General features: G+C 34.4%; 1 protein-coding gene across 1 annotated transcript; it reads left to right on the top strand.

Moving 5' to 3' along the window:
- Positions 1-15,706: 15,706 nt before the first annotated feature.
- Positions 15,707-55,745, top strand: LOC106140913 (uncharacterized). Its single transcript, XM_060944768.1, has 6 exons — positions 15,707-15,794; positions 45,384-45,746; positions 49,929-50,046; positions 53,991-54,160; positions 55,445-55,519; positions 55,684-55,745. Exons 1-6 carry the CDS (start codon positions 15,719-15,721, stop codon positions 55,743-55,745), a joined length of 864 nt encoding a protein of 287 aa, XP_060800751.1. The 5' UTR covers positions 15,707-15,718.
- Positions 55,746-72,089: the final 16,344 nt, after the last annotated feature.

Here is a 72,089-nt window from a genome sequence, read left to right as displayed (position 1 = left end):
CAAAGGTAGATCAAGGTATTAGGTTATAAAGGGTTATAAAGTACCACTAGAATCCCGGAACCAATGGAAAAAGGCATAGGACCACTCCATGGATGTCGTAAAAAGCGACTAAGGTATAGGCTTGGAATTCTTCTTTTAGGCGACGGGCTGGCGATCTGTCAATATTTGAATCTCAATTGTATTAAGCCATACAGCTGAACGTGGCGTTTCAGTCTTTCCATGACTTCTGGCTTAGTGCCCCATAGGGTATGAAGATGTGATTTTAATTAAGACTTAAACGTTAACGCATGAAAACAATGTCAATAATGATGTAACATGTTGTAACCTATCACGATGTTTAGGTTCGTTTTTAATTGCAAACTGTGTTTACATTAACAGCTAGGTAGTAAATTGTCTCATGTCATCTACTAAATCGTTTCATGTCATCTACTAGTGCCGTGTGGTTCCCGGCACCATTGCAAAAAAGAATAGGACCACTCCATCACTTTCCCACGGATGTCGTAAAAGGCGACTAAGGGATAGGCTTATAAACTTGGGATTCCTCTTTTAGGCGATGGGCTAGCAACCTGTCACTATTTGAATCTCAATTCTATTACTAAGCCAAACAGCTGAGCGTGCCCTTTCAGTCTTTTCAAGACTGGTGGCTCTGTCTACCCCGCTAGGGATATAGACGTGATCATATGTATGTATGTATGTATGTCATCTACTAAATCGGTCAGCTGTTCTCCAAAGCTTCACTGGAGGGCCGGTGTAAGTGGGTGTCCAGTCCACGCTGACTCAAGTGATTGCCTCTCATGTAAGTAGTATGAATTAAACTTGGGGTCACTTCATCCAAAATTCTCGACTAATTTCTCGATAGAAATAGATTTTATAAAAACTAAAGAAAGTATACATGTTACTATTATATGAGTTGAACCGATTTCGATTTAACTTTGCATAATACATTTATACGTACGTCATGTCTATATCTCATGTGGGGTAGACAGAGCCAACAGTCTTCAAAATACTGATCGGCCACATTCAGCTATTTGGCTTAATGATAGAATTGAGATTCAAAAGTGACAGGTTGCTAGCCCATCGCCTAAAAGAAGAATCCCCAGTTTATAAGCCTATCCCCTGGTCGCCTTTTACGACATCCATGGGAATGAGATGGATTGGTCCTCTTCTTTTTTTTATTGGTGCCGGGAACCACACAGCATAATAAATGCTTTGCAACGAAAAATAAAATTACCAAAAATTACTTGAATATTTCCCTCTATTCGAGTCGTTTATACCAGTACCTTTTTGTTGCAGGCCAAAAATATGAAACCTTACAATCTCTAATATGTAATACTATGTTACTACGTAGCACCTCATACTGGAGTTAACATAACTAATCTAATACGTGCGAACAGAGGTCGCGATGGCGTCATTAGTACGGGATAATCCTGTCGATTCAGAGAGGCTTCCCTATCGGTTTCACATCCCTCATTTCGAATGTAATTTTGATTAATTGGTTTTCACTGGTGCACACGGTATCGGGCCGAAACGTGTTAGATTTGACGGTTATTTGAATTTGTGATGAAGATTGATCGTTTTGTATGCGAAATGTTATAATTGTAACATTTTGTATCACTAGTTGATACCACGATGAAAAAAAAGTAAGGTTATTAAAAATTTTTGGCATGTCAATCTATTTGTTTGTGTGTCTAACCTTGACTGATTTCAGTTTTTTTTATTTATTTAGAGGTTCGTGTTTTTGTTATATTAGTGACGGTGAGAGAAAACATCATTATGTTTTCTCTAACTTCAAAGCATATGATTCCCCTGCAAAGCCTGCGGAGGTCAGACGGTAGTTGCTTCGTGTAAAAACCTGACTCACCCAATCCAGGGTCCATGGCCAATACCTTCTCCCGGGCGAGGAGCCCGAGTTCAGAGTGGTGTAAATGTTACCTAGTCTATAGCCAGAAAGAAGAAGTGACTTATTCGGTAATGTTCTTAGCTCTGTTTATTTTAAATCCATCAAATATTTTCGTACCGCTACTACAACATCATATTATTCCCAATATATAGATAATTTATATGATATATACAAATAAATACGTTTACAGTTTTATATAAGAACTAGCTCATACACTATTCTTACTTATCTTTTTTCTTTATACTAGAGAACTTTCGATTAGTTACTTAATTTTATTGTGGGTTACAATGAATATCTTAAGATTAAATATAGATAGATTGATATAATGCAAATCTATTGCTTATATGTAGTAATATGAGGAAAGATCTTAATACTATCTTTGTTAGCAGAAAAACTAAAATCAGTTGACTGGATCTTTTATCCACCCTCCTGCACATCCCGTTTCATATCAGTTTCCCTAATACATTGAATACAATAACAAAAATACTGGTCAGCAACCAATCAGTTCGATAAATCTTAGCAATAAAATAAAATGTTTATTGGTATGTTTACCATTCCAAGCCGTTTGTTATCCAAAATTTTTTTTTCCATATGTAAGATTAAATCAATATCTAGGCTAGCTTTAAAATTTTTTTGTTTGCTCAGATTCTTCAATGCGTGAGATCTCATTGATTTAGAATCAACAATTTCTTTCAAGATTAATAGTGAAGATTTATTTTTCCATTCTCTTTTTGTGGTCAAGTGATAACACATTTGGCCATTTATTATTTTTGAGAATTAATTACGCAGGGATCCTGCGAAAATGATAAAAATATATTATTGGCGACTGGATAGAAGATTTAGAATTTGATATTTAGTTTTGCTTATGTACCACAATAGAATTTTCCGATATTCTCGCTGGAAGATAAACTAAGTTTATTATTCGCTTCCCTAGTTTCCTTGGTATAAAATATTTTTTAGACTGGAAAATATTTAAACGCTTGACTTTGGTTATGTCTAGAACTGCTCTCAGTGTTCCTGATATCAGAAGTTACAAACAATCGTCCTGTGTCCAAACATTATGCGGCGTCACGCGCGGGTCATCCCCGTAATGAATGCGCACGCAGTCATGTTTTTGCAGACTGCAAACGATTTTAGCTGAGGTAATAAATAATTGATTAAAAACTAAGATTTATCCGGAACTTTGCTCTAACAATCAATACATATAAAAACAGTAAAAAAAATTGTCTGTACATTGAGTATATTTTCAAAAAATATTTATTACGATGAAGCAACCGAGCATGAGTCTAAAATAAGTCCGTCTGATTGTATGTTTGTTTTTACACGCTATTCTCCGTATTTTCAATAACACGTAAACAAGAGTTGCGGGCAACAGCTTGTAACAAATAAATGGAAAAGATTCATTGGTAGATGGCCGAAATAGAATTTGAACCTGTGCCTTCGCCCGCACTTTACTCGGGGACCTTATCCATTCGACTGAGTTAGAAGATGTAGTCCCTGCATACCTTTTTAGGGAAGAGGTGATTTTATAAATATTTTAAGTATGAAACAACGTAAACAAAAATCCATTTTTTAACTGGACACTCTAAATTTTCTCGTAAACAGAGAAATATATATTTTTTCCAACTCCACCTGCATTGCACCTCAATAGGTTTGCTGGCCTGCTGCCTGGTCCAATACAATAATTCGTCGGCTATTGCCAATTAATTCGTCGAAGCGGCAGCGCCAACGTCACGCGATCTCTAGTGGACATTTAAGGATTTTAGAACTAATAAATTGTGTTTGTTTTCCAACAAATACCTATAAAAGCACAGAAATACCACAAATATAAAATCTTAAAGAAGTTCGACGCTTGAATTCATGACATGGAAAGTAAATGTAATGCGACTTTTTTTTTTAAATGCTTCACTACATAGTAGGAAAGTAAAGTTTCCCGCGTCTCCGCGTCTGTCCATTTTTATGTATGTATTTTTAGAGCAGTTTTTTTTTTTTTTTAATAAAGAGTGATTACTTGCGATGCCAGGAAAAGTCGTTAGTCATTTTATAAAATTCTAACATAATCGTAGTGTAATTATGCTGGTTTGTTAGCGAAAACAAAAAAAAAACATATTGTGCGCAAAATGTAAAAGTCAATCAAGGAAAAATCTTGATCTTCCAAAAAAAATATATTTTAGGTGATAGTACGAGTAACTTTTTCAGCTAAACTTGGTCTTTTCGAGACTGTTGGCTCTGTCTCCCCGTAAGGGATAAAGACGTCATTATGTGTTTGTAGGTATGTGTAAATTTTATTACATTTTCGAAACAAAATTGACTGTGATATATATTATATGTGAGACAAGTAGTACTTTTCTAAGTAAAAAAACTTTTAAAGTACCTGTTTAACGGAAATTCATACAAATACACGTTTTAAGCGAATTTTCAGAGCCAAATCTGGGCAAATAAACTTGTAGGCATCGCTGGCATTATTCCAGCTAGATAGTCGCCATTTAAAATGGTAATTACAATGCATTTTACGATACGTCTTAAATTGCGTATCTTAGATAAAATGTCTCGTAGCAATAGGAACTGTGAATGCACAATTCTTTTGCCAAATTAGCGAATAATACTGGAACGTTTTTCATTGGTAGAACATTTTAAAGTTTATTTTTTTTTTACAAATTCGTGCCATTGATGTTGGTCGCTGTTTTTTTTAATTACTTTAGATGTAAACTATCTTACTTTAGATATAAAAATCTAATTTACACTCCACTAGTTATATAAAACCTCATTATGAAAAAAGTTGTGAATGGCGGACGAAGGTTATCTTATTTGGTACATAACATAACTGTAACAGCTGAGGGTGTCGTATCAGCCTTTTCAAGACTATTGGCTCTGTCTACCCCGCAAGGAATATAGACGTGATTATATGTATGTTTGGTTTCCTTCCACCCAAAGGTTGACCGGAAGAGATTGCATTAGCGATAAGTCCGCCTTTGTACCATCTCTATCTGTTTAGAGTTGTTTTGTATGGTTTACTCTTATGCTGCAATAAAGAGATTTACTCGTATCTCTCTATCTAAAGTGTGCACAGAGTAAAATATTCAATTGTCTTTGAGTGGCCCATTTTTTTATTAAGTTGACCCAGAAAGCGATTCTCAATTGGACAATCATGAAACATTATCATTATCCTAGATTTATCCCGCAGTGTTTTGGTGCCAAGTGAGATTTATATTCAAAACGTGTGATAGTGGACATTTTCTGGAGTAAGTGTCGTTTTCATCCTTGACCGTCGAGCTCGGGGTCCGTATATATTCCGCAGAATCGTGCCCCCGAAGCATAGCACGCGCGATGCAGTTTTCATAGCGTGAAAAACTATCGTTGTCCCGTGCTACGACATAATAAAAATTGAAACAGCGATAGTTTTTGCCACGATTAAAAACGCGGCACAGTATAACGGTCTGAGTTTTAAAGGCAACGGCTAAAAATGCATTCAAGTATACTTCATATTGACTGAGACTTATTTTAAGTAAATCAGAGGAGAAGTAGTAAGTATGTAAGAAGAGGTTAAGAGTTATATATATGTCGAGTATATATATATTAAGAGTACCCGAAACCGCCGAGCTTGCATGAAGAGAGTTATGAATGCGGATGAAGCGAAGGAAGTGTGCAGATATCGTGGCAAGTGGAAAGAGGTAGTCTCTGCCTACTCCTCCGGGAAAGAGGCGTGATTTAATGTATGTATGTATGTACTTATTTTAATCAACGTTCATTAAAATGAAGTCAATCATTTGGTACGCCGTCGATAAAATTAATTTTTAACGCCTCTTAAAACACAAGTTCTCGTTAACGGTTTTAATTCATTAAAATAGTACGTCATTTATCTGCTAACGAGCACACGTATACCTTTATATTAACTAGATTATGTCCACAGCTCCTATTGCATAATGTCGTTTATTTAATTTTCCCATTGAAATTTCGGGTTACCTTCTTTTAGTGTTAAAAGAAACTATATTATTGCTTATAACACAGCTGCTAAAAGAATACATCTCTCATAGTGCTATAATAACACAGCGACTTGCCCCTTTTTGACTTAATTATCTAGTTCCATACATACATACATACATAAATCACGCCTCTTTCCCGTTGGGATAGGTAGAGACCACATATTTCTACGATCCCTGCATAATACTTCTTTCGCTTCATCCACATTCATAACTCTCTTCATGCAAGCTCGTCTTTTTCGGGTACTCTTGACCTGACCTTTTCCTAGAACTTACCTAGATCCTTTATTGTAAATTTAAGGATGTTGTAATATAAAATAAAACAAATTATTATTGCAACATTCTTACATTAATAACTGACAATAAAGGATTCAGACAGTTATAATTTGTGAATGGCTTACTACGAGTATTCATGCTTAGTGTAAGTTAAATTAAGATAACTATTACGCATTGACACGAATAAGGGTTATTGAATCAGACATCTACAGGGTGACTTTTAATTCAACTGCATAAATTTAACTGTTAAGTGTACTCATCTAATGGATATTTAAAAACGTTAAAAGAAAAATATCGGTTCATATTTTAGAAAGTACGAAAAAAAGGGACACCCTGGCCGGCGGAAAAGCGACGCGTAATATTCAGAGGTCAACGACACAATTCATTCAGCTGAGCGATCTCGACAACTCTGTACTTTACTTGATCTTGATACTAGAAAAATAATTTATTTTTCAGACATTTATTTACATGTTTAGTTTTAATTTCTTTTTGTAGTATTGGTCTTTAATAAAGCGTGTGACGTAGTTTTTGAAGGTTTTTTAAATGTGAAAATGATGACGTTTAATTTAAATACAAATAGGCTCAAACGGCTCAGGGGCATGGGTATAGTCTATGTTTAAAAGGATGCAGTTGTTTTAAATATCACCCTGTATACCTATTACCAAATACACATACATACATACGGTCACGTCTATATCCCTTGCGGGGTAGGCAGAGCCAACAGTCTTGAAAAGACGGAATGGCCACGTTCAGCTATTTGGCTTTATGATAGAATTGAGATTCAAATAGTGACAGGTTGCTAGCCCATCGCCTAGAAAGGAACCCCAAATTTGTAAGCCTATCCTTTAGTCGCATTTTACTACATCCATGGGAAAGAGATGGAGTGGTCCTATTCTTTTTTGTATTGGTGCCTGGAACCACACGGCAAAATAAACCACACCAAATACACCACAGCAAAAATACATATATGTATAGAATCGCTCGGCTCATTAAAACTTTAATTAAGTTTGCCTCGCCCGAGATTCGAATGTAAGGCGGAATATTCCAAGATATAACGGGGTGCCAAATATGTCTACCCATTACGTTAAATTACTTGAGATGGCTTAAACCAATTCGCTTTGTTAGCTGTTAAGATTGTTAGGATCATATACACACATACATATGATCACGTCTATATCCCTTGCGGGGTAGATAGAGCCAAAAGTCAAGGAAAGACTGAACGATCACGTTTAGCTGTTTGGCTTTATGATGGAATTGAGATACAAATAGTGACAGGTTGCTAGCCCATCGCCTACAAGACGAATGCCTAACTTATTAGCCTTGCCTTAGTCGCCTTTTATGACATCCATGGGAAAGAGATGGAGTGGTCCTATTCTTTTTTGTATTGGTGCCGGGAATGACATGGCACCCATGGCACATGGTATTATAAGCTGCAAAGTTAGCTTATTCAATTCTACAGTTCGTGACATTAAGATTTCCCTAATGTTTGGCGTGACACGGCCATCATAATATGAGTAATGTGTTATTCTGAAAGTGGCTAGAAGATTTTGGTTCTTAGCCAAGGCAAAGCGTTAAGTCGCCAGTAAAATGCTTAGGTGTCTGAACTTTTGGCTAGAACAAAAGTGTGCTAAGCTAATTTCGGATCGTTCAATAACGCAATAATATTTACATAATCAATCTATACTAATATTATAAAGCTGAAGAGTTTGTATGTTTGTTTGAACGCACTAATCTCAGGAACTACTGGTTCAAATTAAAAAATAAAACAATTTAAACGAAATAGTAAATCAATTTTCAAGGTTGCAATCCTTACAACATGTATAAAACAATTAAGACGAAGCCAACAAAAGTTAATATTATTGTAGGGCCGCGATAAATAAGAGGGACTGTAATTTGCCCGGTCTGTTTGTATGTCCGTCCCACTGACCTCTAAAATATAGTCTGGACTTCACATTGGCAATGTAGTCTTTGGAGCGTCGGTAGTATCAAAAGTGCTGGATTAAGATGCGTAATGCACATGGAGGCAAATGGTCAAATCCTACCCTGGTATGTCGTTAGACTGATAATTAACATTCTTATGATGATCGAAAACCACGGATCATGAGGACACTCGACACATTCAAGCAACTGAATGTGTAACCATGCTTCAATATTAAGGTAAGATTCTCAATTGGTTAAGGAGAATCCACGATCATATATATGCAACCCGTGTGCTTCCTAAGATAGTAATTATATCCGGTTATATAATTACTATCTTAGGAAGCACCAACGCCAGGAGGACATCGACGTTTATACACTCACAATTTGATAAAAATAGTTTCCAAAGCTAACAAATTCGTCCATTTGAAATTGAATCTTAATATATGACACTCAATCCTCAAATTTAAACTCTGCTCATTCTGAAAAAGCAGGAAGTACTCGTATATGATTTGTTTTAGAATAGTATTATATCTTCAAAATTACGAAGAGAACGTTATTTTCTTTGATTTTGCTCTCATCCGTGAACATAATTTACAGTTGAATAAAGAAGACGAAGAATTGATCCAGCGTACTTGTATTATACACGTCAGTGGCCCGTCCCTAATTCAAAGTTACACAGTTTGTACAACAGTGGCCGATGTTTGTGTTTGTGTTTCAAATTTACTGTGCAGGTCGAGTTGGCGTACATCTCAGGTGTTCTTTATTTTGTAACCGACTTAAGAATAGCCGTGTGGTTCCCGGCACCAATAGAAAAAAGAATAGGACTACTCCATCTCTTCCCCACGGAGGTGAGGATATAGGCGACTAAGGGATTGGTTTATAAACTTGGGATTCTTTTAGGCGATGGGCTAGCAAACTGTCACTATTTGAATCTCAATTCTATCAATAAGCCAAACAGCTGAACGTAGCCTATCAGTCTTTTCAAGATTGTTGACTCCGTCTACCCTGTAAGGGATATACACGTGATGATATGTATGTATGTATGTTAAAAATAGCGGCGAGGCTTATGAAGGCATTAACTACCTCATAAAGGCACGTGATATGTGTAAGTAGGCGAATGTAGGCTAAATACATGTTTTTTTTAATAGGGGACACAAAAAACTTTCTTTAGAAAAAAAAAGTGTCATAAACAAGAAATGGATCAAAATCGCTATGAGTTTCTTCTTCATTTTTTTTGGCGTTTGTGATAATGTTCACCTCTCTGAAGATGAGTGAGTCTTTGATCATGATTCGGGTTTGAAAAATTAAGGTTTTACATGTACCGTCGCCCGTCACACATCTGATCTCAGCAACCATTGCTAATCCATATTTGGATCATGGTTACGCTTTTAGTTATTTAAATGTGTACATTTCACTTAAGGGTGTGTGTTAATTGAGAAATTTGTAACAATTAATGGTCTTTAGGCGCTTAAAAATAGACCACCCCTTAACTTTTTCGTGGATGTCGTTGAAGGCGATAAGGAAAAGGCTTATAAACTTGGGATCTCTCTTATAGGCGATGGGCTGGCAACCTGTCGTTATTTTAATAATCCCATCAATAAGTCATACAGGTCCAGTTTTTTCAAGACTGTTGGCACTGTTTCTGTAAACTGAAATTATAATTTACTATTTAGATACATTGTTATAATAATTATTATTTACATATATCCAAAAAGCATTTACTAATTACAGAAGTCATGTCCGGCCACTGAATCATAATTCGATTGAGCCACTCTTATCTGTAGATTTACACAGACAGCCTTATAAATTATTCATTACAAGTTATGTATGTAGCTTAATGGGCCAAATGATATTACATGTTAGCCCAGTAACGGCACAGCGGGGAATCGTAGCATTCATAAAGTTAATCACTCATTAGGGAACAGGAAAATATATTGCTGAATATTTGATATTGCTGATAACTTGGCGGATATAAGTTAACTTTTATGCGTGAATACCGAAATGAAGTGTATTTTGTTTTCAAGAGAGAGATTAACATTGTTTTTGGTATTTATTTTTCTATTTGTTATTTTTCGTGTTTTTAAGCTGAATTTGGTCTTTCAGTCTTTTCGAAACTCTGTTTTCCCTGCAAGGTATATAGACGTGAATATATTTATGTGTTTTTCCTTAAAAAAACCTAATTTTTTACTATAATAACTTTAAAAGATAAAACGGGTATGTGGACATGAATATTTTTTTAAGTTCACTAACTTTTCATATACTTCAGTCAAGCGACTACATTATTACCAGTTTTGATATTTTCCTTTTTTTCCATTATTATTAAGTTGATGTTTGATAAAATACTACCTTATTCCGATGATATGGTCCTGTATATATTAAAAACACTAGCACATTTTTCTATACTTATTTTTAGCTCATTTTAATATTTCTACGCATACCACTTCAACAGCCTACTGTTTCATATGCCATATTATTTTTTTTCTCCAAAAAGGTGTTCTCTTTCAACACCATCAATCATCAACAAACCATTGTTGATTCAAACAAAATAGCGCACTCCTCACGGTGCCAAGTTAAAAGCGGCATTATAATGTAGCATTTTATGCAAATGAGCGTTCGCCGGCTTTCAGCCTTTCTAGGCACTTTGCAGGGAAATGTACAATAAAATGGAGCCGTTGGCGGCTTAGCCGGGATTATGGCGCGGCCTAGCGGCGTGTTTTTAGCCGCCAAGCCGCGGATAAGGATTTTCGCTGACTTCACGACTGTAGAGATGATCTTACGACAGCAGATTTTTGTATCAATATCTATGTAGCTTGTATAGAAATTTTTTAAAATCCCTTTTTTGCAGATACCTCAAATAACGAACACATCGTCCTTATGGTAATATAAACACCTCTAACAAAAGAGAATCTGTTAACTCGAAATGCTGAGTGATTGCCACTTACTCTTTATTAATCAGTATATTGAAATTTTATTACTAAGGATACAGCCCTTTGCCTATAATCATTGCAATACTGCGTTATAATATCTTCGAATCCTTTAATTGCTCCCATTATACCCACTTTTTTAGTTATCATATCGTTTAAATTTTTATAGCAATGTGTCAAATATAATCATCGCCCGCTATCAAAACTGCTAATCTTAAATTAAAGAGATGAACAATTTATCGTGTTTTAAAATAAACATGACCACTTTACGTATCCTAATGAGAGAAACGCCTTTATTCTCTGTCCGCGCTTCGTTACTAGCTTAATGGGTGCACTGGGAATCATATAATGGTTTATTAAAATATGAGGATCGGGTTCTATAGCTTTGATTCAAAATAAATCTAATCAGTGTAAGTAAATACATCCCCCATAAAATTATTTCTTTTATCACATTTATAAGTTTGACGGTTTACGTGGCGCAACGGTAATGTGCTTTTCTATGACAGACGTCCCGGATTCGAATCCCGACCAGGGCATGATGAGAAACGAACTCTCCCTGATTGGCCTGAGTCTTGAATGTTTATCTATATAAGTATTTATTATAAAATATAGTATTGTTGGGTGTGTATCTCGTTACACAAGTCTCGAACTTACTTCGAGTCAACTTCAAAAGTCAAACTACGAGTACAATCTGTGTAATATGTCTCGTATATTATATTTATAACTCTTACAGAGCCAAGGTGATTGATTCGAAAACCCGTATAGTAGTGGATGACTTAATGATAGGATAGGATTTGATTAAGCCAGTGAAAAGTATCCTTTTCTTTGATTGACTTTTATGACCTGCGTGGTAAGGCAAACACTAGCCAAACCACTCTAGTTTTATTTCATTGAAATCTAGTTTTATGTTACCGCTTATTGATATATCGATATAAAAACGTGATTGTCTAAGTATTAACTTGAAATTTACTAACCAAAAATACAAGTCTATAAAACTTTTTTGACTTGTTAAAACTATAATTATACTTAATTTAAATAAATGGATAATACCGACACAGAAACAGTAGTCCTTGATTCAAAATAAAATTAAACAAATATACTTTTTGTATATATCCAGAAACTAATAACTCGTTTTTAAAAATTTGAAACGTTCATTGTACCTATGAACTATGATATCGTGTTTGCGAAAAATACGATAAATAAAATATAATAATTCGAGCTGTGACTATTTTTACATTTAAATTTGTTCACATAATTTGAATTCTTAAAAGCTTTTCAGCGTTTTGCATTTATCCGTTAGGTTTGTATATTAATATTCAAAACTGATTTATTTTCTACCACTCTTAGGCAAAAAAGTGACTATTTTGTGGAATATCCAATTACCGATCCACAATTATGAAGTCAGTGCCGGTCACATCCTTACCTTTTTTAGGACGAGAAGTTGTTAACCTCCTGATTCTCTGGCTCTCTCTTTAATGACGAAGAAAACCAGGTCCCGACCACGATTCAGGATTCGATAACAATCTGACCCCCGTGACCGTGTTTACAAGAAATCAAACCTAGCTTGCCTAGTCACACAAAATAATTGGCACTTAAACTAACAACGCGTGACTTTAATTTTTGCAAAATTAATGACATATTTCATAGTAAAAAAAAAATAGGGGAAACTACAATGTCACTTTACTTCAGGACTATAAAATTACGTACACATTTGACCAATTTATTTAGTACATTACACACAGTTAAGGTCCAAGACATTACCCCATAATGCGAAGGGACTAAATTACCTATATTCCGGTACATAAAAAATCTTGGTTGATCACCTAATTACGTACCGTTGCATAATGTTACTTTTTTTAACAAAAACCTCTCTTTTACAATTATGTACCATTGCATAATGATACTTTTTTTAACAAAAACTTCTCTTTTAATTGTGTACCGTTGCATAATGTTACTTTTTTAACAAAAACCTCTCTTTTAATTATGTACCATTGCATAATGTTACTTTTTTTAACAAAAACTTCTCTTTTAATTGTGTACCGTTGCATAATGTTACTTTTTTATTTAAAAACTTTTTTTTACCTATTCGCTATTGAAATCCTAGCATCAATCATAATAATGTAGAAAATTGTAGTCCTTTCTAAGATTTTCCTGAAGCTCAAAAACCCATTAAAAATACAAAGATATTTGATCCAAAAAATAATTTCAACTTGCGCAATCAAAAACTTCTGGAAGTTATTACAAGTATATCGTGTGGAAGATTTTATTACCCTATTTATCAAACAGGGTCTTCCACACTTTAGACAATATAAGGAACTAAGTAGATATTATTATTGTAAGAATCAAAAGAAATATTCAATTAAAGCAACGACTTATTTTGTTAAGGTCTTAGATTATTAAGAAAAATGTCTTGCAAATAGTAGTAAATTTTATCATTCATTCATTCATATAGTCACGTTTATATCCCTTGCGAGGACGATAGAGCCAACAATCTTGAAGAGACTGAAAGGCCACGTTTAGCTGTTTGGCTTAATGATAGAATTGAGATGCAAATAGTGACAGGTTGCTAGCCCATTGCCTAAAAAAAGAATCCCAAGTTTGTAAGCCTATCCCTTAGTCGCCTTTTACGACATCTATAGAAAAGAGATGGAGTGGTCCTTTTCTTTTTTGTACTGGTGCCGGGAACCACACGGCATTATTAGGGTCATACGTTTTTATACCGAAAAGAAACCGTAGTTACGTGAATAAAATCCTAATTTGGCAACTTTTTGAGCACTCCCAAGCGCAAAACAAAACAGCGTTAGATATCAACTCGAGCAGGGCATTTCACTCTTTCTTATGTTCATGGAAGTTCACAAATCGCGTAGTAAACCCCCAAGTTTCGGGGTACACCGACCGGCTTTGCCCGTACCATAGACATAGATTAAAATAGATAGCGCTAGTTTTCCTGTAAGGATACCCACCTAAAATTAAGAGAATCGGTGGCCGACAGGGCGCTAGTGGGCGAACTGGTTTAATCCTATCGCGATCATTAGTGACTTTTAAGTAATGTAAGTTAGTGAGAATGCTAACTGACATTGCACTTCAGTTGCAGGGTTGTGGATAGCAGACGCTTCGTGGTAACACGTGACTAGTAAACTTCAGAATGGACTTAAGCGGATCCAGGGCTTCTCTTCAGAGCCTCAATTATCGGAGGGAATCGACTTAGCCTCACAGAAGATAGAGTTTTTATAGTAAGAGCTTTAAAGAAGACCTTTGGTATCGAAACTTAGATCGTGAAGAGATTTATATAGTGACTTTTTAAAAATTTAATAATCTAGTAACTATTTTAAAAGTTGTGAACATTAGTTTGAATACCAACCGGAGCTCTTACGTTGGGGAAAAACATGGTGTGACCTGTACATTCAGGCAACTGGATGTGTATCCAATTCTAGTTAGGTTGCCCTGCAAAGTTTGCGGAGGTCAGATTTATCACGGAAAGTAGATACAGGTAGGTCTTTTTTGATCTACGTCTATGACCAAAACTCTCGTATCACGCCGGCCTAGTATCAAACCGCTGAAACTTCGCCCATCGCCGACAACTTTAATACGAGTTACGCGGTATTCCGAGACGTTATCGTTATAAAATCGACGTCATGTTTTTCTTTCCTCCTCTTTTGAGTCGGGAAAGTAAGCTGCCAGTGTTATCTTAACAAGAGATAACTTTGAATCAAGAATTCGTGGAAAAATGTTGTTCCTTTCAATAATAAACATGTTCGAAGTTATCCCTTCAGAATATTGCATTAAAATCAAATGTGAGATTTCAAGTTTTGAAACACAACTCATCAGAATGTATTTTCATTAATTTTGTGCAAATTAATACAACTTATTTAGAAATTTGGATATGATTCTTTGCAGGGTAGATAAAGGCCTTGAAAAGACTGATAGGCCACGTTCAGCTGTTTGGCTTAATTATAGAATTTAGGTTCAAATAGTGACAGGTTGCTAGCTCGTCGCCTATTTTAAAGAAAAATCCCAAGTTTATAAGTCTATCCCTTAGTCGCCTTTTATGACATCCATGGGAAAGAGATGGAGTGGTCCTATTATTATTTCTATTGGTGCCGGGAACCACACGCCACTCTATCATTTCGATTACTTCTTTTTCAAATGGTAATAATGAATTTATTGAAAATATTAAACACGTTTGTATCTTAAAAGTAATAAACTTTTCAAGACGCATACATTCTCTTGGAAACTTCAAATGGTTACTAAACAAAAGTATACGAAGCTATGGGTTCTAAATTCTTACAAAACCCCCAAACGAAAGTCCAATTGAAACTGGTTTATCGATGTTCAATTAAACGTGAATTAACAGTAGCAGGCAATCATCTAGGAAAACGATTCTAATGATGTTCCGTTTAACGACCACAATAAAAATACAAACAGCGCGAGCGGCCATTCATTCGAAAATTGACTAAATACGGCACGTGGTCCCAAGGAAATAGCTGCGTGAGGACACAAAACAGTTGATACCCCTCCCTACCTACCCTGAAGGGTATACCCTCACGATAAAACTCAGTCAGTCGCTCGTGAGGCATCGCCCCGTGCGGACGTGTGCTCCAATTCTCGGATGCAACAACTTTTGTATTACGTCACTAGAGGGTGAAATTTTGATCGGAGTGTCCTAAAGGGGTGTTTGGATTGGTTTAGTTGGATGTTGTATCAATGATACCGGTGAGATGGTGCGAGACGTCAGGCGTGTGGCGTTCACGCATATGTGCACCACACTTCTGTGGCTATTCACCTGTTTCAACGGTAAGTTTTAGTGTTTTAAGGACAGAATTGGGTGAGGGCTGCCGTTCGACGCGCTCGGATAGTCCCAGCCGTTGTTTCGACCTTTCCGTTTTACTTCCACGGTCGGTTTTATTTTGTTAGGAAATAGTGACTTCCTTGTTATATGCAAATTGGGAACTGTTTGGATTTTAAACATTTCCTTTTGTTTCGCATTTGGGAATTTCTCGGCCGGAAGACGGTTGGAACTTGGGTCTAATAAAACATTATCTTAACTTACATATTCAACGGTTTTTGTGGGTGATATAGATTATGCGTAAAAAAAAAACATTGTTGCGGTATTTTTTTTTTCGTAAAATAAAAAGCTGTATGCTTTTATTCACTCTTTGCTATTATGTTCTGTAAAAGGCTTATAAATATCAAAGATAAAACTATTCATTGTAAACACTTTCGTATCATTATTTAGTTTAGTTTCAGGATTAACATTATACCTAAGAAAATGTTAGATTAACATTCAACTAAATTAGATTCAGTTTTTTTCTACATAAAAAAAAATATCATTTTTAATTTTTCATCGAACTTTTTCCAATAATCCTACTAAGAACTGCCAATATCAAAGGATTACTTTCAAACATAAAGAAAAGGCTAAAACCCCTTTTTAACGTCCCACAAATTTCAGTGAAACATCGTATTTAAATTTTAGTTCTCCGGTAAATCGTTTTGAAATAGCTGTGTTTACGTTGAACGTATTAAATTTTGGGATAATTGCTCTATTAATCATTGGATTCAGGAAAAGCTATGGCGGTATTATGGGAAGATTAAAATAATTTTGTTGTTAATATGGGGTTTATCAAGTTTAGGTAAGGTCATGGTAGTGCACCTGAAGATTTGGAGAGCACATAGCTTATTAATTAAAACTTTATTTATTGCACAAAAACAAAAAAAGAAAAAATACAAAAAGCGTAAGTACCTATATTTAAACATTAAACAAATTTCAAATCACATCTGTGTAGTAAAGTCAAAATCAATAAACATGTACAGCCTGTTTTACTACTATTTACCTTAATTTCTTTTTAATTAAGAAGAAAGATTTGTTTGATTGTAAATTTCTTACATTTACTACTACTAAAATGATTTCTAATTTAACAAATTAATATCCTTATAAAAGCTTTATTGTAAAAGAAAGCTATGTGAACTACATTTATTATTCTTTCGTGAGCAGAACGTTTCGAAAATGCTAGCAAAGTTATATCTATAGAGGAATGCGAGTAAATTATTACAAATCATACTTACAAAACTTGGCAACCCTATGTATGTAGGCACTCGAATGAGTGCCGGGAATAGTATAAATGTAGCTCATTCCATGATAACAGTAGGACTTTGTCTTCATTAACAGATAGTCAAGATTTATTACCACGGTTCGAGTGATTCTGTTTCAATATTGCTTCATTTGACTTCTTGTAAGGTCACAAGGTTTAGTTGGCTTACATACGTGACAGAGAAAGTAAGTAAGTAAATGCTTTATTGTTCACTAAAGTAGTAAAATATAAAACTGTGTTACAGTACGAATTTTAAAAATGATCCCACTTTTGAAAGAAATAAGAAAGGACGCATTACTGAATCGTTAAATAACTGTGATTCAAATCAAATCAATCAATTTTGGTAATTTAGAACTCTTGCGTTGCTAGTGCGTTGTTAGTGGCTGATTGACTTACAGACAACGTGATTACTCAAAGGCTAGACTACTAGTAGACGTAAGAAGCTTTAATTTAGCATGAATGTTTCTTAGAAAGGCTTGAAGAAGACTATTATAAAAGCGTGAAAACAATATTTGTATTTAGAATAGATAAGAACCTGAAATATTAAGTGTAGCATGAAACGTTTAATGCTCTTAGTTGACATCAAGCAGTGACAAACTTAGGCTACGAAAAATATGTCATAAAGAACAAAAACCGTCAAATATTTCGTGAATATGATACTTAAACATCGCCAACAATATATCTCTTAAACAAAGAGAAAGGTCACATTGTTACATTTAATCTTTTGCCTTTAGTACGTGTTCGGTCCGCAATACGTTTTGTATATATATATATACAAAGTGTACATACAGACAGTAGACGTGACCGACCCGGGACGTTCATCAGACATCCGGATCCAAAACAAACATATCGGGTACGGTTAATCGACTGAACATTGCCGAGGCCGGGGAATCAAAACTAGTGTCGAATTTTTGATGCGGTAATATTTTTCACTGTAAATGAACAATGATAACGGTTAAGTTTATAAAGTAGTTTCTAAGTTTTACAATTATGTAGTTTCTGAGTTTTGAAAGGAGTAAAAGCATAATACTAAAGTATCTCCTTTGTTAGATTCCAGAACTTTTGGAAAATATAATTTAATAGAGGACGTAGTAACAGGAATAGAAAGGGTTATGTTAATATGTAAAGATGGTTTGGTCATGTAGAGAGGAAGAACGAAAGCAGGTTGACTAAGCAAAAATACCTTGTATTTTTGCTTGAGAGTGGAGGGAAAGGTCTGAGTGGGAAGGCCTAGACGAACGTATTTTGATCAAATTAAGAACGTCCTGGTAAAGGGTCAAGTCAAAAGTACCCGAAGCCGCCGAGCTTGCATGAAGAGAGTAGTGAATGTGGATGAAGCGAAAGAAGTATGCAGAGATCGTGGCATGTGGAAAGGTGCCTGTATGATATTTTTATGTATGTATGTATGTTCAAAAATATTGCCTTGCATCATAAAACTACAAGTTATAAACATGTCTCTTTAAATTTATTTTTGTATTGAGAGACAAATATTTATAACTTTTCAAAACACGACATTAAAAAGAGGTTTTCAGTATTAATGATTCACTGCATATTAAATATGAAAAAATAAAGTCTTGTGAAGTTATCATGTGTCAGTGGTACGTTGAAGTTTTCCATTTTATTATTCATGATCCTTTAACTCTAATAATAGTTGAAGTCATTTGTTTGAAAATTAATTTTATTAAAACACAAAAACACTGTGTTTTGTTTTTTGCACCCCGGGCTCCTCTCCAGAAAGACTGAGGATATAACTGGGACTAACGCTAACATGAAGAAGACTGCATACATACATACATAAATGTGACGTCTATATCCATTATGCAAGGCCACGTTTAGCTGTTTGGCTTAATGATAGAATTAGAATTAAAATAGTCTTAACAGGTTGCTAGTCAATCGCTTAAAAATTCCAAGTTTATAGCCTATCTCTTAGTTGACTTTTACGATATACCTGGGAATGAGAAAGAGTGACCTTATTCTTTTCGTATTGGTGCCGGGAATCACACATAATTATTTTCTGTAATTTTAAGTTGAGTTGAAATGTCAAGGTCAGCCTGTTTTTAAGTTACACCCCTAATCTAGTCATTTAAATTTTAAGTAAGTAAATTGATTGTAACATTACATATCACGTCTTTATTTCATGAAAAGATGGAAGCCAAATCGCGTAATGCCATCAAAAACAACCTTTTAAAAAAACCAAAGTCTCGCAGCTCAGTCTTTCTACCGTAAAAAGTTGTGAGATCCATGTAATACCAAGGCGGTTAATCTATTTAGTCTCTACTTAAAGGAACTTCTGCCTAAAGTTCCATGCAGGGTAACTTGAAAGATGGAAGCCGAATAGCCTAATAATGGAATTGACACAACATATTCCCACTTACCACGGTCCTTGCATACTTTTATTTTCTTTTTTTGTAATGTATGTATTTAATTTAAACAACAATAGGTCAAGGTTAATACAAAGTCAGTGCCATGTAATTTTCACTGATTATGTGATTAGGTACCATGAGTCGTAAATCACTTTAATTACTATAAATAACTGGAATTTATTATTTAAATGCATTTAAAAGCGGTGTGATTCTTCTTGAATACAAAGATACATTACATACATACATATAATCGCATATACATCCCTTGCGGGATAGACAGAGCCGACAGTCTTAAAAAGACTGATAGGCCACGTTCAGCTGTTTGGCTTAATGATGGAATGCAAAGATTGATGTTAAAATTTCTTTGCCGTAGTGTGACGTACCTAGAAGGTTTTTTTTGTTGATTTTCTGTGGAGATTCGCTCTTGTAAAAATTACCAAAACACCTGCGATTTATAATTTGATACTGTTTTCTCCCGTGAGGATTGTAGAAGTCAATCAAGAGAAAGGCTTATAACAAATTTGGTATTATTATTTTAGGTCATGGGCTAGCAACCTGTCTGAACGCTGAACGTGGCCTTTCAGTCTTTTTATGACTGTTGGCTCTGTCTGCCCCGCAAGGGATATAGACTAACTAAATGTGCGTATCTAAATAAAGTACTCAAAATACTAGATTACCCCGCTACCTGTACATTATCGATGAGTTGTGATTTGCTTGATCGATGCGACCCATTTGAACGCGCTCGTTTTGTGGGTCCGATTTATGTATTATTCACAACATTACTACACTTTAATATAGGTTATATATCTTTTTGACTACATATTTAATTTGAAAGCTATGTTAAATAAAAAAATTAAATTTCCCAAATAGTTACAATATACGTGCATGTATATTGTAACTATATACACGACGTACAGTTCAAAGTTTATTTAAACAAATGTGAAAATCTGAATTGTTATGTTCAAGGGGAACAAAGCTAGAAGGATGATTGTTTGCTAACAAAAAGAATGAAATAAATACTCCAAATCCGTCAGGATGGGACTTTTTTTACATCATAACTAAAAGCGAAACAGCGATTTTTTTTTCGCGCGATAAAAACGTCTTTGCGCGCGCGATGCTACGGAGGCAGGAGTATGAGGGTCAATCTTAACAAAATTACTCTACATATCATTCATATAATCACGTCTATATCCCATGCAGGGTAGACAGAGCCAACAGACTTGAAAGACTGATAAGTCACGTTCAGCTGTTGGCTTGATGATAGAATTGAGATTCAAATAGGTTGCTAGCCCATCGCCTAAAAGAAGATTCCCAAGTTAATAAGCCTATCCCTTAGTCGCCTTTCACGACATCCATGAGAAAGAGATGTAGTGGCCCTATTCTTTAGGGGAGATCGGGGTTGGTTGACTATAGGGGTAGGTAGACTAACCGTCAAAAACACGCCGGAATCACGTGTCATCAATTAAGTGTTTTGCATCCTCCAATCAGATGCAAAATATACATAATAATGACTTACCAAACCTTACGACGATTAGTTCTATTAAACATTATTCAACTGTAGTAATACTTATCTTTCATAATCTTTTTCTTCTATAAATAACAAGTGTGTCAATACCATTATAATGAGGCCTAAGTTATTGACATAAGAAATGTTTTTTTATACTAGTGTGTATTTTCAGACAGCATTATTGTTTGTTTAATTGGTAAACATCATTATATTCGGTTTAACGTCTCCGGTTTGAAATTTCCTTGAATACTCTTTATCAGAGGGAATTGTGGTGGGAAATTCATGCTAATTTGTTACTCGTGAGCTGTAACTATGGTGTTTCTCAATATATCATTGGAAATGATTTTACGAAATATTAATTTTAACTGACTGGCTATGCAACCTTCGTCTGGGATAAGTAGAAGTGGCAGGCTGAAGGAGTCCTTGGTAGATATCATTCAAGCTTCTATGCATGCCAATGAGCTTAAAAAGCTGAGTATTACCAAGTCGAGGTGGACAGAGAGAAGTCAGAAGGTCGATCCCGGGCCCCGACGTACGGTAGAGAGTGGAACACGCCAAATACATAGGTGTAACGGATTGCAGTTAGGTATTCCGGTAGGAATGAAAATTGAACTCATTAACTAACATCCGCAATAATAATAATTTGTTTTTTTGAGAAAGGCGTTAGGCAAGGATGTGTTGCGTCACCGTGGCTGTTCAACCTATTTATGGATAGCTGTTTGACAGATTTGAAAGAGTCTAAAAGTGGATTAAGGATGAATGAGTTACTCGTCAAATGTCTGCTCTATGCCGACGATCAGGTTATACTGGCGTCATCAGCGGAGGAGTTACAGGAGATGGTAAACTGTATGCATGAAGCTTTAAAAGAGAAAGGAATGAAAGTGAACGTAAGTAAAACTAAAACACTGGTTTTTGAAATGGAGAAAGAAATGACAGCATGTAATATTTTGATTGGAGGAGAAAAAGTGGAGCAAGTGAAAGAGTTTGTATATCTAGGATCAAAGTTTACATCAGATGGCAAGTATGATAGTGATATTGAAAGGAGAGTGAACGCGGGGAACATGGTGAATGGAGCTTTGCATGCCTTTATGAGCAGTCAGAAACTATCCAAAAAGGCTCGACTGGCTGTGCACAGGGGCGTGTTGGTCCCGACATTAATGTATGGGAGTGAAAGTTGGGTATGGCAAAAGAAGCATGAAAGCAGAATAAATGCAGTGGAAATGAGAGCGTTAAGGAGTATGATGGGTGTGAAATTGAGTGACAGGATAAGGAACAGCGTGATAAGGGAATGTTGTGATGTGAAAGAAGATGTAGTTACAGGAATAGAAAAGGGTATGTTAAGATGGTTCGGTCATGTGGAGAGGATGAATGAAAGCAGGTTGACTAAGCAGATATACAAGGAGAGTGTGGAGGGAAAGGTCGGAGTGGGAAGACCTAGACGAACGTATCTTGATCAAATTAAGGACGTCCTGGTAAAGGGTCAGGTCAAAAGTACCCGAAACCGCCGAGCTTGTATGAAGAGAGTTATGAATGTGGACGAAGCGAAAGAAGTATGCAGAGATCGTGGCAAGTGGAAAGAGGTAGTCTCTGCCTACCCCTCCGGGAAAGAGGCGTGATTTTATGTATGTATGTATGTATGTATGTATTTTTGTATGTTTGTAACGAATGCACTCAAAAACTCCTAGACGAAATTTGGCACAGATATAAAACAGAACTTCGCGAGTGACATATGCTAATTTTTTTTATTCTGGAATTTCCCATGTCAGCAAAGCCCCGCGCAAGAGCTAGTTTTTTATATGCTAACACAGTCTTACGAATTTTTGATCAGGTCAGGATCATAAAAGTGCCCAAATCTGCTAAAGAAGTTTTCACTTCGAAAAAAATTCGAACATAATCTAGCGAGGAAAATGTAAAAACAAATGACTAACCCTCAATTTCGGGGGCTCTCTCGACCCCATCGTTTTTGACTTACGCAAACGGAATATTAAATCAGGCCTGAAAGTTGGTGTACAATAAACGTTCTTGATGGTAATACGTAACTATTCTTAAATTGTCGTATGCTGTTACGAGGAACATAATAATTCCACTTTGAGTGAGTGTCAAAACAAAAGACAATATTAGTTCGCCTTACTTGTCAATGGAATGAAGAGTAAGCATTAAACTGGGGAATTGTTAAATATTATATTGTAAAACTATTACAATGTAAAATTGGGGTATATTTGAACTCCTGCCGAGAGCGCAACGTTGTTCTTATCGCGTGAAATTCTGTATCTACGTCTATATCCTTTGCAGGGTAGATAGAGCCAACAGTCTTAAAAAGACTGATAGGCCACATTCAGCTGTTTGACTTAATATATAGCTATATATATTATTATTATAAAAAACGATGTCCCGCGTTCTATGCTGCGGCAGCTGATCTAGAAATGATTAAAAAAACGCTTTGAACCCTGGATCAAAAAGATAGTTCTTTATACCCACTTACATAAGCCATAAAAATGATTAAGGCCGCCATCCAAAATTTGCACTTGTAACAAAATATAAAGTAGTTGTCCAATCTGGGATCAATGTCCACGAGGGCCCACGTAATATGCAAAGTGACCGTGCTGGGCATAACATTATAACAACATAAATTTCATAAATCGGCCATCTTGCCGTGACGTTAATGACCCCCGCAGTAAAATATGGGGCCAAAAGAATCTATATGAGTACCTATTTCGGTATAATCTTTTTTCAACGTTTGTTTGACACGTTACGTTATAAGCATTTTTTTTAAAGATGCTTTGTTTAAGAAGTAGTTGCAAAATCGTAATGAGTAATTAATTCTACCAATTTTTTTTACATACATACATATAATCACGTCTATATCCCTTGCGAGGTAGACAGAGCCAACAGTCTTGAAAAGACTGATAGGCCACGTTCAGCTATTTAGCTTTATGATGGAATTGAGATTCAAATAGTGACAGGTTGCTAGCCCATCGCCTAAGAGAAGAATCCCAAGTTTATAAGCATATCCCTTAGTCGCCTTTTACGACATCCATGGGAACGAGATGGAGTGGTCCTATTCTTTTTTTTATTGGTGCCGGGAACCACACTGCGCTGCCGGGAACCACACGGTTTTTTTACATTTGATGGAAACGTTACCATAACTGAACGTGGCCTGCCGAGCTTTCTACCCTGCAAGGGATATAGATGTGATCATATGTATGTTACGTTATAAGCAGTTATAAAAGATGCTTTGTTCCATTTGGAAAGTTAAAGAAAAAGGTGCAAATAAATTGTATGTCTCTATTTGATTTTCTAATTTCTGCTGTTATTCTGGATTCATTCGAACCCCACTAGAGACGAGCCTGGGGTCCGTGTTTTGACCTTGATCCTAGATTGGGTAAGTCAGGTTTTACACAAAGCGACTCCCGTCTGACCTCTGCAGTCTTTGCAGGCGTAGTATCTAACCCATATTGTATCATGGCTGCAATAGATGATGTATCACACCTCAACTGTTGGCCATTTACTTGCCTTTTACGATATCCACGAAAAAGACTTAGATTCATGAAGAATTAAATTAAAAGAGTTTATTCTAAGCAAAACTTAAATATGAAAGAAAAGATGAACAAAATGGTAGCGATGAATGAGGCGTCTCCTTTAATTTAAAATCTATAAATCTCACTTACCATACAAAAACCATGACGTCCCCTATCGTTCGCGTCAATTACTTGAATAAAATTATAAATAACCGGAAGCAATTCAAAATAACGAATGATTCGAGTACGATTCGCTCTTTTGATTATGTCATTTGCAAGTTTATTTCTTTATTTAACTTTTGTTGTTGTTATCGTCACGGGTATCGAAATAACACGAAGTATTAAAAGTACGTAACTTTGACAACTTCTGTAAGTTGAAGTTAACACAAACTTTGTTCAGTACTTATTTAGTGATAGATAAATAAAATGTATATACATAGATGATGGAAGATATTTTTATAAATAACTATCGACTCGCCTTTGCACGTGTAGCGTTAATGACGTGTAGATGTAAACCTTCATCAGAAAAGCCTCTTTGCAATATTTAAAATAGGAACTCCATCTACAACTTTCCAAGATGTAGACGTAGTGATTAATAGTCTCTTATTAGGTAGACAATGCCACTTCATTAATAATACTTTGTGGTCATATTTAGATAGATGACATGGAATATATGACAACAGTACTACTAATTCCTTTTTTTCAAAAGCCGGTAAACATAACGCTGCCAATTGAAATGGTCGTTGCAAATAGCATGTCCGGGGAATTACGCACCGTTGCACCCGTTCACCACTTTTTGCCGGGTAACCGTTGCGTTTTATATGCTTATTTGCGTCGGATACTCTTACTTTGCGCGGGCATTAACGGTTTAACGCACCGATTGCCTTTTATAGATTCTACCTATCTTAGATCTCTTTTTTTGGTATTCGAATAAACACTCCAATAAAGGCGAGTTTTTGTATTTTAGAATTGACCCTCTATACACCCTTATTTGTCGCAAACAGCGGCTAAGGGAGTCAAAAATCATTTACTGTAGCTTTTACCATGATCAAAAATGAGTTCGTTCCCTTTTGCAAAGGAGGTAAGACTGGTGTGGTTTCGTGTAGTAAACCTTAACTAATCCAATAGTCAAAAGGCACACACTAGGCTCTTCTCCAAACTCAGGAGTAAAGGAAGAAGAGAGGAAAGCAATGCAAATAGATATACCTTAGGAAAAAAATATTGCTGAACTGAAGTGGTCCTGCGCTAATATTTTGTTGACAAAGCATAGGTAGCCGAGTTTACTTCATTATCTACTTAAAATATGATCGAAAAATCTAAAGAGAAATGAATATAGAAGACTATGTATAGGGATATTAGAAGAAAAGAGATGTTTTAATGTAAATGAACAGGAAAAAATCTAAGTAAAGAAGAACTTTCTTACTAAGTACTTACCTTTTTTATTTATTTCCGAAAAGCACTTCAATGATAACAGTACATATTTATTTAGATACTTAAATTTTGATACAAATTGTATACTCATACTATTTGTTACGAAGCTAATTATCATTGTGGTAATTATATTAGCATGTAAAATATAGAGCGCGCCGCGCACATAAATAATAGATATTAAGGTACTTTTAGGATAAATTTGCTGAAATACAGAGATAGAACTAGCCCCAGAGTAAAATAATTCCATATTTACTTTACAAGGACTTAAACAGATTTAAAGCAGAACGTCCATTTGAACTATAAGTGTGATCATATAATCAATGAAAATCCTTAATGATTTTAACGTTTATTTTCTTTTCCAAAGTTCATTTTAACGACTGTCCTTAGTGTTTATTGGTGACAAAGTAATTAATAAAAAATATATTCATTTAATAATAATTAACTTCATTTATTATTAATACCATATTTCATTTCATTCACAATTGTACCAGAATATTGTAGACAATATTGAACGCATTTATAATTAATTAAATACCTATAATTAATTGTCCCATTAAATTTTCGAAATCGCGGTATAAAAAATAATATAAAAATAATTTCACTATAGACTGCGCGATCTATAGTGTAATAGTTACTCCAAGGTGGTTACACTGTCAGTGGATGATAAATTACTTCAAATTTACTTGCTATTGATTGTCGATTAAACGTTCATTGTATGCCTGTTCAAATAATATGATTAAGTTGTTGTTAAAATAATCATAATGTTCACTTTAATTATTATTCTCAAATGTTCTTATGAACACCAAGGTTAAATAATATCATAAATTCATTCTCTGCCATATATCAGGACAGGCCTCATGATGGGTTTTTACTAAAAAGGCTAAAAGGGGCAGGTCTAAAAACTTTTTAGACCTGCCCCTTTTAGCCTTACCAGCATTCCGGGGTTACAAATGATTTAGTATCACGTAATTATCATAAACTATCTTCAAAGAATTAATGTATTGACAATTAAAAAAATCTTTCACAGCGTTAAAGTACATTCCAAGTTTCAGAAGCGCAACGAATTTGAATTTCCAGTTTGCGATGTAAACGATTTTCATTACGTTATTTACAAGTCAGCTTCTCGCTTTCAAGACTCCGAGCGTGTGAAATAAATTGGGATTGCCAGATGTACGGCGAAATTTGGGACGGAATTCTTACATTGTGCTGTGTGGTTCCCGGCACGAATAGAAAAGGAATAGGACGACTCCATGCCTTTCCGATGGGTGTTGGAAAAGGCAACCTAGGGAGAGGCTTTTAAGCTTGGGATTCGTCTTTAAGGCGATGGACTAGCAACCTGTCATTATTTGAATCTCAATTCTATCATTAAGCCAAACAGCCGAACGTGGCCTATCAGTCTTTTTAAGATTGTGGGCTGTCTGTCTACCCGTGAAGGATATGTATGTATATTCTTACACTGGTAATCGCACATAAAGTTACCTTGCTCGGAACTTTACTATTCGCCCCTGGGTGGTTATGTGTGGTTAGGTGGTCAACAAAATATTGAGTCTTTTAACATAAAGAGTTAAAGTATTCATGAAAATTTATTGTGTTTCAATAAAGGCCATTATTGACAGTTTAGATAAATGTAATAAATATAGTTTAGTGCCTCGTAAAATTTTATTGAACTATTAAATTGTTAGTTATTTTCGTTACAGCTTAGACGTGACGTCATAAATATTTTTTTTAGATACCTTGAAGGCTCTGCCTGTGACTTTACATACATAGATTTCAGATACCTATATTAAGATTTCACGAAGAGTTCCTTTTTTACTTATTATTTACTGTAGTAGTATATAAGAGTTCAATGCCTAAGACGTTTGACGGTTGCATTAAAGATCACATTTCAAAGATTCGATATCGATTTAATAACACAAAAATACTATTTACATACATAAAATAACACCTTTTCTCTCTAGACGTAAGCAGATATTACATCTTTCCAATTACTCTATGCAAGCTAAAATATGTGATTATTTTTTTAATTTAAGTTAACCAATGCTTGACTTCAACAGATTTATAAGTCACTATTGAAAATTATAATTAAGAAAAATACACGCATATGGTCACCCTCGTGCTCAGAATATGACGTGTATGTAATTACTTAGCGAGGAGCAGAGTCATGCTTGTCATTGTCGCTAACTGTACTGAGGTTAGCGAGCATAAGGGTGGGCTTGAGTGTCAATTTATTTTGCTAGTTTCTTCCAAATATGTTAACATACATACATGTAGTCACGCCCTTATAATCGACACAAAGGATGTCTGCTTAACCCAAAAGTAGACTGTTAGATAAGTCCGCCTATTGTACTTTACAAACTGTTATTGTAACAAAGAATAAATAAAAAAAAAACAAGTACCTAATACAAAAAACGTAAAAAATCAAAAATAAAAATAAATTGAAAGTGAAACTACAATTCTTCAGCTCCAATACTTCCGACACAAAAAAAATAAACTCAAAACAAATCATTGCCTTTTTACACTTCACACGCACGCAGTTAATTCGGTGTCAACCCGCAAGAAATCCGATTAGCCCGCCGCAAGTTTCGTATTCCGTATGCGATGACGTGAGAGAGAAAAAAGTCGTGTCGAACAAAACTGGCCCTTAACGACTTATTCCACATCCCGATAAACTGTGGCGATATTTGAGCTGTTGGTGCGTGACTTTTATGTATTCCGGTTGGTGTAAATTAGAAGCAGATGCGATTTTTGACATAATTATAATGACATGTTACGTAATAATAAAAATGGGACAGATTATCTGTCACAATTTCACGGTCGTATACCGGGTGTGCACACGAAACCGATTTTGATAAAATCCGAGGTCTAACATAGACTTTTTGTTTTGAAATTCTCATGGGGACGGGACTAACGAGTTGTTTAACGTTTTAAAGTCCAGCTTGCAAAAAGTAGTACTGAGTACCTACCTGTAATGTAAATACATTTTTGAAAAAGTCCAGAAATTATGGTTAAGAATATCTGTAGATATTCTTATTAAATAAATAAATACTTCAGCTTCTTAATCAATGTAGACTTACTTAAACGAATATAATGCTTAACTAAACAGAATTAAGATTTATTCATGTATACTGCGAAAAAAATTTCTTGGAAAAAATTACATAGCGATATAATTTTGTTAAATAACTCCATAAGTCTATAACTCAAACTAGAATGAAACAAAACACTATTTTTCTTCCTATCGAGACGGCAATCTGTAAGAAAAAAAAAATAAACAAGAATTTTTATTGTCAGGCTAATGTGGTTGACCACAACATTTTTACTTACAAGAAAAAAGTGGAGGGTTCCTATAAAATAAAACGTCGTATCCGTTTGTCCGTCCGGAGGAAAATACCCACAGATATTGCAGTAATATCAGATTTTGCAAAAGTAGTTATTTCGAGCTGTGTAAATTTACTAGCTGTGACTTGACTTGGATCTCGTGAACAAAAAGCGCAGCTGAATAGCTTTCAAAGGGCTGACTTTCTTTTTTCTTTTTTTTTAAGATATTCTGTAAATTTTACTTAGGTATGTTATTTAAATGACTAAGCTGTGTGACATCTAAGTGCAATGAATATCTTGTTGGTTAGCTTTTGCGTTAGCGAATAACAAACACACACACATTCTTACAAACTTTCTTAAAAATACTTGTGAAATTTCAAATTTGGCGAGGCGAGAACTGTGTGTGCAATTGTGCATTAATATCCATCACCAGATAAGTTGTATAAATAAAATAGCAATGTAATAAGATTCGATGCAAATTTGGTTCCTTGAAAAGCTTGAAATAACACTTTAGAAAGCAACTACACACCAATGTTGTTTTCATTTAACACACGCGATAGACCCTTTTCGTACAAATTAGTGAGAGTGTAGATCAGTAACCTGATCAAAATAATAATTTAAAAAGAAAAAATCAATAACTTGTATATCAATCATTGATCTTATTAATAAAAATTTATTTGTGATTCGAAAATTTGCAATTATTTACCTTTAATATTTAACTACCTTACCTTGAGTATATAATATTTATGTATATCACTATTATGTGCTCTTCAACTTTGAAAACATACCAGTGGAGACAATTTTTTTTTTCGATTCTCGTGGCAACACTTGTGGTAAATTTTTGCAGATTGTTTTTTTTTCTTAATGAGACTACTAAATACATCCGAGCGCAGACATACACATAAACATTTCTTGTACAGAATCGCGTATTCTCCTTCAAAATCTATCAATTCAAAAAAAATTAGTCTGCACTTTCATTATTCCATCTTTTTTGCGAGAATCGTTCTCGGGATATCCTTGGGGACGTTTTACATAACCCGAGAGTTGGCAGCGTTTTTGCCTTATATCCTTAAAGAATATGTACGTACGCTTTCCCCATATTATATTTATATTTAGCTTGGATATTGAAAGGGTTGTTACGGGTAGCGTGATTAAACTGACAGCTCCGGAATGTCTCTTTTTGCCCGTCTGTCCCTGGGAGTAACGTTTTTGTACAAATATTTATTTGGGTTTGTTTGTGACTATTTTCAGACCGGTGCTCTGCTTATCTTAATATGAATGAAAAGAAAGAGAAGTTATTGCCGATCAATTTAAAGCTGAACCCATTGAATTGGTTGAGCTAATTAATTACGAAATTTTTAATATCGTGAAAGTTGATTGATGTCATAAAATGCGACTTATTGTATAGAATAAAATTGGATGAACTCAATTTCTTTATAAAGCCATACAACTGAACGTGGCCTTTCAGACAGAACAGAGCCAACAGTCTTGAAAAGACTAAAGGTAGAGCAAGGAAAACAGACGTGCTTATATGTATGCATGTTTGTGATCTTTTTTAAAGGCCGAAGAAGCAACCTATCACACTATCTGTATCTGGGTATTTGACTCCATTGTCTCTGTCAACCTTGTAAGGATAAAGACGTGAGAGCGTGTATTATGCTGTGAAAAGGTTTAAAGAAATTCTCTTGGACTAAAAATAGGCTTGGGTAAATAACGAAATATATTTTTAAATGATACCAGTAATTTGAACTCTCCTTAGCCTTGTGGTGACGTGAAAAGTATTTTTATTTTGACAAATCATGATATTTAATGGTCATGACTAAACAAAAGTTATCACATCTCAAGTTACACTGAACCTTCTTCATTTATCATGATAAAATGGCTTTAAATGGAATAGTTTCTATTTATAAAGAAAACAATATTTGTATAGATCTCATCTATTTTTATTTTTATATTGCATGCCTATATTGCGATTTTTTTTATTTCATAGGTCTGATAGAAGTCTGACTTATTCTTACCTAAAATATACGGTATTCTGATAACTAACAAAAGTAAAAATTCATGTAAGTGCATAATAATCCAATGCATTTATGTTCATACCATCACGACTGTTTTCCACTGGGTCTATGAATTTCCACTTATGTGTGTAATCAAAATACCGTATACTTTTAGATTGTTATCTAAAAATATACGGTATTTAGATCAAATGCGTGCGTAAAAAGAAAGGCTATATTTTATTAAAAAAAATACTTTTAAATATCGAAAGACGGATCATCCAAATCTAAACAGAAAACTGCGAACAAAACAAAAGATTTTAAATATGGAACGGAGGCACTTACCGCCAAAGTTGCCAGTTGTTTCCCCAAGTCATGTGCATTATGAGAGACCGTCTGGAATGAGAACTCTCATTTTTCACATCTCTCTATTGGGAACTTTTAATGGGTACCGTGACGAAGCGGCGCATCTTGATTCTGTGCGATATCATGTAATTACTTTTTCGTGTTCGGGCGCCATTTTTCTGACATTGTGGATGGAAAGTGTTTCGGAGTTCGCGGGGAAGTTCTGTGGTAGAATTTTTACTTAGTGTTTTTTAATGTGTAGTTATGAACCGTGGGAATAATATTGCTACCTTGTTAAGATTTATGTTTAGTTTAGCATTAGCCGTGTGGTTCCCGGGACTTAAGGATAGGACTACCTACTCCGTATATTATTATATTTCCCACGGATGTCGTAAAAGGCGACTAAGGAAAAGGAATTTTTTTTTTTTGGGATTCTTCTTGTTGGTGGGCTAGCAACCTGTCATTGTTTGAATCTCAAACCCGACGTTAAACCATACTTCTGAAGGCGGCTTTTCACTCTTTTGAAGACTGTTGGCTCTGTCTACCCCACAAGGAATATAGACGTGAAAAAAGTATGTATAGTTTAAGTCAACATATAAAGCTTCTACCGGAGGCATTGATCGCGTTTCAATTATAAGTAAGTTTTTCGATAAAGAATAACATATGCATTAAGCTGTCCGAGATACCTATCTATAAATATTTGAGGATGATAACAATTGTCAAAATGAACATGTAAAAGATACATACATACACACATTATAATCACGTCTTTATCCCTTGCGGGGTTGACAGAGGCAATAGTTTTGATTGAATTGATGTAAAATGATTAAATGTTAAAATGATTGTAAAAAGATGAAGAAAAAAAACAGTTAATGTAAAATTAACGAAACACAACACAATTGCTCAAATTTGATAACAATACTTAATGAATATGAAGATAAATGATTTATAACAATAACAAACAAAATAAATTGATTCCTTGTCACAAAGGGTTCAGCGTTGATAACATGCAGTCTGTCACATTTCATTGACAAATGACATTATCAGTCATTTCCTTTCGTTTGTCGATAATAATCAATTTTTTTTTTTCTAATGTTTATCTATTACTATACAGGCTGACATTTAAAACAACTGCATCCTTTTAAACATAGACTATACCCATGCTTCTGAGCTGTTTGAGCCTATTTTGATTTAAATTAAACGCCATCATTTTCACATTTAAAAAAAACCATCAAAAACTACGTCACACGCTTTATTAAAGACCAATCCTACAAAAAGAAATTAAAACTAAACTCTTAACGGGTTATCTCCAGAAATAATCTTCTTGAAACATCACGTATAAAAAATTAAGAGTCTGGAGAAGGACATATTTCATCTCAGTAAGAAACTGTATTCTTTTGTAGGTGGCGCTTAATTTGTCGCTTTTTAAAGGTGGCGTTTATTTTCAATTTTTGTGAATGGCGCTAAATTCACGCGGGCCAAGCTGTGAGCAAAAGCTATTATTCGATAAAAATCATGATTCTGATTTTAAAAATTTATACGCACGTTACAAAATTTTATTACAATACTCCTTGTAAATTGGATATTTTCCCTGACTAGTAAAATATATGGAGTACATAAAAGCTGGGGGTTACACGGGGTCATGGAAATTTAACTGTGTCGTCTTATTTTTATATTCTATTTTATACCTTCATAATGTGTAGTTACGAAAGATATTTTATATAGAACGTAAAACTATGCCGTGTGGCTCCCGGCACCAATAGAAAAAGAATAAGACCACTCCATCTCTTTCCCATGGACGTCGTAAAAGGCGAGTAAAGGATAGGCTTATAAAGTAGGGATTTTTCTTTTAGGCGATGGGCTAGCAACCAGTCTCTATTTGAATCTCATTTCCACCATTAAGCCAAACAGACCAAACTGAACGGGCCAATCAGTCTCTTTAAGACTGTTGGCTCTGTCTTACCCGCATGTGATATAGTCGTGAATGTATGTATGTAAAACTTAACAGGAAATTTTAACACCTTAATACGTATTATCTCAAGTCATTGTGTTTTCCACTCTATCTCCTTCCCTTGGATGTGGTTAAAAGCGACTAAGGGACATCACACATGCATTAAATTTCCATGCTGATCTAGCAGCGTATTTGCCAACTGCTTCTAGTCCCTCGAAGACTACAAAAGTCAAGCAGGCAAGGCTTTTAAACTTGGGATTCAACTATTAGGCTATGCAAGGTTAGATTATTGTGATTTATGTAAGTCACAACCGCTTTCAAAAAAGGTGGTTTTCAATTAGACCTATATTAATGATTATATGTATGTTTATCCGCGATTGTCTCGCATTTCGCTGAACCGACTTTGATGCAGTTTTCGAGAAAAGTATTTGTTACAGAAGAGAGAAGGTTTTAAAAAAATTAACCAACTTCATAAAAGGATTTAGAGCATATCTTTTTATTTTTGCCATAATCAATTTTGTTTTGAGTAAGCCTTAACGTTGAAGCAACTTAACATAAACTTGGGTCGTGGTTTTTGCACTAGAAGAGTATATTCCCTTTATCGTCTCTTACTACGTTTCTATTGTAACACGCCTGGCAGAACAAGACACCTCATTCGTTTGCTATTTATTATTGCTATGTCAATAGTGAATGAATAAATTAATAGCTATTAACGATTTCATAACTGTCTGTTCAGCTGTTATGAATATTAGAGGTTGCAAAGTGCTGACTTAATTATTCATAGATATCAATACGCCATACAGATACTCTTTGGGGAATGAGTTGATAGTGAAATAAGCGTCGGTGATCTAATGGTTAAGCAACCTAATGAAAAAGTGATCCTCAAGTTAAAATCCTCCTCTCATCATGAACCAATGCCTATTTTCTGGATTATGTATATCTTAGTGATGCTCTTATAGTGTGAAAAGTCATCGTGAGAAATCTCCCATATTCGGGCTTACTGGAGGGTTAAAACGATTCAATATGTGTTATTTGAATCTCAATTCTATCCTTAAGCGTTTAAAAGCTAAACGTGGACTTTCACTATAAAAGTCTTTCAAGATTGCTGGCTCTGTCGTCCCCACAAGTTATATGTATATATAGTGATGATATGAATGAATGAATGAATATGTGTCCAGTTCCCCTGCAAAGGTTGCGGATTGCGGAACTTAGACGTCTATTTCCCTTGCGGGGTAGACAGAGCCAACAGTCTTGAAAAGACTGATAGGTTTCGTTCAGCTTTTTCTTTTTATAAGAATATTACAAGAGTTGTGACTATCGGATTGAGCCTATAAAACTGATAATGCGTATTGAAATACCTATATATAGATGATTTCTTATTGTGTCGCTTTTCGATAAAGATTTGCGATCATCATTGCTATTTTAACTTTTGATGCTGCCGCACAAAAAAGTCATCACACGTTGGTTACGTGAACCCATTCTCAATAATTCTTCAGTCACGAGGCTTTTTATTTGTAGGTATTATAATTCACCTCAAATCTTCACTTGCGTTACAAGCTAAAGAATACTGTATCATTCCCAGTCAAAAAAAAATTGGGTACCTAAGACGACCCAAGTCCCAATAATACACAACTTGCTTTTCTAATAACAAAGAATGAGTATATTTTGATCTATTCTTGGAGTCATAAGTCTTATGACCGTACGAGGTCTAGGGTTTAATCCTGCGCAAAACATACGGCCCCTTGGCGAAATGCCAACGTACTGTTGAACTAGAGTCCCGGCATCTCTGCGAGTGTGTTGGGATGAAAAATAATACATACGTTCGTGTAATCACGTCTTTACACCTAACCGAGACAGAGTCAACAATCTCGAAAACACTGGGAGGACGTTCAGCTAAATGATGAATTTGCGATTCAAATAGTGAGAGGCTTCTTGCTCATCGCATAAAATAAGAATCCGAAGTTAATTGACGGCCTCTGTGGCGCAGCGGTAGTACGCTTGTCTGTGACACTGGAGGTCCCGGGTTCGAATCCCGGCCAAGGCATGATGAGAAAAGAACTGTTCCTAATAGGCCTGGGTCTTGGATGTTTATCTATGTAAGTATTTATTATAAAATATAGCATCGTTGAGTTAGTATCTCGTAACACAAGTCTCGAACTTACTTCGGGGCTAACTCAATCAGTGTATTTGTCCCGTAAAAAAAAAATCTTTCTTTTATTCGATTTAACATTCTGTAAAAATAGCTGTTAGTAAAACTAGTAACAAATAGAACATATTGTGGAAAAAATTGGAATTCTACGCAAGTGGGATCGAAGGAGAAAACTAGTCTCACGTCTCGAGACCCTTCACGCACGCAACCATGTAAAACTTAATTTTATAAACTAAAAGAGTCGTTCGGTATAATTTATAGCCGTTATTCGTTATTCATTTTTAACATTACAAAGTTTTGCCCTGAATAAATATACATTTTTATTGCAGGTTGTATAGTTTCTATTGTGGCACTAACCAGTTAACCTTCAATTTATTTTCCAAAAGTTTGCCCTAATTTTGATGAATGGTTGACTTTCAAACTTCGTTATGTTACAAACATACATACGCATGATGACGTTTATATCCTTTAGGCGATAGTCAGAGACAACTGTCTCGAAAAGACTGAAAGGCCACGTTCAGCTGTTTGGCTTAAAATGAGATTGAGATTCAAATAGAAACAGGTTGCTAGCCCATCACCTACCAGAAGATTTCCAAGTTAATTAATGGAATTTCCGCTTCCTTAGCCTATTGGTCTTAAATTATTTTTAAGAATCCACTCTTAGTTTACTCATTTAAGGTTTATACAGTTACATAAATAAAAAAATAATAATTATTTTTATATTATGGGACAAATAACACACATTGAGTTAACTTCGTAGTAAGTTCGAGACTTGTGTTACTAGATACTAACCCAACAATACTTTATTTTATAATAAGTAACTATATTATAAATAAACATCTTACACCCAGGTCAATCAGTTAAATATCGTTACTGATCATGCCCTGACCGGGATTCGAACTCTGTATTTACTTACAAATACCAGCTTCTCACGCTCAGAAGTTTTCTTATAAGTTTTCTATCAATCAATTAATGCTTCAGTAATAAGTACAAGGCTTTCCTGTAGATTGATTGATCTATGTTTAACTCGATAAAATCATTTACAATGCTATTCTTAATATTGAAATGTCAAGTATTCTTAAATTTTCAAGTATTTATTTTGGTCACCAAACAAGCAACTCAAGATTTTATATAAATCTGATTAATTCAATTTTTTATGTCGAAAAATAAATCCTACTACTATTATAAAGGCGAAAGTTTGTATGGATGTATGGATGTTTGTTACTCTTTCACGCAAAAACTACTGAACCGATTACCATGAAATTTGGTATGTAGGTAGCTGAAGACCCAGAATAACACATAGGCTACTTTTTATCCCAGAGTTCCCGCGGGATTGATAGGGTTTCCATGCGGACGAAGTCGCGGGCGGCCTCTAGTAATTTCTATAAAGACCCTTTTTTATTCACGAATAAAAAAATTAACACCCGTCAAACCGAAATAGCCATCAATACTTTATTACTGTTTTACTTTTGCTCACAAAATTCAATTTTATCAAAATAAAAAGAAGGTTTGTACAAAGAAAAATAAACGCAGGGGCCGCGAGTTTTCGACATCACAAGAAATTGCATGGTCCATAGCTTTTAGATATGGTCCAAGTTATAAGAATTCTTTATTGTGATAAATTAAAATTTTGTCGATAATAGGTACGTACATACATAAAATTACGATCTTTCAACTAACTATAATTCCTGCTTACCTACTATTTTCATAAAAGTGCATACAAACTTCAATGACGTCCATACCGGACGTGATGATAAGTTATTTTCTTTGCGGGGTAGACAAAAGTCTCAAAAAAACTGAAAGGCCACATTTTCCTCAATAACATACTTCACTCGGTCGTAAATATAGATAACTATACGTGACGCCCTGCGATGCATCCATGCTTTTCGTATAGCGACTACAATACATGTTATGTCTCAGCTGCGTCGATTATAAAGTCAATAAAATGAAAATCTGATTTTTTTAAGCGATAAGCTAACACTTGTTACTTTTCCTGGAGCTTTATCTACATTCAGCAAAAAATTGCCTTCGGGTCTCGTAACTATTGGTTCTTTCTACCTAGAGAAACTCTCATTAGGACTAGTAACTACTGAATCTTCTTCCTCCTCGCTTTAGTCCCGGTTACATCTTCACATGAGTCAGGTATATAGACGAAGCGATTCCGACCTGACGACGATGACGATGATCGATTTCAGTTACACATACAGTTACCTGAATGTGCAGGTTTCCTCACGATGTTTTTCTTTACCCTAAGAGCATCAGGTAGTGTTCAGAAGTGTAGCATTGAATACCTCAACATCAAACTAAGTTCTTTCTAAAAGCTCTCGTAAATAACAAACTACGTCACAGTTTTATGCATATTATTTCATGTCCGAAGTCCGAATCTCTTGTCACTCAAGCTCAGTCTTGGTAACTTGAGCATTGTCTGACCTACATTCTGCTCATTTTCATCTCACAGAAACAACCATATTTTTGTGCTCCGCTACTTTGTTTCGTCCACAATTCCCTCTTTTAATTAATTAACTAAAACTTCTAAAGTCTTTGTGAGAATACTGCCGGATAACTGCAGTTTGCAACAAAGTCATGTTTCATGTTTTATTTATTCGTAAAATCTCAGATGCTTATTTTCATTATTTAGTGCCTAAAAAGTTGTTTTCTCTAGTGTAAATATATTGAATGTGCATGCTTCCAATGGTTAAAGAACTTGTCGCGTTTTATTCCTTCTGGAGTAGACAGGACCAAAAATGTAGAAAATACTGGCAGATATTTTTTTAATAAATAAGGTAGTAATAGTGAAGGCAGCCAGATAATGATATGATCCTAAAAGTGGAATCCAATAAAGTTACACAAAAAAGAGTAGTTGATACAATAGTCACAGTAAAATTCTAACTAAAGCAAGTTGAAACGGGTATGTTTTTTATTGATAACCTAACCTCAACCACCAAACCTCCTAATTTGGATTCATTAAATCATTATTAACTCCTACAAACTGTATAATTGTTAACCCGTCAATGCCGAGCTCGAAACGTTTCGCTCAATCGTGTATTCGAATAGTTTGGATATCATAAAATACGCCCCGGGCAAGTTTCAGCTTAACAGCACTACAATCTGCTCGACTGACTCCGATCCGCTAAAATTTAACGTTTGAAGTTGGGTGTACTCGACGCAAATTGTTATGGTTATTGTTGGTTTGATTTAGATGGAATCATTTCCATGTGGCCTTGGTCTTTTTGAAACTGTTGACTCTGTCTCTATATGTATTTTTGAATTAAAGAAAATGCAAAGTGTATATACCAGCTGCATTTATACCGTGCGAATTATAAATGTAAAGTCAAAATATAAGTGGGATTGGTTAGCACCTCCTCTGAATTTTTTTCTCTAAAACATTTTTCATAGCCAGGCCTATTTAAATAAAATAATGAACACTCTTAAAACATAGTGATTCTCTCCAGGTAATATTCTATTCTCCCAAAAACCGATTTTATATATAAAAAGGACGGCAGATAAACGAGAGAATATTATGATCGTTACTGTCAGAAGCACGACATCGTGAAGAAACCATTATTAATAGCTACGGGCCAGCCCAACACTGTATAATGTATGGCGTTAGCTCTAAAGTCTTGGTGTACATTGAGTAAGCTTAAGCTACCAGTAGGACTAATCATGAACTTTGGCAAGGCATAATATCTTCTATCTCTTCGATTTTGGAGGAGGAATGAAAGAGATAGAGATGCCAAAAAGCTGTTACATGCTAAAAGTTTAAAATAAATGATTAGTATAGAATCAAATGAATTAGTAACTATTTTTGATATTATTGATTTAGTAACCAAACAGCTATCATCAATTACAATACTTCTTTGTCAAAATGTAATATTTTAACTTGTCTGTTATTTACTTTGGTTTCTTACTCTCTGTGAGGATTTAGAATGGAATTGTCAGATATAACACGTTTCTGGCCCTGTCAACGGGGAACCAGCTAATTCATAGTGATTGACTCAGTCGTTTCTTCAATATTGTATTTTTTTTATTCCGAAGCCTTGTGATATAAAAAAAAGAAAATGTATGCACAAAAACTGTACCTAAATAATTAAGACGTGACGTGTAACCATATCCAAGGAATAAACGATTATGAAATAAAAATTGAATTGTATGAAAAATTTACCTATCTTTAGATACTTGCGTCTAGTACTTTTTCATATTCTGAGATACTGGATCAATGTGAACCGGTAGCTTAAAATACTGACTATTATCATGAATATTCTATACCGTTGACCCCTGTGGTTGTGCATGTTTGAGGTAACCAAAATATGGGCTCAGATTTCACAGATTCCCGGAGTTATGTGGATAAGTTTGTTCAGAAAGTTCAGCAAATTTACCTTTGGCATCTAACTTAATAATAAATTAGACGGTAACATATACATAAAACTTACTTTTGCCCAAGGTTTTGCTCTCTAGGGAATCTTATGATATACTTAAGCGAAACTACTACTGCTTAACTTAACTTTACTCGTATTATTGACGGCATGTACTTTGTTTTGATGTGGTACATAATTAGTCATGTTTGTATAGGTAAATGATCTCTCTCTGGTGAATTTTCGTTTTTCATCTCAATTTGAACCGGATTCGCCATCAAATTTAAATCCATTGGCACACAATTCCCTGGTGAACACAGGGTCTCTGATATATCTTCAAAGCAAAAACTGCTAGCTATTTGGCGACCAAGTGTCTCATCATTTACCTCCTCTGGATCCAAATAGAAGGAGCTCCAACTTTAATGTCACCTTACGCAACTCTGATTTAAGTTCACCGAAAGGGGCAAGCTGAAGAAATTATTGTATAAGACGTCGTGAAAGATATGTGCGAGCCAATGTGTTTTCTACCAATGTACTTACTAAATGAGTATGCGAAAGACTAGATAAAGTGGAGAGAGAAATATCAGGAAGTGAACTTCTTTTTCTTCGTCGTTACCTTTTCCCGCTTTCTACGTGGGGTCAGCACAGTATGATAGGTTTTCCAATTACTTCTGTCAATAACTATCTCACTGGTTACTCCCTTTCTTCTCATACTATCCTTTACGCCGTCCATCCATCTCCTTTTCGGTCTTCCCCTAATTTTTAAAACCTTTCACTTTCATATTTAAGGCTCTTTTAGTAACATAATCTTCCTCTCTTCTCCTGATGTGTCCGTACCAACCCAGATTATTACCATTCATACTGGAGAGTACTACTTAAGAACACAAAAAATAAGATAAATCGTGTTAATAAAAATCCATTTATTTATTTACCTCTATGTAACCGTACGTATATTGTGTATCGTAACCCTAGTCTGCTGTTGTAGATAACAAATACACATAAACCCGCTGTCCGCGGCCCGGGATTGTGTTCCGTAGAGAGCATTAGGGGTCTCAAAATGTCACTCAATGTGTAAAGGGTTTTATTATTGACAAAACTATATTCAAATTGTAAGAAAAAAATAAACTTAAACAACTTCAGCGCTTCTTTAGTCTATATTTAATGACGACAATACTTACTATATATGTATAGTAGAAGAAGGACTGGTTTTATGATTATTTTAATTCAGGTAAGCAGAAGGCATAATATACATAGATTTGTTTTTTGTGATTAGTCAAGAGCAGCATCTCATTTTTTTTATATTTTGCCATCATTTATCAATTGATCAGTAAGATGTTTTTCTTTTGATTAGAACTAATATTTATATGTGTTGTAAACACTTTTATGATAAGTGCATAGTGATATTAAGCGGAATTTAGGCCATCAAGGCACAGTCAAATGACAGGATGATGGTTACATGCAGAGAATATTGCTCGAAAATACTGTTACAAAAATTGAACGTACTACCTAAACATCTTACAACGCAATAACCAGAATATTGTATTCATTACATACTTCTCCGCCTGGGATAATATTGGAACCGTCCTTATTATTTTTTAATTCGATTGGGTAACCCTACCCTCGATATTATTTATATTTAATTTCGCGAAGACCGCGGGCTATAGCTATCCGCTTCCATTGTCGGGATCGGAATTAAATTGAGTAAAAAAAGTCGAAGGAATCTGCAGCCGGGGGTTATATGTGGGAAACCGTGTATTGCTCAAGTAAAGGTCGCAAATTGAATATCTACCCCTATATTACTAAATAGTAACACTGAATAAATATGTTTTGTAGATAGGAAATATTGAAGTCAGTATTTATTTTAAGAAGTGCGTTTTGTAGATGGATTTAAATAAATAAATGTTTTGCTTAGATTTGAATAACGTCGATGGGATAAAATAAAGAAAATAATGTTCTTGTTTTGGTGTCGTGTTATCGTACACACTATAAAATATGATGAACTAGAGGCCGCCCTTCGCGACTTCGTCCGCATGGAAACCCTATCAATTCCGCGGGAACTCCGCGATAAAAAAACCTATATGTTATTCTGGGTCTTCAGCTACCTACATACCAGATTTCATCGTAATCGGTTCAGTAGTTTTTATGTAAAAGAGTAACAAACATCCATACTGACATACTCACAAACTTTCGCATTTATAATATTAGTAGGATTGACTCTAAATTGGGGTAAAAAAAAAATTACACACTGACTGACTGATTTTCATGTCAACACACAGTCCAAACAGCTCAGTCAAGAAACTCTCATTTTCTCACTCTCAGAAAATTTGGTATGTAGGTATGTGGCACTAAGGGCAAATAACCAGAAATTCAAGTGAAAACGGAAATGAACGGGATCTTTCGTTTCACAAGAGTAAAGCCTAGCCTAATACACTAGCCAATACAAGTCATTACGAAAAAAAAAACATTGTAACGAAAATATTCGTATCACAATAGACACTCTGGCTAGAAGACCATTATTCCCGAGTATCTAGGTGCTTCGTAGTCCATGAGCTGTCGTCAGAGATAACGAGTACGTACAAACCCATTCAGGAACGTGTCACTGCTGCCTTGAGAGGCTTGTGCGATTTTGAGCCTCAAATACCTTTCGTTCATCTACACTTCTACACTAATATTATAAAGAGGAAAACTTTGTTTGTTTGGTTGTAATGAATAGGCTCAAAAACTACTGGACCGATTTTAAAAATTCTTTCACCATTCGAAAGCTACATTATCCACGAGTAACATAGACTATATTTTATTTTGGAAAAAAATAGGGTTCCGTAATCCACACTAATAATAAAGAGGAAAGATTTGTATTTTTGTATGTTTGTGTGGAATTAACTCAAAAACTACTGGTCCGATTTTGATAAAATTTGGCACAGATATAGAATAAACCTTCAAAAGTGACATAGGCATAAATTTGTTTTTCTCTTTGTTTATTTCAAAAAAAAAACCACAAAAATATGTCCACCCGTGCGAAGCCGGGGCGGGCCGCTAGTAATATATAAAAATAATTGGCAAAACAGCGTTTGCCGGGTCAGCTAGTAGAATATATACATGTATTAATGTCACGTTTGTAGACAAATCCAATAGTCATAAGTATTGAAATCGTTTAGATGAAGGGCTCAGTCTGAATTGAGATTCAGATAGAGTGGCAGGTTAGTCTTGATTGATTTTTACAATTTTCTCGGAAAAACGTAAACACCTACTTTAGGGTACTCATCCATTTATATAATCACGTCTATATCCCCTGCGGGGAAGACAGAGCCAGCAATCTTGATAGACTGACAGGCCACGTTAAGCTGTTAGGCTTAATGATAAAATTGAGATTCAAATTGTTATAGGTTGCCATCCAGACCATCTCCTAAAAGAAGAATCCCAAGTTTGTAAGCCTACCCCTTAGTCGTCTTCTAAGACATTGATGGAAAAGAGATGGAGTAGTCGTATTCTTTTTTATTTTGGTACCGGGAGCCACGCAACCTTTAGGGTACTCACAGTAAACAGTACCATTAATTCTATTATCTTCAATTTTTTTTACTTCCTTTGGAAATACCTTCTTAAATTTGTTCTGTACGACTTCGCTGCTGAATATGAGACATAGTACTTCTATTCTACTCAGCAAGTAACCGCATTTCATTCATTGTAACCAATATCACCTAAAATTTGCGATTCGAGGTGGATTCCACTAACGAGGTGGAATGAATAACTGAAACTGTCATATTCAGAGTGCCGAGTCAGCAGTGAATTTCTGGACACATTTTACTTTATGACAGGGACGTAGTCCGATGAGGAAATTTATGAGCTGAAATCAAATTTTCACTTTAAGATTTAAAATTTTTACCGCAGTATTTTTTTTTAACAGGAATACAAAAAGATTATTATTACATACATACATACATATAGTCACGTCTATACCCTTGCGGGGTAGACAGAGCCAACAGTCTTGCATAGACTGAATGGCCCCGTTCAGCTACTTGGCTTATTGATAGAATTGAGATTCAAATAGTAAAAAAGAATCCCAAGTTTGTTAGCCTATCCCTTAGTCACTTTTAACGACATCCATGGGAAATAGATGGAGTGGTCCTATTATTTTTTTTCGAATGGTGCCGAAAACCACACGCTAAGAATATTATTATATATAAGATTATGCTCATGAAAAAATACCTCGCGTTTTAGAATGAATACTTCTATTCGAGATCAATTCGTTGTCTTTTAAATTAACTTAAGGCTATTCCGTGAGGCCTGCCGAAATATTTCGCTAAACAACATTCTTTCTAATAATGCAAAATCCTACAAAAGCGAAAAGAGAATTATAGCCACAATAAAAGCTAAGGATTCCGATAAAACCATTGAGCATGAAGAAGGAAATTGTATAGAATATTGGAAAGGGAAGTTACTACTCAGTTTGGATTAAACTCATAAATATTGTGGGCGTAAACACAGCAAACATTTAATGGCCGAGCAATTTTCGTTGAATTACACTTATTTGGATAATTGTAGGCTAGGTGAAACTTTGTCGGTAAATTGAAATTTGATTGCTTAATACATGATAGATATTCATTATTTTACAATGTCTTAATGCCCCTTATTAGTTTTTCCTTTACTCATTTTCCAAAATTATAAATTAAGCTAACTTATCTAAGCTACTATATTAAGATATCTTATCTTAAACTGAGGAAATATATACAAATATGAAATGTAATTCCGACTTTCCTTCGAAAATTATGTCATCAAGTAATCACGAATATTCTGTTCCTCCTTGAGAGCTAAAAGCTAATGGATGGTTTAAGTAACAAAGAACATTCCCAAGCGAATTTGTTATCTAACACTCTATTAACGCTTCTCAAAACATCCAATGATGAAAATTTAAGTGCGGCCGAATCAAATTTTTAGGTCGTGCCCGCTTTTAAGTTGGAAGCATGGATGAATTTAAATAAGCTTTCAGCGGCGTTGACTCGGGAATTGCATAAATATTAATGGTGCTTCGGACTACACGACAAGACTGATGGATATGGATTAGCAGAAGGGAATTTTCTTAAAGCGACGACTAAGCTATGTGCCTAAGGAATTTGTCATTCCATGAATATTAATTGTTTACAGAAGCCGTTTCGTATTAACATTATTCTATTTATTGCTATTGATGGTTGGGTATCTTTGAAATGATTATATCATTTTAGCTTTAGTTTAAACTCGAAGTCCATTCAAACGAAGCACAAGATTTATCAAATTAATGCGTTAGCTCATTATTAAAAACACGTTGTCACTAATTGTTTATATCAATGTCGATAAGTTGAATGCAATATTAAACTAAGTTTATTTTTTTGTTACAGGTCTCCACTCCGTTAAAATATCAAGATTAATAGTGCCAGAAATAATTCAATATGGTGTTCAAGACTCAGTTATATTAGACTGTGATTATACTTATGGTAATAATACGGCAGGACTTGTAGTAAAATGGTTTTTCAAAAACAAAGCGCGGCCCGTATACCAGTGGATTCCATCACAAAAACCTCAGGACTTAGGAATTTTACGAGGTCGAGTCGACCTTACGTATAGAGCGTCGAATGACCCTCTTAAAATGCACAGGGCTTTAAGAATCATAAAGCCAGACACAGAAATTTCTGGTGAATACACATGTGTAGTATCAACATTTATGGAGGAAGACTCTAGGACTAAGCAGATGATTGTTTTTGGTAAGTATTTTTAAATATAAATAGTTTACGCCCAATAAATCGATAATATAAGAATTTCTGGTAATCTTTATAAACTGTGGTCAATTTCAGTGAATTATACTTTTTTGGTCTTTATAATCTTTTACTACGGTATACACAAAAAAGACAGCCATTTTCTGTTCAGTCTGGAATGGAAGCAATGATTTAGGGAATTTATTTTATAACTTTTTACTATTTCTTGTTTTTGTTTGAATTTCTGTGCAATAAAGATATTACAAACATTCAATTATGTATAGGTTGCATTACTGCTGCATTACGTCTTGACAGATTGAACAAGTCGATTAAGGAATCGGACTCAATTTCAGTTATACTTTGACATCTTAAAAGTTATGAATATTCTTTAAATAGTATCTATATTTATTAAAATAATAAATTATGAAGTCAGAATCTGGTGCACATGTATGAAAATTGTTACTAAAACAAATTACTGATAAGAGCCGATAAGCACAAAAATATTTTGTTTTTCATAAAAGTAAGTAATAAAATGAGTGAAATGTAGATTATATTTTTTCCTTTAAATATAACACATACATTTTTTTGAAGTGAAGCTGTGCACAAAAAAGTAACATTTCATCACAATGGAACGTTGAATATTTATCAATATCATGTGAATAACAGACCTGAATAAAACCAGTGACATCGGCGGTCACAAAGCTGTTCAGTGTTACACTAAAAAATGTATTCTTTTGATTCGTAATCCTTTTAAAGTTTGGTTTTAAATATTTACTACGCATTTTTTTATAGTTAAATTTAAGTTCTAGAATGTGTAACGAAGATTCAATATGGTTAAGGTTCCCCTGCAAATGTTGCGGAAGTCAGACGAGTGTCGCTTCTTGTAATAACCCCTCTTTCCATGGGCGTATCCAGGGCTACTCTAGATAGTGGTAAAGACGCTTTAGAGATTTGGGATCACAAAATTACAAAAACTTTATTCCGATTTCTACCCACACTTACTCGTTCAATATTCAATTGTTGGTTCCCAAACATTGACACTACCTGTGACCTCGTAACACTATTCGTCAAATAGTCGGCTCGGTTTTATCGCCAACCCTGTTTATAGAGGTCAAGTTATGGCCTGCCGATCGGCGGTTCGAGGCATTTAGTATTTATAGAAGGCTTCGATAACATTCACGGGTTTGAACAATGCATGGAAATTTCTACTATGTATCTTTTTTTCGTTTAAGGTTTAGGGATTTAGAATTCAGTATATTGTTACCCATTTTTATACTACCTACATTTTTCTAACCAATTTTGTCTCTCTTGGTACACCCTCTTCTTCATCCCAGTATTAATCATGTTTATATTATATTACCTCTGGAGTGGAAGTGCTGCGCTTTTTTGCCCGTGATTCTGGATCACTTATTCGCAGAACATCAACTTTTGAAGAGTTGATTTCTCTTTGCCACCATAGCTCACAATTTGCTTACAATGTGTCAGTGACAATTTACAAGCTATAGAAAGATTTGGCTAACATTTCTCAAATTTGTTTTCTGACACAAACTCGCCTTAGTTTTTTACATACATATAAATAAATATAAATATATACGGGACAAATTACACTGATTGAGTTAGCCTCGAAGTAAGTTCGAAACTTGTGTTACGAGATACTAACTCAACGATACTATATTTTATAATAAATACTTATATAGATAAACATCCAAGACCCAGGACAATCAGAAAAAGTTCTTTTCTCATCATGCCCTGACCGGGATTCGAACCCGGGACCTCCGGTGTCACAGACAAGCGTACTACCGCTGAGCCACAGAGGCCGTTACATATACATATCAGGTTTTTATACCGAATGGGATAGATGGCGCCATCAATCAACTTTTAGCAGAACTTATTTTAAAATGAATTTAAAATGACAGAAAGTTCATAAATAAAACATGAACAAATTACACGTCCCCACCAGCTGTTAAAGGAACACTGTATATACTATAAAAATAAATTTTCCGGCTAGCTCTCGTAAAACGTTTACTTGGTGTGGTGTCACGTACTGACCGGTCTGTCATATTGTTTTGTAAATGATGAGAAAAAGCGATTTCTGAGCTTTTTTTATTCTGCGTAGTTACACTTCTATGTAAGTCTCTTTCTTCTCTGTTTTTTATGTAAGTCTGATTCAGCAGAAGTTCATTGCTTTTATGTACTGTATTTCGTCTTTATCTCTTACACAAGGTAGACCAGAGCACTTTATTTTAGATTTGAGTGCGTTTGACCGCAATTTGCCTGGTGGTAAGTACTATGAGGCCTAAGGTGATGCACGCCAGCTTAAATAGTGCCTATTTTAGTCTTTACTTTAAAATCTCCAAGTCGTTGTATCGGGAAAGAGAGATGCGGGGAGGGAATTCCAAATCACAGCGGTTCGCATGATAAAACATTTGCAGGTTAGATATCGTTAGGAGTGAAGGGTGAAATAAGAAGTTGATACAGCACTTTATAGAAACAGATTTTTTTTGAGGTGGTCAATAAAGTATATAGATATTTAAATTACGAACCTTAATTTGTATCAATTCAAGTTATTAACCAATTTATCAATGAAATAAGTGATTGAGTTAAACTTAGACCCAAAATCGCCATCAACTTATCACTTGGCATCGCACGCGTTTATTGTAAGGCCAAGCAAGTTTTATACATTCCGACATCTGCTGTCCGCATCACATCATTTTTTATACCGATACCTAAGGCTTCCTTGGAAATAAAACAAGGAAGGAATATTATGCTATACGTCGTAATACCATCGATTCAATCAAGGCACGGAAATTGGTGGGTTCCGGTGACAAATTTGGCAGATGGCATGCTATTAAGGCGATAACTCATTGTGTACCGTTTTGCGTATATGCAATGCAGCCTTTGTTAAACGACGCCTTGATCCATTTTGTGGCACCTTACATTTAACCTACTACACAAATATATGATTTATGGAATTTTGTCGTGCGGTCTTCGGAATTTTAAAATAAAATATCTTTATTCCTTCTCTTTATGCCTTCTTGTTGATGTCTTCTTTTGTTAAACCTTTACCTACACGTTCCATTTTTCAGCACATTTCTTTGATTTACTACAAAAATTTAATATATATAGAGTTATGCCTTGGGGAATATTTTAAATAAGATAATTATTCCCTTCCCGTTGATGTCGTAAGTGACGACTGAAGGAACATGAACTCAACGGTTTAAGCTAGAGATAACGTTAAGGTTTTGCAATGAACAAGTCCCCGGAAGTTTGCTTACGGAAGCCACTTCCTCACTTTGATTGTGATTATGAGCGTACCCCGGGCTACCAACATCAACTGGATTATACAATACATAAGGTTTATAATAATTCAAAATCTAGATACCACCTGAAATGTTTTGACCTTAATAGGATCGAAAATATTAAAGAAGAGGAGCCGTGTCAGTCAAATTTCGGACGCACACTTTATTTTATCTCAACAAATCCTAAATATTTTAAAGCAGGTACGATTCAGTTATGTCTTTTAAACAACTTCAGAAAAGCGGCTGAAATGCCCGATGGGAGCCTTTAGAAGTACTAATTTAAATTCCAGTCACGCAGCAAGTTACTAGAGGACGCCATATTATTATAGAATCTAAAATATATTTCTCGCAATCTGGAAGCATACTTTGACATTTTTTATTAAGATTAATCTGATTTCTGCTTATATTTTATCTGGAATGTTTTCATAATAAATCTTTTCTCTAGATACTTATCCATCAATAAGAGAAAAATTGATTACTTTTGCAATAGTGAACATTTATTTTTATTTGAAATCATTTTAAGCTACTGGGAGTACCTATTTAAAAAGGAGTTGCTTTTATTTCACCTTAATTAATGTAAGATGATTAGTTGCGTTTTTATTTTTCGAAATTTTACAACATTTGCTTGATGATAAAACAAAATGAAATTGTAGTACATGTTACTGAAAAAAAAATGCACAAGTTAAACGTATCAGGGAGTAGGGACAGATCGATACAAAATTTTTGAAAATAGCACAACGTAGCCTTGTATCTCTGAGCACATACTTGCTATAAAGGTATTTGCATTACATGTTTGTCAAAAAAACGGTGTTTTGATATAACGGGCTTACAACAAACTTTGAGATACAAACAACAACACCTTTGTGAAGCCTAACAAGTATCAACTTTCCAGTACCGGAGACACATTTCCGGCTGATGCAGAACAAGTCTGATGACGACACGGTGAACGTCATCTGTGCGGCGGACGGCGCGTTTCCTGCCCCCAACCTCACCATCGCCACACTTGAGAGGTAAAAAAAAAATATTATATACATACATACATAAAATCAAGTGCCGTGTGGTTCCCGGCACCAATATAAAAAATAATAAGACCACTTCATTTAATTTCCCATGGATGTCGTAAAAAGCGACTAAGGGACAGGCTTATAATCTTGGAATGCTTATTTTAGGCGATGGACTTGCAACCTGTCACTATTTGAATCTCAATTCTATCATAAAGCCAAACAGCTGAACGTGGCCAATCAGTCTCTTCAAGATTGTTGGCTCTGTCTATCCCGAAAGGGACAAAGACGTGACTATATGAATGAATTAATACATAAAATCACGCCTCTTTCCCGGAGGGGTACCACGATCTCTTCACTTCCTTCGCTTCATCCACATTCATAACTCTCTTCATGCAAGTTAAGCGGTTTCGGGTATTCAATAGTAATCCTATTACACTATTTGATATTCAGACTCGTCGACAATTAGACTCTTACAGTCGGAATTCAAAGTCTATCTGTCTAATTATTAGTACACATACATACATATAATCACATCTATATCCCTTACGGAGTAGACAGAGCCAAAACAGTCTTTAAAAACTGATAGGCCATCATCAGGCGAAGCTGCAGGCAATAGATAGTTATATTATAAATGCGGAAGTGAGTTTGTTTGTTTGTTTCTTTGAATCCGGAACGGTTTCGAATATTTTTTTTATTATATTATCAGACAAAGAGATTGATTTTTAATTATAAATTATTGCTTTACTACTGTTTCTTAATCGCCTATTCAACTGTTGATAGCAAATAGTAATGTTATTAATAACATCAAACATACATCAAACTTGATAAGTGATAGCAACTTAACTCAAAAAAAAGAACTGCTGACAAAGAGATAACATGTCAGATTTATTGTTGACAGTCACGGGAGTTTCCATAGAATTTTATACAAGAATTCAAAACATCTTTGTCGTTATACGCCGCAAAATTTCGATATCTAAAATTAACAGATCTAAATTTAACTGTTGCTGTTTAAATCTTACTGCTTCGGGCAAAATCGAATTCCAAACAATTTTAACAAAACAAAATTCTTAATTAATTAACAAAGTCGGAAACGCAAAAACAATAAAGAAAATTTTAATGATAAAATAGCAAGCTGCCCACAATTTCGATACTAAACTACCTCAGATTCTATGAACCGATCAATTATTAAATATTTAAACTTGAATTGCGTAAACAATTTCGTTTTATAGGGAAACCTACCCAATCCTAATAAATTCCAGTGATGGCGGTACCGCTTCGAACCTCAAACATCGAAGTTTCTCTTTCCTGTGATTTCCGTCTAATTTCCAACGAATCGCTTAACAAGAACGTAGAAAACCAATTTAAGTGGACCTATGACATGCCCTTGTGCGCGCCCGCTCAAGGATCCTGGCATAGTGTATGCTCAACGTTGAATGTCAAGTTAAAATGGTTTTTACACTGATATATGAAGTTGGTAGCGCATATAGGAACCGCATTGCGGGAGCGCTCCTGATAACCACTAACGCTTGTGCAATTGGATATGAAATGCTTCTCAGGAACTTGCCCAGAATTTGAATTATTGTCGCTTCATATCAGTTTTGAAGTTTCTTGAAATCCGTTTCAAATGATGCTATATGTTAACTGCTTCTATAAATCATTATTATTAATGTTTTTTTTTTGTAATTATATAATTACAGGAGCAGCTGATTTATTAATAGTCTTTACAAACTCTTGCGGTCATAATATCAAATTAAGTTATTTTAACCTTTGTTAAACAATACCTTTGGAAACTTAAACTACATTGTGTATGTCTTGACCTGACCCACTTAATAAAATAACCTAATTTAAACAATAGAAGATGAATTTCAACTCGAACAAAGAAACTTGGCAACGGTCTCAGGCCAAGATTAAACTTGCCTGAATTTTCTACCACCTGCCTCGACCTAGCCAAGTTTTATGTTCTGGAAGAAATATACGATTTCTAGGTTTTTTTTTTTCAAATTGCAAGTTCAGTGAAATTAGTGTTTTCCTACTAATATCGTAAATGCAAAAGTTAGTAACGATGTGTGAATGCGTATTTGTTTGCTTTTTAACAACATTTTTCAAACTAATTTACATAAAACTTGCAGCAAATAAGCTTAGACATTGAATCAACTTTATTAGTTCAAAATAGAGATTTAAGATCAAACTTGCAGGCAACAGCTAGTTATTTCATAAATACATGTAGTTACATCTCCTTTACGGAGAGGTAGGCAGAGACTACATTGTACTTTTATTAATCTATTAATATCACGACAAAATAAAGTTATTGTTACTGATTTAATCTATTTTATAAGTTGGATTCCAAGAATTAGTTTATAACAGAAATATATGACAATAGAAATTACTGAAAAGAAATATTTCTCAAAAGTAATCTTTTTAGGTCTCGTGAATATAATTGTAGTGGTTTCCGAGTAAATCGAATATAACTCTCTACTCTATTATATAAGATTTTCTATCTAAATAAGTTTGAAAATTTTGCAACTCCCACGAGCGTACTAAAAGTTGTACTCTTAATAAGTATACGAGGAATGGACTTCCTTTGAATTATTTGAATGAATTATATTATTTGTCCAGATTTAATATTTGAAATAAATATTCACACAAGTTTTTTTCTTTATATTATTGTTTTTAGGATAACGGAATAAGCGTCCACTATTAAGTAATACTATAAAAATAAAACAGTAACCCGGTTAATGTACACAGGTCAGGTCAAGAATATCGGAATCCGACGAGAGTTACATACACAATACACATCAACCACGTCTGCGGGGTAGATAGAGTCAACAGTTTAGAAAAGACTGATAACCCACGTTCAGTTGTTTGTCTTAATGACCTAATTGAGAAGTATTGAAAAGAGAAGAATAAAAGAGAGTTATAAATGTGGTTAAAATCGATAGAACTATGCATAAATCGTGAGCAAGTGGAAAGATGTAGTTTCTGCCTACACTTCCAGGGAAGAAGCGATTTATGTATAAATAAAATAAATAAATATATACGGGACAAATTACACTGATTGAGTTAGCCTCGAAGTAAGTTCGAGACTTGTGTTACGAGATACTAACTCAACGATACTATATATTATAATAAATACTTATATAAATAAACATCCAAAACCAAGGCCAATCAGAAAAAGTTATTTTCTCATCATGCCCTGGCCGGGATTCGAACCCAGGACCTCCGGTGTCAAAGTCAAGCGTACTACCGCTGCGCCACAGAGGCCGTTTGTATGTATGTTAGTATGTACAAACAGGCGCAACTATGTGCAGCAACATCGTGACTATACATATATATCTTACAATAAACTTGTGGTGACCCAAGGGAAATCACTTTCGAACCCACAACAAACTTAATCAAGAAATACAAGTTCTTAAAAAAACTACAATGTAAACTGAAACCAAAGGGGAGTAACACATTTCTTAGATTTTTAATACTTGAATGAAAATAAATTGTTTAGATGTTCTGGCAAAAAAGGTGACAAAAAACAAAATATATTTTCATACTGCTTGAGTGAGTTAAATTTACCATTTTTTATAATTAAAGCGTCTGTTTATCCTTATCTCACTATTTATATGTTTATATGAATTAAATATTGCTTGAGCTGCTATATAAAATATACATTAAAACATGCTTATATTTTAAAAATTAAAAACTACTGGAATAATTTTCACGAAATTCGGCACAGATATAGAATAGATTTTCAGAGGAGTGACGAGTAACATAAGTTATTTTCTTTCTGGATTTCCCACGGGTGCGAAGCCCCGCGCAAATGCTAGTCATAATAAATGTATAACGAATTTATCTCTCGCGGAGTAGGTTTGTTTGAAAACTATTGTCTGAAAACGACTTAAAGGCTAGGTCCAGCTAGATTATTCTTCATTTGTCTTAATTAATATTTATTTCTTCTTTAGGCGACTGGATTCAGTCACTCACGTGCACAAGCTGGAGAATGGGAGGTATTCGGCTTACGCATCAGTCACTCTGAGGGATAGTGACCTCCCGAACCCGGCAGAGTTCATTTGCACCCTCAGGATACCACAAGCGAAGTACGCTGTTAGAAAAGAAACTTTATATTATCCAGGTAAGAATTGTATCCTATACTATTAAACAAACAATATTGGTATACATTGGTATTATATGAAAAAATCCTTTTACGCCGAAGTAATAAGTGACAACAATACGCACATCAAAGTGTTTTTGCCAAACTATACAAATTTTTAAGAAGATAAAAAACAAAATACGTATTCTTTTTGTGATTCAGCTTTCAACAATCATTTTTAAAACAATAGAAATAATCCCTCCACTGGAACACAGCCAATAGCAATTCTAGAAATCCCATTCATCACGACAGTCCATCGATCAAAATTCAAACGCTACCAAAATGGCATCTCTAAGCAAGAACTGTTTGTTGACTTTCAATTACGAGAAAACATATCTTAAAATATTTGTCGTACCAACACACTAACATTCTATTAAGATCTCTTTTTCAACCCACAGTGAACTTAACGAACCATAAAATTATTCACAAGAACTGCCTGTTGGAAGTATTTCATCTCTTTCCTGCAATTTAGATAGCTGTGTACACAAACTTTTCCCCGATAAAAAGCTTAAATGGCCTCCTCGAGAATTATTCCCCGAAATTGTTATTTTCATGCCTCCGTAAAAAATATTCGCAGCTCTTTTTTTTTAAGCGCATTAATGACGTTCGTCGACTTACGAAACGGTTAAATTGCTTGTTTTAAATAAATAAACATCTTTCTGTTTACGTCGTCACGTTTTATACAGCCTTTTCCTTTGTCTAGTTATGCCTTTTTAAGTATTCTTTTCTATTCATAACGCTCTTTGGTACTGTAAGAGATTGTTATTATTCTTTTCAAGGAAGAGAATATTCGCTTTCGGCAGACGTTGTTGACTCATCAAAAGATATAATCTGAGATGCTGGGATTTCCTAATTTGAATAATATACAGCGAAATTCAGAGATTATATTACTTTGAGCGATGAAATCTTATGAAAATTGGCAAGTTAGCTAAATCTAATCTGAAAACTAGTGTTTAATACGTACAGAATTTCGATTGTTTCCCAATCGCCTCATCACGTGCAAATAAATATTTAAGTATATGCAAATTTTGTCGTATATTCTTTTTGCTGTATCTTTTGAATTAAAAATCCTCATATATGTTACAAACATTATTCTAAGGACTATTTTACACAGATCGCGTGTACTCTAGCCTCAATTGTTCCGCTTTAGACTTCTTAAGGTCTCAATGTCCAACATTTTTTTCTCAATTTTTGCCGAATGTGTGTGTGTGTGTGTGTTGCTTACTATGGTCGTAGTAAAAATATTTGTTTTTTTTTTTACTACAGGTCCCATCAGCACCACACCTGAGATGCCGACAGCAGCAGATATGCAACTAGCCGCTGCAGTTGGAGCATCGAAAGGTATGAGAAGTATAATACAATTTAATTTTTAACTACAAACTAATAAAGTTGAGTTTTTTAAGGTGATGGTCTACCAACTTGTGACTATTTGAATCTCAACTCCATCACTAAGCAATACAGCTGAATAATTTGTTGTCTGTTTGTACGTTTTTTTATATCAAAAGGGCTCGATTACCAAAATTACACTGAGAGGCCTCTCAATTCCCTTTATTTAATCCCCGAATGATTTCCTTTATAGGTAAGGCTTCATAGCTATTAAAACCTAAATCTTTGAACGGAAACCGAATAATCGAGTCGGACTTTGTACCTGAACATTTCAAAAGAAAATTGATACCCTTTCCACCAGGGTGTCGATTTTACTCTTCCAATTAGTGCAGTAATTAAAAGATAGACAATGCCTTTTAGATTAAATTTCTACTTCTAAAACGGGTCCTTCCTTGATATCTTTAGAGATTAAGGCCTTTTGTTAAAACTAATTTATTTACGTAACTTGAGATTATATTCCGGAGGGTTTAAATTTAGTTGGAATAATGAAAGAAACTGACCGGTACTCTATTTTTGAAATATTACAATAAATTCACAATCACGTCTCTAACGGGGTTGACTGCCGATAGATTAATACTCGAAGACCATTTTGAAAATTATTGAGAGATCGTTACCGCATCACTAAAAGAAGAAGAAAGTGTCTTTGTTTTTATCGACTAGTCGACTTTGTATATTCCTTAAGGGATAAAGACGTGATTTATGTATGTGTGTATGGTCTCCGTCAATTTTTTTCCCTTTTTCGTAGAACAAAAATTTTTACAAATTATTTTTTCAGGTGTAACGCATACAGCGCTCAATGCTCTCCTGCTACTTGCTTTAGCAGAACTGTTTGTGCTATAATTGTCACATAATGTTACAGGTAAGATTAAGTTTTTTTAATATTATTTATTTTTATTCAAAGATGAAAATAAAATATTCTTAAAAAAATAATATTGGCTATAATATATGATACTAGCTGTCCCGTTGTTCTGCCAAAGAAAAAAAATTTAAGTTAAAAAAATCTAAGGAGTATGAAAAATTTCATGAGAATCGGTCAAGCCGTTATGGAGGAGTACGGGAACGTACATTGTGACACGAGAATTTTATATATATATGATATATAATAAAGTGTTAATAAACTAATAGATTGCCAAATTAATCATTTCAAAATTAATATATTCCATTGTTTGTCCTTGTTGCACACTTTCTTCATTGGAGCATTAGTAAATAGTGAATATTTTCAATACAATGATTTTTTTATACATAGAAAAGTATTTTTTTTTTAACTTTATGTATATTTACTATAAACAAAATATTTTTTTTCCAGGTTTTTTCAATCATGGACATTCCATCTATTTAAAGACCTAGTCATTCCCAAAGTGACGTTTAACCAAAATATACCCTGTGTATTAAAATATAGAACACATTTTCACATGCGAAACTATAGCTTACGTGTAATTCAGTGTCATATTGCTAAAGTCGTCTTTAATTAAGTAGCTAACAAATTGTACAGTACTGAAATATGAATTTTTCATATTTAAAAAAATATTTTTCTTAATATAAAACCAATGATAGTTTAATGTGTAAATATTTTCTTATAAAGAAACTGTATAGATTATGTTCAATGTAAGTGAAGGATGGATTTTGGCCTAAGTATGGACCTTTTCGGGTGAAGATATTTTTGCTAAGTAATATCATTGATGATTATAGCTTTTCGAACGCATTGTTGGTAGTTTCAATATATATGGATATTTGTATATGTTTATCTAAAATTAAAGCGCGTCCGGTTTAAGTTCGCCTAAGTATTGATAATTTTCATTTAAAAAAATTTGAAAAATTTTCATTTATTTTTTCGTAAAACGAGAGAGATTATAACTAATTACAACATAGATCAACTTTGAAATTGGTATTTAAGATGAAACCAAAAAAAAATAAGAGCTGCTTAAACATATAATAATAAATTTAAATAATAAAGCTACGTCAACTGCCATTTTATTTAAAAAAATGTTACGATTATAGACAAAAAAAAATCTTCAAAAAATTATAAAATTATTTTTATTCAAAATAAAGTAAATAGCTGTTAATATTTATATATTATTTTTCTCTCCCTATATCCATTAAGTAATAATGTCGAAACCATTTCTTACTTTTCAATGTCTTAGCGTTATTTTTCTATGTCGTCTGTGTCTAGATTATTGTATTAGTTTATTTAATTAATTGTACAATTAATAATAACACACTTTAACATAATTATCTATTTATTAACCATTGTTAACATAATTTTCTGTTAATGTTAACGTGTTCAGTAATCCCAAAGTTTATACAAACATGATATACGTATAACCTGTACAAATTCTATGAAAATAATTTAATCATTTATGAGGGATGATCCTTCAATAAACAGGGTATCGTGTTTAGTTCATTCTAATTTGAGTTTTAGTCACGTTTCGATATGAATTTTGGACAATATTGTAAAATTTAAATGTGTTGCCCTTATTCGTAAACTCATTTTAACTTAACAGTAACATTGGTAATGTAACTACGTAATTAAAAATTAAGATTTATTTTAAGATCCCGAATTTGAAGGCTGGTTACGTATTTTATATGATATGAATTTCCTGTCCATAACCTAATCAATAGGTATTCGTTAACTTACTTGGTTAAAAATAAGATAGCAAAGACCTAGATAGATAGATAGATAAAACTCTTTATTGCACCATAAGAGTAAAACATACAAAACAACACAAAGCAGACATATATGGTACAAAGGCGGACTTATCGCTAAAGCAATCTCTTCCAGTCAACCTTTGGGTGGAAGGAAATCAAACAGGAGATTGGCGTTGGCGCAGAGCAAGAAAAATAAATGTTTGAACATAATAAAATACATACATAATATATATCTATATATAATACACATACAAATACGCATAAATACAGATAAATACATAAAAATAACATATACTTAGGAAAGAGTAGAAAGATAATGAGACCTAACGAGATTTTTGAAACTATCAATAGTCTGGGCTTTCCTGATATCGACAGGGAGAGCATTCCATAGACGGACAGCTTGTACAGTAAAAGAGTGGGAGTAAAAATTGGTGTTGGATGTCGGTACTCTTAGTCGTAGAGTAAACGTGCTACGCAGACTGCGTGTGGCGCCTTGGGCATCGCTATAAAAATTGAAGCGCTCCTTTAAATAAGATGGAGAAAACGGATCAAATAAGACCGAATAGAGCATTGTCACAATGTGCAAGTTGCGACGACCTACGTTATTAATTGGGCACTAGATTTCCTAAATCAACTTTCTACCTACCACGATCACAGCATACTCATTTTACTAAGTACACATTACCACGTCTATATGCCCTACGGAGTAGACAGCGCCAACAGTCTTGAAAAGACCGAAAGGCCACGTTCAGCCGTATGGCTTTTTAATGGAATTGAAATTCAAACAGTGACAGGTTGCTAGCCCGTCGTCAAGAACAAGAATACCAATATTATTAGCCCATCCCTTACTTTTTTGGCATCCATGAAAAAGAGATGGAGTGGTCCTTTTCTTTAGTGCTGGGAACCACACGGCACTCATTTTACTAAGAACATTCGTTATTATCATTTTTTATAATTATGCAAGCTCTTCGGTATAGGGTGCTCTTGACTTGACCTTTACCAGGTCGTTGCCTGAAGTTATTTATATAAAATAACTGCTTTCCATAAATAATTTTGTTTTCAACCCCTGACGATTATACCCCAAATGTCTGAACTTGCCATAATTATATTTAAATTGTGCGCATTAACGTGGAAAATTAATATTTTATGACAACATCATCAAGGTATAGTACGAGTATAGTTAAAATTATGTTCATGAATAAGGGCTTATTGTAAATATTTGTATGGAATTTGTATGAGCTAAAGTAAGATAGTCAATAAGTTTTTGTTTATATAAGAAAATCGATAATTCGCTGTGCATAATGCCGTTATGGATAAGATCCAGTCATGACTATATTGTGAGATTTCTTAAAATAATTAAAAAGGATCGTTGTGTATTACTGTGTTTTATTTTAACAAATCCTAACTTATATTATAAATGTAAGTTTGTTTGTTATCTCTTCACGGGTTATCTACTGAACCAATTCTTCGTGAATTTTCACATAAGTAAGAGTCCGGGGACGGACTTATTCATTTCGGTGAAAATTATAGTTCCCGTCGAATTTGCAACAATCCCTTGTGGGGAAGACAGAGCCAACAGTCTTGAAAAGACTGAAACCCATCAGCTCTTAAGCTTCATGATGGAATTAAGATTCAAATAGTAACAGGTTGCTTGTCCATCGCGTAGAAGAGGAATCCCAAGTTTATAAGCCTATCCCTTAGTCACCTTTTAAGACATCCATGTGAACGATATGGAGGAGTTCTATTAAAAATTGCCAAAAAAACCACACGGCACTAAACAACTATTATTAGAATATGGTACGTAAGTATAGTATGATAGTAAGGGATCCCGTTAAGAAAATCTAAATGCCTAAGCTAGAACATTAACATAGTATAATTAGAGCGAGCCACAACAAAGAGATCACTGGTCCTCTGAAATTATACGGCGGCATCAGTAATGATTCACCTGGTTATGTTTATTAAAATGACCCTGGCTATTCCGGTTCCCGTAAAATCCTACCCAGCTTTGTATGGTACAAGTTAATAGAGGAACGTTGTTGAAGAAATATTATATAATTTGAGGAAAAACTGACTGAATAGTCTTCGTCTGTGAACGCACAGCCATTGTCATAAAATGTATTTTGATTATAGGTATGTCAATCTTTTGAAATATTCTCGAAACTTAACGGGCTTCTGATATCTCCATTTATCTGTAATCCTGACATATTCATACGTATTTATCAAGAAAAAAATTCGGTTATTATAAATAGTCATAAAAACTGCTTAATGATTTTCATGCAATTTGGCACAGAGATGAATTGCCATACAATACAAATTATTATTGCCCATAAAAATTATATAATATAGTTAAAAGTAATAATTAAAAGTGATTCCCATTGAAGGAATCTCTGGGAAAGACCGTCGAATGAAATAAGTGACTGAACAAAATAATGTTCTTCAACTCATCTCTTATAACTTGGACCACGTTATTGTCCAACCTCGTTACAGTTAATACCTTGCTATCTTTTGTGATATTTGTACCCGGAGGGTTAGTAGAATTGTGCTTAGAAATGATTTTTTCATTCCGTACACAATTTTAGACATTAATGCTGCTTGCTTGATTTTTGATTCGACTTATTATCTTAATCTTTTTTCTTAATCTGTTTTCGATTGAAACGAGGATGTTTTGTAAATTTTTGTGGAGAATAAAACTAATTTTGTCCTTATATAGGTACTTTGTATACAACCAAAAAGAAAGAAGATGTAGTTACAGGAGTAGAAAAGGGTATGTTAATATGGTTTGGACATGTGGAGAGGATGAATGAAAGCAGGTTGACTAAGTAGATATACAAGGAGAGTGTGGAGGGAAAGGTCGGAGTGGAAAGACCTAGACGAATGTATCTTGATCAAATTAAGGACGTCCTGGCAAAAGGTCAGGTCAAGAGTACCCGAAAGCGAAGGAAGTATGCAGAGATCGTGGCAAGTGGAAAGATGTAGTCTCTGCCTACTCCTCCGGGAAAGAGGCGTGATTTTATGTATGTATGTACAACCAAAAACTTTAAGTAGAAGGATTAGACTGAATGAAACTACTACAAAAAAAAATATCAAGGAAGAAGAGTGGATAGTTTTTTTTTATCATGGTCTGATGGTAGACTGTTATCGTAGTCAGTAGATTCATATATTTTGGTCTAGCATAGTCTACATGAGCTGGACTAAAAACCTAGTAAATGGCAGTGCTAAGTTTGTTCAATGTATCTAATTCATGATTTTATTGAAGGCATCCACTGTGCCCTGACCGTTAGACGCCGTGCCCGATGCCGAGCCCGTTCCCTTAGAAATGGTTCCTACAAGCAACCGTCATTATCAGGAAAGGGAGGTTAGTTAGAAAGGCGCATAAAATGAATATTATCAGTCAAAAATAAGAACGCCTCAATGTAAACATGATCTCTCTTAGTTCTGGTAAGAGCGAAGCGATGGAGATCAGAGTCATTTTTTTATTAAAAATAATATAAAGAGTAGTATTACTTTCCTATACCTAAAATATTTTACTAAAGTCCCATTTGAATGGTTGAAGAAAGTACAACTTAAACCTACAATTCCCAAATATTCCTAATAATTTATTAACGATAAAAAATCACCACATAAACCGAATGGCCACAAGTTTATCAATCAATCAAACTGAGCCTCGAAACGGTGAATTAGAAAACATTTTTGGATGCATTAGTTCATTCCCGCGAGTTTCGGCCCACACTGAATAATATATGTGTTCTATCAAAGACATAAATCTACCTAGATACTGCCTGTTCACTTCTTTGTATAAAAACCGTGTCAAATTTTTTCTTCAGTATACACAAAATAAAATTACTTACTGAAGCCTTAATCTAAACTAATATTACAAAGATGTACAGTTTTTTTCCTTGATTATAAGTTTGTTCGTAAGGTCTAATCTTCAGAAATACCCAACGGATCATAAAAATTCTTTCACCGTTTTAAAGTTATATTAACTGCCATTGCTTAACAGCTATATACGTGTGTGTTTTTCGGGCGAAGATATGTCGGGCGGATAGTAACTAGGGTTCCGTACCTTAAAGGTAAAAACAGGACCCTATTGCTTAACCTCCACTGTCCATCCGTCCGTCGATCTATCTGTCACAATGTAAATGTTAATTTCATCGCTAGCCCGACTATGGCTTTCGATACTTTTTGAGGCCATTGGCTCAGTCTAACTATTAAGCCGTAATATATTAGTATGACTCTAAACACTAAAATTGATAATATAGATTTTAGGAAAAAAGTATCCTATTGAACAACAATGAAACAGTATCATGAGGTTCGTCTGTCATCTTATTCCAACCCTTTTGAAAATCAATAGTTTGTTCCGCAAACAAACGTATCACTAAGCTTAAACCTTGATTGCTATTGCTGCGACACACATGTTTTACTATGTTCATGATTGTATATACGAAATGCGTTTGCTAGGTTCATGTTTTTGAATGTTATATGTATGTCTTTTAATAGCAATAAAATAATTTATCTATCTATCTATCTTTTACACGCGTAGTGTATGTGAAGTTTGTTGGTTGTATTAACTTCTTCCCTATTATTAGATATTATAAACATGCAGTGCAGTGTACATCTTTTTATTCAAGGATTGATTAATGACAAAACATTAAGTGACATTAAATATAGATTATAAACTCGTTTCTAGTATCAGCACACAATAATTTGGTTGCGGTGTCTAGCCAAATCTATGTCTGTGCGCTCACTTCACTCCGGCCGAATTACTATCTAAATTATTAAGGACGCCACCTCGGTCCGTTGGTGGAGAGTATAAATCGACTTCACTGCTTATTTGGTCAGGAAAGTGCGTCAAATGAATTTATTGGGCCTTCTGCTGACGCACTATATGGCTGGTAATAAAACTGCCTTCGTGTTAGTTTAAGTAGACTTTTCAATTAAGCGTTTGGTATTAAAATCTCTCGAAAATGGTTCTAATCAAGGTATTTTTATCAAGAGAATGATTGATGATTTTTTTGAAGAGATGAAGAGTACTAAATTAGAATGATGAATGCTGTCCGTGCTTTGTTTGTGAAAAAAAAATAGGAAAGTCTTATCTTCCCTCTCTTTCATCTTTAAGAAACACGTAAACGACAAAGAATGAGTCTTGAAAAAAACCACCCTTTGCGTTTTAAGTACCAACGTATTGAATGATTTCTTCATTATGGAAGTATATATTAACAGTAAAAATATAGCATAGTCAATAGAATAACAACCAAATTTACTGCAAATTCGCCTGTATTACCGCGTTATAAGGATTCCATGCAGTGTAACTTGATATGCGGTTTTACTGTACTATGTGATTTCCGGTGGTTTCTCCATATCCTTTTCATGGATCACGTTAAAGACGACTAAAGGATAGGCTTATAAACTTAGGATTGCTTTGGCTGACTGATTTCGATTTGAATAAAATTTTAGAGCAACAATGAATAATTTAAAGGCTATATATATACACTTTCAAAAACTGACTTCACAAATGTTTTAAAATAAAACAATAACATTAGTTCTGTGATACACACGTATCAGCTAAAATCCCACTGCCTAAGTATTAATACTTAAACAATAATTCAAGCAAGTAAAACCGCGTTAGGACGCTAGTTTGTATATAAACACACTTGAAAGCACATAAGTTTCGGGCCTACGAGGCATTATCAAACATTTAATCAACCCACACTACTGGAAGCCCTACCACGTGTTTAATGTGTATCTAGAGATAACATTGCGGTTAACTTGAGTTAACCCATACAAGCAATGACGTCAATATAACCGTAATGTTATAAACTTAGTTTAGAATACACATATAATTGAGTATATCCAATAAAAATAAACCAACGTGACGTGCGGTACCCGGCATTAAGATTAAAAATAATAAGACCACTGCATCCCTTTCCCATGAATGTCGTAATGTCGACTAAGGGATAAGTTTGTAACTGGGGATTCTTTTTCTAGGCGATGGGCTAGCAACATGTCATTATTTGAATCTCAATTCCATCATTAAGCCAAGCAGTTGATCGTGGCCTATCAGTCTTTCAAGACTGCTGGCTCTGTCTACACCGTAAGGGATATATACGTGATTTTATAAATGATATGAATTAATTAATTTTACCAACGAAACGGCATGTGACGCACGTGTACATAGCTTCTAGTATTATGAAGAGAAAACATTAAGGTATGTTTTTATATTTTTGTTTAAACACTTCTTCACTGATTTATACGAGCACATAGATAGAGAGAGACCTACAGGAGTAACATAAGCTGCTTTTATTTTTTGGAAATATCCACGGGAGCAAAGCTACGCATGGGTTAGAAAGTAAAATGGGTATTTTTAATTCTGTCAAAAAAGTCTTAAAGCATCGTAATTTAAGATTGGAAAAGATTTTTTATAACGAAAATTTATATCATCTTTCAATAAAACATACTATAAATATAGTCACCAAACAATTTTTAGTCAATTTCACTTGTACTTAATGTCCGGTAACATCTAATATTAATATTCAAACGTCAAAATATAAAATACATCTTACCATAGAAATTGGAACATTTTGAGACAATAGAAATGCCGAACTGAAAAATAAACATTCAGTTATCAAACCGTTAAGTTTGTGCCCAAATGAAAAGTGTGATACACAAGGAGGCACAGGTTCAAAAGGCGACCATGTACATTATAATTTAATGTTTCTTCTCTGAGTTAAAACTTTTAGGGGTCTCAGTGGCGCAGCGGCAGTGCTCTTGTCTGTGACTTAGGTCTCGAGTTTTCGAACCCGGGACCTACTGGGTCACCAGGGCATAATGAGTTACAAACTGTCTCTGATCGGCCTAGGTCTTGGATATTTATCTTTATAAGTATATAATAAAAATATAATATCGTTGGGTAAGTATCCCGTAACTCAATCTGTGTAAGCTGTCCCGTAAAAATAAATAGTTGATTAATAGATATTTTCCCTCATCGTTATAGCATCGATTAGTATTCACAATTAGTACATAACTCAATAAAAGTCACTGGTACATGGCCTAGGTAGGATTTAAACCTGTATCTTTCTGAATATCACGACATTTATTTGGACTTATAAATCGTCGGTTCGGCAACCGACTCACTCTAATTTTCCACTTCTATAGTATTATATCATTCCGAATTCTATACAACTAACTATAATCTAATCAAAGTAATGAATAGATTTCAATCCAAAACCACTATCATCAGTGACAGGTGTTGTGTTGATTAATGAGTGGGTTTAACGGTTTTAGAATAATATGACGTATTGGATAAAAGCTCTTTCAACTGCGTATTGGAATAAAAATAAATCATTTGGACTGTCACAATGGTGTTTTTGTAAATATTTTTCATCGTGAGTTGATTTGTAGATAACAATATCAAGGGACAGGATTAATAATTATATTTTTTGTAACTCAGATTATGGGTTTCAGTTATTTAGAATAGGGAACTCTTTTCCCATATATGTCGTAACAGGCGACTTAGGGACCAACTCAAAGAGGAATCATCTAAAAGAGGAATTCCAATTTTAGAAGCTTTTCCCTTTACTGACTTTTACAAGCAGCTGGGATGAACAGCAACTGGCACATGTTACCATTATATACATGTATATTATATGCATCAGGGTTATATTCTCTTAGTCGTCTCTTACGATATTCTTTGTAACCAGACAGAGTGGTCATATTCTAAATAGAGACAATTTAATACTTTATGACTTGTTCTGCAACTTTAACCCGTCTAAATTCCCAAATCGATATATAATGAAATCGAATCAAAACGATAACTAGTTGAGGTCGTACTAAGAGAATTACGCTGATTTCTATCGTTTCAGACAATAATCGATTCATTAATAAGTAATTAAGTTCTCTTAACGAGGTACCCGCGCGTTAGATTTTATAGCACGTGTGATTTGGTTAATTTCCGAGTCATTACGAATATTGAGTAGAATTGATGAGTTGCCGATGTGAGATGAGACCTGTGTTAGAAGATTACATACATACAATCACATCAATATCCCTTGTGGGGTGAACAGAGCCAACAGTCTCGACCGAAAGGTCAAATTCAGCTGTTTGGCTTCATGATGTAATTGAGATTCAAATAATGACAGCCTATCGCCTATAAGAGGAATCCCATGTTTATAAGCCTATCCCTTAGTCGTCTTTTACAATATCCATGGGAAATATATGTAATAGTTCTAAAGTGCCGGAAACTACACGGCACTGTATGTATGGAAATTGATTTGTTTATAAAGTAATTCAATAGTTCAGGAAAATTAAATATAATATATTTTTTTGGAGCGGACCCAAATAATTTTCTACAAATGCGTGTCATATCTTTTCTCCATATCGCACAATACGAGTTTATGAATGAAAACATTTCATACACCTATATCAAGTACTATATTCGCTTGTGATTCTGAAATGGCAGCTCTACGTGAGTGAAGCTTACCACTCACCTGCAATTGCTATAGATATCTAGATGTGACTGCAAAAAACTAATAACTTGGAACCTTTATAGAGATTGAATGATACTAGGGTTTACATAATCATTTGTTACCTAAAAATCTAACCTAGAAACCAAGCCTAGGTTAGGTTTCTCTGTCGTAAAGGCCAGATGGGAGAGGATATGTGTAAAAAAAAAATGGTTATGAAAACAGTCGCCAGTCAGTTCCGGTATCTTAACTTACAATGCAGTGTTTTTTTTTTTTTTTTAATTTGTTTATTTTGTGTTGCGACGATACTTTATAAGAAAAAAGATCCTCGATCGCCACCCATCGAAAATTCAACTCGTTTAAAACCTGATTTATGCGGAGGCGTAGGCAGTGTACATATTTATGGACCATAATTCTGAAGAGTGCAGTAAATTTACAGTCAAAATAGCAGTAAAATGTCAGTCGAATAATGTTGAACATAATTTATGAATGAGTACATAGATTTTTCATGCAGTTTACCGCAAATTGCCCGGGACTTTTACCATGATAAAAAATGTATACAATCACGTCTATATTCCTTGCGAGGTAGACAGAGCCAGCAATCTTGAAATACTGATACGCCACGTTGGGCTGTTACATACATACATAAAATCACGCCTCTTTCTCTTTCTTTTTGGGCTGTTAGACTGATGTATTCTCAATATTCCTAATTATGTATTAGTCCTGAAGAAATCACATCTATTAAAACATACATCTACGTAGGCCGGCCTCATTTGTTTTGCACGGCACACGTAATAACGCGATCAAAACGTATGAGAATTTTGACAGTAGCGCGTGACGAGAACTTAAATGAGAGGAAACGTTCACGGTAAATTGCAATGTACGAAAAGCCTTCTTTCCCTTCTAGGTCACGCGGGTGAAATAGCAAAGTGCGAATTCTCTCCCATTTCTGCACGTGACTTAGGAACATATTTCACTTGAGCTTTTTTATTTCAATCAAAAATTTATGTAGTTGTAGTAACGGGCGTTCTAGACTCTGCAATGGTAATTTACGTAGCTATGCGTGGAAAATGTCTGAACGATAGAGAAAATATTTGTAAAAAGTTAGATTCATAGGCAACATTTTCTTACATTGTTTTGATTTCATTTTTGTAGTTAAGCTTCATATATACCTTCTTCAGGTCTCCGTTTAGCATTAAGGTTGTCTTTTAGTATTAAGAACATTGTGCTTTACAAATTATATTTATACAATTTTCATTATGAAAGTTTTTAAAAAAATACATAGAATTTCGATTAAATTTAGACAAAGAAGAGACGTTTCTAGTCTTTCAATTGGTTTTTATCCAGACTAAAACAAATATTGATACAGTTTTCTCATTAGTTTAATAAATGAATCACAGAGAAGCTTCTCATAAAACCATTTAATATAAAGAACCTTTTTTTAATTTGCTGTCTAGACAACAATGACAAATTATGAAAATTAAAATAATTAGCAAAATTCAATGACTGCATGGAAGGAAGCCTTCCAGGGCCAAATTGAAAATTACACTTTGATGTGAGCGTGTAGGGTATTCATGTAAAGTGAGTTAATTACTATGTAATGTGCAATTAGGCCCTTATTAATTTCGTGGGTGGAGTTAATTTATTAAAGGAAAGTGTTCGGCGGAAATCTATGATAATTTTTTTACAAAATTTTAGAAAGTTATTGAGATTTTCTGGTTTAAGCTTGAAAGTATTATATTTTAGTAGCTGCGTATCAACTAATATTTTTAAGTATGCCGCTTTTTCTTATTCGATTTCAAGTTACTTCAAAAAGTTTAAAAATTTCTTCTCTGTATTAAAAAGAATCAAAATACTGCAAAAGTGGACACTAAAAGTAAAAAAAAGGAGTAATAAAGGAAAGTATGATTTTACTTTCCTTTATTATTCTACCTTTCGTTTGGATTCGGCGACGGTACAGTAAATTAGTTTTCTGTATTTTGCTAAGATCTTATCTATGCTTTTTTATACCTTAACTTATATTGTCTCTTCACATATATAATCTATTAGACAAAGAAGAATCATTTAATATTAATAACATTTGTAACAAAATATTAGTGACGTGTGGTGTACGGCACATTTCAATAGAACCACTCCCTTTCCCATAAATTCAATCTTTCCCATTAATATCGTAAAGGCAACTAAGGGGTAAGCTTACAAACTTGGAATTTTTCTTAAAGACAATGTACTAGCAATATGGTACTATTTGAATCTCAAGTCTATCATAAAGTCATAAAGCTGAACGTGGCCTTTCAGTTTTTAAAACTTGACTTGGCTCTGTTTTTCTCACAAAGAACAACCCGACGGTATTTTTTTTATTACATATTTTTACGTCTATATCCCTTGCGGGGTAGACAGAGCCAACAGTCTTGAAAAGACTGATATGCCATGTTCAGCTATTTGACTTAATGATAGAAGAGAATCCAAAGTTTGTAAGCCTATCCCTTAGTCGCCTTTTACGACATCCATGGGAAAGAGTTGGAGCGGTCCAATTTTTTTTTTAGGTATTGGTGCCAGGAACCACACGGCACACGGTATGTATTACTGTACTTAGTAACTTGTCGATATGTTATCGTTATGTTGTTTAAGCAACAAACCTGACATTTAACATTATGTTAATGTTGTTGTGACATCATACCTAACCCCTTTCACAAAGGTCATCTAAATAGCAGACGAGAATGAAACCAAGTACCTATTCAAAATTTATAAATCTTATTCTAGGCGACCTACTGTTTCTAAGCTAATTATTGAGAACGAGTTGTTATCCGCGATTTCGTTCGCCGTAAAAGTTCACAATCTCAATACATATAAGCTGACCCCCATGAATTGATCTTTATAAGGGCAAAAGGAGAAATTTGTGTACCAGTTTTTAAGATGGATCCGATTTGAACAATCGGAGCCATGATTTTCGAATATTGCGAGTTCAAACATACATGCATACATATAATCACGTATTTATCCCTTGCGGGGACAGAACCAACAGTCTTGAAAAGACTAATAGGCCACGTTCAGCTGTTTGGCCTTATGATAGAATTGAGATTCAAATAGTGACAGATTGTTAGTCCATCGCCTAAAAGAAGAATGCCAAGTTTATTAGCTTATCCCTTAGTCGCCTTTTACGACAGCCATGGGACCAAGATGAGCCGTGTAGTTCCCGGCATCAAAACAAAAAAGAATAAAACCACTCCATCTCAAACATGCAGACATACAGAAATAAAAAAAAATAACTGTTTTGGCTTATTTGTTATATAATAGGTATATAGATAAAGCTTTATCGATTTTTCGTCAATATCATTCAACCACAGACATCGTTCAGTTACAATGTTATGAATAAGTATATAAGGCTATGGTTTTCAGAATTATTTAGTTGATAATCGTATTAACTTTCAACAATTTATGATAATGTTTTATACCTACATAAAGTCACGTCTATTAATGTTCCACTTAAACTAAATGTCCCGTTTAGCTTGTAAATGTGAAACCAAATTTGTCTTGTCATCTTGGCAAAGTAAATTTAGCGATAAGAACAGAGTTTTTTTATTCCTGTACCTAAACAGCTTTTTTAGTATCCTACGTCATTTTCAGATAATGGCTGTGTCAAACAAGATTATTCCAAGGTAATATCTAGAAAATAAATTTAGAACTGATTTAAAAGAACTGTTAAAAAGTCAAGTTAAGAGTACTCTTAACCGGCAAGCTTGCGTGAAGGCAAATATTAATGTGGACTAAGCAAAAGAAGTATGCAGGGATCATGACAAGCGGAATGATGTTGTCTCTGACTACCCTTTCGGAAAAGGGGCTTGCTTTGTAACCTATTATTCCTAACGATGTTTACTAGAAAATGCTGTAGTGCAGTTTGTTACCGCTTCTTCTGCTCTGACGCCATGGAAGCGGCAGTAAACTTAGTTTTAAGTAATTTATTTGACGTCAACCAATGTTGTTAAACCATACGTTTTGACAACTATTAAGTGATATGAAGTATCCTATAATAACACTGGTCAACAAAATTTTAACTTTGTCGTGCCACACGGACTTTTTTGATAATTTTTACTTTAATTGGTGATTGTAAGAAAAAATAAACATTTAAAAAAATTTGCTAGACAAGGATTTTATTCTATTGAGTAATTTAAAATATTAAGGAAAAACACAGATCTCGTAAATCAAAAGTTATTTTTTTTTATAAATGACTTAATAATCTAAGATTTTCTTGAATATTTAGCTTCTGGTTGGTCCCTTTTAATTGTCCAGCAGTAATCTGCTAACATATTTGGGCTCCATTTGCCCTGGTACCGCTTTTCCATATTAGAAATGTCCTGATGGAACCTCTCACCGTGCTCGTCGCTGACAGCCCCTAAATTGTCAGGAAAAAAATCCAGGTGCGAGTCTAAGAAATGGATCTTAAGTGACATGTTGCAACCCAATGCTTGATATGACAATAATAGCTCGCTAACCAACTCTCTGTAGCTGTCACTCTTGTGGTTACCCAAAAAATTTGCAACAACATTTTTAAAAGCCTTCCATGCAGATGTTTCTAAATCGCTTAATTTTTCTTCAAATCTTGAATCTTTTATTAACTCCCTAATTTGAGGGCCAACAAAAATACCCTCTTTTATCTTTGCATCACTTATTTTAGGGAATTTTTCTTTTAGATACAAAAATCCACTCCCATTGCGATCCATTGCCTTCACAAAATTTTTTATTAATCCTAATTTGATATGCAATGGTGGTAGAAGCACATTATTTGGCTGTACAAGGGGTAAATACTTTACGTTTTTTTGCCCAGGAATTAACGATGCACGCGTAGGCCATGTTTTTTTTATATAGTGATTAGTTCTGTCTCGGCTATCCCATTCACATAAAAAGCAGCAAAACTTTGTATAACCCAGCTGAAGTCCAAGTAATAGTGCAACAACTTTAAGATCACCGCAGATTTTGAAGGAATATGTACTGTAATTTATTTTTTCAAGTAAAAGTTTCATATTTTCATAAGTTTCTTTCATATTTGCAGCATGGGCCAGAGGTACAGACGGAAACTTATTTCCATTATGCAATAACACTGCTTTTAGACTTGCTTTCGAAGAATCAATGAATAAACGCCACTGAGAGAGATCAAAATTTATGTCCAACATTTTCATAATCTCATTTACGTTATTGCAAAACACCAAATCTCCATCCTGAGAAAAATACGTTCTGAAGTGTTGATCACGGTTTCGAAAATAGCTAACTTTTGTATTATGATGTAGCAAATTCCATTCTTTTAGACGTGATCCTAATAGTTCTGACTGCTTTTTTGACAAATTTAAATCCCGAACCAAATCATTTAGGTCTCCTTGAGTTATCAAATGTGGCTCGTTTACAATTCCTTTTAACTCAAAGTCATC

Source organism: Amyelois transitella, chromosome 6 (assembly GCF_032362555.1).
Source record: "Amyelois transitella isolate CPQ chromosome 6, ilAmyTran1.1, whole genome shotgun sequence".
Lineage (NCBI taxonomy): Eukaryota > Metazoa > Arthropoda > Insecta > Lepidoptera > Pyralidae > Amyelois > Amyelois transitella.
The sequence above is the reverse complement of the archived record's forward strand: the minus strand, read 5'-3'. Positions and strand labels throughout refer to the sequence as shown.

What these genes read in the sequence shown, in the direction of transcription:
- LOC106140913 (XM_060944768.1), top strand. Translation starts at nt 15,719, where the DNA reads ATGGTGCGAGACGTCAGGCGTGTGGCGTTCACGCATATGTGCACCACA. An exon ending in GCTATTCACCTGTTTCAACG is followed by an intron (nt 15,795 to 45,383) that starts GTAAGTTTTAGT and finishes TTTTTGTTACAG; the next exon opens with GTCTCCACTCCGTTAAAATA. An exon ending in ACCATCGCCACACTTGAGAG is followed by an intron (nt 50,047 to 53,990) that starts GTAAAAAAAAAA and finishes TTTCTTCTTTAG; the next exon opens with GCGACTGGATTCAGTCACTC.